The sequence below is a fragment of the Macadamia integrifolia genome, chromosome 4, assembly GCF_013358625.1.
Source record: "Macadamia integrifolia cultivar HAES 741 chromosome 4, SCU_Mint_v3, whole genome shotgun sequence".
Taxonomy (NCBI): domain Eukaryota; kingdom Viridiplantae; phylum Streptophyta; class Magnoliopsida; order Proteales; family Proteaceae; genus Macadamia; species Macadamia integrifolia.
In genome coordinates this window covers 6,436,865-6,505,064 of record NC_056560.1, presented here as the reverse complement: position 1 = coordinate 6,505,064, position 68,200 = coordinate 6,436,865, and the positions used below count along the sequence as shown (strand labels likewise).

Genomic DNA, 68,200 nt, shown 5'->3' with positions numbered 1-68,200 from the left:
AGAAAGAAAAGAAAAGAAATCAAGAAAGGGGAAGTAAAATAGACTTTACATTTCCTAGGGCATTTCTCTTTGGAAAAATTGCTGAGAAGGGAGGAAGAAGAAGGTGTAGCAGCAGCTACCCTTCTCTAACCTTGTGCAAGTGGGTTTTGAGGGTTAAAGATTTTTCAGACCTTTGGTTTATTACAATTACCTTTTCCAAGTTGCATAACTGCTGGGCAAGCTTTGGGAGGGGTTTTTTTTCTTTTTTTAACCATAGTTAGATCCGTAGTTGAAGTTTTTCTCTTCTCTATAAAAGGGATTTCAGCAAGGGAGGAGGGGCTTTTCGTTCTTGGCTGCTTGGGGTTGAGAGATGAGAGAAAAGAGAGAGTAGGAAGCAAGTTTCCGCAAGGGAGAGGATTTCAGAGGTTTTTAGGAGACATTTCAAGGGTTTTTCTTAGGGATTTGAGATAGAAAGAGTGGATTTCAAGAATGGAGTTTAAGATCTGGGATTTTGGGAGAGAAATGGAGATGATTCTCCAATCCTGTAGCTGATTTTTGCCATTCTTTCACTGGAGCTTGGTTTCTTCTTCATTTTTTCACCTATTTTAGCCATTCTTTGCTTGAAACTATGGAGCTGCTGCATGTGACTTGTTTCTCTCTATTTCTAATTCATTCCTCTATTAAAGCTTTGTCTTATTTTTAAACCTTTCAATTTGTTATATAGATGATGTTTTGAGTATTTTTTGTTTGTTATGGATAATGTTACCTCTCATTTTGATAATTTCATTTAAATTTTTCTTGCTTCTTGATCATACATGACAGTGATTTGCTAATTAGATGAAATTTCTACAGTCCATATATGATATTAAGCTTGAAATCTTACTCTCTTTTATGGATTCAAATATGTCTTTAATGAAATTAGGGTTGGAATTATAAGCTTGCCTTCATGAATTCATTAGAATGAGATTTGAGCTTGAATTTTAGCCATCTTCTATGGAATCCGATATCTCTTTAATGAAATTAGGTTGGAATGTAAGCTTACCTTCATGAATTCATTTGAATGAGATTTGAGCTTGAATTTTAGCTCTCTTTTATGAATTCAGATATCTCTTTAATGAAATTAAGGTTGGAATGAAAGCTTGTCTTCATGAATTCATTTTTTGATGAGATTTAGGCTTGGATGTTAAGTCTTTTTCATGGATTCAGATTTCATTTAATGAAATTTAGGTTTGCATGTTAGCTTATCTTCATGATTTCATTTTTTAAATGAAATTTAGGCTTGAATATTAGCTTTCATTTATGGATTTAGACTTCATTAAGCATGAGAATAAGACTTAGATGTAAGTTCTTTTGTGGGTCTTTATTTCATCAAGCATGGGGCCTAGGCTTGAATATGAATCTTCCCTTGTACATTCAAATACATTCATTAATGTCATGAGGGATGCCAGCATAGGAATCATGGATTCCATTTAATCTTGAATGTAAGGTTGCCTTTTTGAATTCAGATTTCATTTCGTTGAGTGAAATTTAGTCATGAATGTGAGCATTACTTTCATAGATTCAGATTTCATTATGCATGAAGCTTAGGCTTGAATGGAATTTCTCTCTTGCAATTTTAGACATCATTCGATTAATATCATGATGGGTTTCATAAACTATAGATTTTTGGTGTTCCATCTCGGATTTTATTGTCTTTATGGCCAAGCATGAGAAATCCCATTCCATCACTATCATTGTCTTTGCATTATTTCTGTTCCGTGGTTAATTAAATGTTGAAATTAACTAAGGCCTAAATTCATGAAGCATTAATCAATATTCAGAAATCATTTGTATGGAACCCATCATGAAGGCCTAACAGAAATCATTTGTATGGAACCCTTCATGAAATTAATAACTAAGGCCTTTTCTTATAGGCCTTTCCTGTTTGTATGCAAAACAAAAAACCTTACTTTAATCATGTTTTCCTCTTTCTTTGACTATTTATTTTTGTTGGTTTAATTTGTAAGTAAATGAAGGATGTCAATAATCTAAAAGCGTAGTTTAGGATACGCTAGTATAGGATGGGCATGGCTGGCCCATAACACCAGCCTGTAGCATATGAGCGTTAGGTTGAGCTACCCAACCTTGAATGATGGGAGGGCTGGCCCATCATCCAGTCCATCCCCAATGTTACATTTTTTTTGGATGTCTTGCCATTATTCCTTCATGTCTTTTCTATGTAAGTGATTCAACTTTGTATATTTATAATGTTTTGATCACTCTTTGTGTATGAACTTCCTCAAAACATGATTGGCATTCAATTAATTTTTATATGTTCATGTGATGCCATATGTACACATACACACACACACACACTTGTACCCACCTTAATTTGATACCCCTAAACCTAGAAATTTGGTTAGGGTAAAACACTTTTGGATCAACCTTAGAGTAGGCTTTACTTATGACCTAGCACAAACTTAGCAAACAGGGTTATACAGGTCTAAATAGAAGGAGACTGACCCGGCGAGGTGGGTGCCCAACACCTTCCTACCTCTTAAATTGACACTTGTCTAGGGATCTGGACGTGGACCATTCCTTATCCGGTAACGAGTCATAATTAGAAGACATATTTTGGGTCCTAGGCCCATCACCCTAGGTGGTGACTCTCTATATGGTATTTGATGCACATTCCTGTGATAGTGGAGGGCACATGATTACTCGATACACTTTTGATGTGTATGACCATGCGGGTCTCCCAAATCCTTTCCTTTTGGGAGGGATGAAATGGCAATCTTTTCGAGATTCCGCCATTATCTCTACAATGGGTGAACTAAAGAGAGAACTCCTTTCAAAACGACGCATGAGAATTTCATCTTGTACAACTCAAGTAGAAAAACACAAATATTGGTTGCAAGGGATATGAAAAAATTCCAAGTCCCCAATTCAATATTCCCTAATGGTACGAAGGAACAAAAATTTGGAAGTTCTTGTTTATGTTTCTGATGATAATGGTAAAATATCAAGTTGGTAGATCAAGATCCAATCCATTGAGTAAATTTTATGATTGGGTGCACCTTGTTGTCACCACGGTGGTGAAGTGAGAAGTTGTAACCTTCTCTTGATTGGCCCTTGCCTTATTCCCAATGTTGTAGGTAAAATAGGATTTTCACAATGATTTGAAAGTGAGTTATCATTATGTCATTTTCAAGAGGTATCGCATTGGTTTGGTGATTTAAGAGTTGTATCGTATTGTATCGGAGATGCGCAAGATACGCTAAAGCATAGATATCAAGGTGACACCTAGGCGATAAGGCGGTCTATCCTGGACTGGTGCCTTGGTCACCTTGATTTTTTTTCCTTGCCTTGGGTCGTCTTATGCCTTGGTAACCTTGCACTAATGATACTTATGGAAATGGTTAAGATGCGCATGAAAATACACTTTCGGAGCATAGAGAATAACGTATTATGAGATAAGTGTATTTAATTGAAATTTGTAATAGTTTATTGTCATAAAGAGTGTCGGGGTGGTTCAAACTAATAGCTGGAAGGGTCTTCAGGAATAGGAGTGACTAGGATGGCATAGGACTTTGTTTTTGGAAAAAATAAATCATGAAGAAATTTCATTTTTCTGTGACAAATTTCTTGAATCATTGTACAAATTTTTGCAAATGATGAAGTTTGATGCTATGAGTGGGTTAGTTTTAACTAAATACATCGATTTTATGACAAAAAATAGGTATAAAAACAATGATTTAAACATAAAGATCTAGTTTTTGAGAAACCTATATTTTTCTTTGAAATCTCCTTTAATCTCTGGTTTCAACTTGTTGAATTATCCAAAGTTAGGTTTTTATTTGAATCATTTTTTAGTGTAGATTAAAACACCCAACTCAAATTTATACAAAAAGCCAAGTTAAGGGTGCTTAGGAGGACTCACGGTTGGGAGTTTTTGAGTTAGTTTTTCTTTTTTTTTTTTTTGGGGTGGGGGGGGGTTTCGGGGTGGGTGCGCTTCTGTAAGTTTTGTATCGAGAATGAAACTCACATGGGCCTTTTAAGAGATGTATTGATAATATCGGCCTATACTATGCGATATGGTGGCATACTTTAAAGTTTTTTTAAAAAAGGGATACGTATTGCACCATATCGTATCAATGCCCACCAATACTGATACTTTATGATACGATAAAATGGGATACTTTAAACCATGGTTACAATAAGATTTTCCCTTTATGATTTATCTGTTCTGCTTTGCCAATAATTATCTGTTGTTGTTGTAGGGTATCTTATGCTCTGAAATATGATGTTTATAAATCTGTTTGCTATAATGATTTCTGAGGTTGCTGAAATTCCTCAAAGATGTCTCTGAGGCTTGAGCGTTTGTGGTTTAAGTCATATTAGTATTGCTAGAGGTTAACCTCTGTTGCATATGTTCACATATTACTCTCAACAAGGTTTGCAAAGACTATTAGTTGAGTATAGAAGTGTGTTTTCAAACAAACAAGCTACTAAAAGTCTTTGATCCTGGGTGCTGTGGTGATTAGCATTCTGGTATTTTATCGTTATCTTTTATCAAAGAGCTGACAGTAAACCAAGTATTTGACAGAATTACTGGTTCTCCATTTCCCAACTGTCTGGATGTTGGCTTGAGGTTGTCTTTTCCTTGATGAATTCCTACTCATCCAAAGAAATGAACTCTAAAAAAAAAAAAAAAAAAAAAAAACTGGATAATTGACTATCTGCACTCCCCAAATTTGTTCTCAAGTGAATCAAACAAAGTAACCAATTATTATATGAAAGTAAAATGCAGGACTTATACCAAGCATCCTTGTATATGATTTGTACCTGGCTTTTCTTCTTGGCTGTTGCTTTTGTTTTCATTCTCTTCATGGGCTTCTTCCATGCTTCTTGGTCCTTGGAGTTTACTGTTGTGTGTAATAGCTCACATGATCTAATTGCATGCTATTGACTTATTCTTCACTGGTGTAAAATATTTGTCGGATACTTGGATCGATTGCTATTGTTCTGTTATTCCCATTGTTTAGACCATGTTGTTGAGAAGCCAATGGTGGTTGTTCACATCCAAAAACTAGCTCTTTTTAGGTTGAAAGGCGGTATCAAATTTGCTACATTGTTTCCTCATGATTTTGTTCATCTCTGCAATGTTTTGGATGTGATAATGCCACTAGTTTTCCTTAAAGTCAGACAAACCAGCAGATCCAATTTAATTTCAATGAATTACAGGGGTCAAATGGGTTCATCCGATGAAGAGGAAAATAAAGATGAGCAGAAACCTCAGGGAAATGGTGGATTGGCTTATAATGGAACAAACTTGGAAAATGGGGAGACTGAACCCAAAGAAACTAGCACTGAATGGAATATTAAGGATGGAGGAAGCTGTTGTCAGGGAGCCAATGGATTTACTTGTTGCAGGGATGAAAAGGTGGAAGCTGAGAGTGAAATTGCCGGAAAGAAACAGAAACAAGGTCCAGATGTGCGCAAGAAGAAGTTTGGCAGTCTCACAGCTTGGGCAGATACATGGGAGCAAGGTGATGTTCTCGCAGCAGTTGCTGTTATTGGAGCTGTGGCATCTGTTGCTGTTGCTTATAGTTTCTATCGGAGGTCAGGCTGAACATCTCTCTATATTCATTCCATTGGCCTGTTTCCTTTATTAATGTGTATGTAAGGGCTGGTGAAGCTGGTAAAAAATTTATCTGGTTTGTATTTTATTTTATTTTTATTTTTTATGTAGGAGATGGATGAGATATATAGAAGATAGTATCGCTCCACGTTATTTAGTTGTTGACAACTTCAAAATACTAATACGCCCCACACATGGTTGTACCTTTTTTCTTTCTCATGTTAAATGCCAAGAGAGAACAGCACAATTTATGTTACGTAATGGTTATAGAAGTTTTCATTTTAGTTTTGATTTATTTTTACTTCTTTCCCCTAATTTCGCTTGCAATTTGATGGGACGAGAATGCAAGCTTTCCTTGTGAATTCGTTTCTCTTGGCTGTGTTTGGTTGTTGTGATCGAGTGTTAAGAGTGATGCTACATTGAGTGAAAGTGTGAAACGATGAGGGAAAAGTTGTCAAAAGAATTTGAAAGCAATTGTTAAAAGTAGATTCATTTGTTTGCTGGGTGGGATTTTTCATATTACGAGAAAGGTCCAGTTGTCTTGCTGACTTTCCGACCCCCCATTTCAGTTGGGTCTTTGGAATTTTTTTCCTTGGATTAGTAAAGAATTAAGAAAAAAGGGGTAGAAAGGAGAAACCAGTGCGCTAAGACTTATTTTTATAATTTATAAACCTTTAGCTCTCGATGTGCCCCTTGCAACTCAGGGCTCTGCCGTTTGAACTTTGAGAGAGAGAGAGAGAGAGAAGGGGGGGGGGGGGTAAGGCTAATAGCAATCTTACATTACTTTCTTGTCGCCATCTTGCTTTTATATTATGGAAGGATCAAATTTTTTTCCTCTTTTATGACGTGCTATAAAATGATGGTTCAAGTAATCAAAATCGGATTGGGGGAGTCATCTGATTCAATTTTTTTTTTTTCGGTGACAGATTCAAATCAAAATTGATGGCACTCGATCTTGGATTCTTTATTTGAATTACATTGGTTTCGTATTTGATCTTTATTTTTTGGTCTTTTCCCCCTTTCTTTTAGGGGGTAAATGCTAAATAGCAATAAATCAATAAAAAATTACATCTTATAGCAAAAATCCCAAGTTTATTGAATTAAAAACTCCGAAAACCATTATCAAATTAGAATTGGTGGAAATTAATCCCACGTCTGATTCTGTATACTTGATCCTTGAGAATAGAATCAATAGATGGCGCTAGAATGAATGTTCAAACAAAAATTACATGGGCAAACGTTTGCCACATACATGAATGAGCGGGTGTTTACCAAAAAAAAAAAGAGTGGGTAAAGCCTAATTTCGTGGATCTAGAGCTTGTATTTTAGGATTTGACATTATTTCTCTTAATAAATAAATAAATAAATCAGTGCAAATGGATTTCACCAAATGGATAGAGTGTTTAGCCACTCAAATAATATGATCCTATGATTGAACTCTTGGACACTGAGTTTGTCATTACTTCCATCCCATAATTTATATGATCGAAACTATCTTGACAGTTCAATCTAAGGGTCAATGTTGTGGGTTAAGAATTTTTCTCTTCACCATCATAGGTGAAGGAAAACTCTTATCTTTGATAAAATTTTATCTTTTCTTGATAAATAATTGATAAAATTTTATTTATTTTTAAGGATTTGATAATTCTTTTTTAGGTAGAATTGATAAAAAAATATATATATAATTTGAATGGCAAAACAATACTTTCGACTGCCTACAGTAGAACCAATGCTTTTGGCTGTTCCAATGGTCAAAATCTTAAGTAGACCTACACTTAATAGAGGTGTCAATTTCTAACTCGAATTAGTTGGACCAACCAAAGTTGGAATCAATCTAATCCTTATCGGCCCAGCTTTAGTTTTGAATATTTTCAAAACGGATCGAAATCAAATTGATCAAACCGAATTGAAATTGTTGAAACTGAAACCGAACAATAAAAAACCATCAAAAATCTAAACAATTGTTTCTTAGGTCTTCTTTGATATCATTTTCCTTTTTTATTTTTGTTCGTAAAAATGGTTTTGACTTCATTTGGTATTATTTATGGAGCTTGTTTCTATTTTAAAAAAAATTGATAAAACACAAAAACAAAATAAGAGATCAAGAGTCATTTATATGCTTTGGTTAAAATTGATTTTCAATTATTTTTGCGTTGAACTATAATGAGCACATGCTTAAAGTCCCAATATGGAAGGATAAAGTAGTGATTTATTTTGTAATTAGAAATCCAAGCCTCTTACCCCGCCTATTATTTAGTCCAAAATGGAGGAAGAGAGTTATAAGGAAGATGGGTGAAGGAAATCTCTACAACCATTTTACACATAAAGATATTAAACTATTTATTGTAAAAATCCATTTTTGTCAAATAGTTACCAAACATTTTTATGTTTTGATAAAAAATAGTTTTCATTAATGATTTTTGCTAAATAGATAAAAATCAAAAAGAAAAATAATATCAAATAAGCCTTAAAAAACTTTATATTGGAAAAATTGAAACTGATATCGGATCGCTGCAAGCCCGTTAAAGAAACCCAATAAAATCGGACCAAAATACAAACGACGAAACCGAGCTCTGCCCTACTGATTCAGATTGGAACCGGACTTAACCGGCCAATTGACATCCCTAGCCCAAATGGTTCAAATAGTGGACCGACTATTCTGACAGGGCTGAACTCAACGAGGAATCGAGGAGTTAGCAAAGAGTCGAGACTGATTCCAATCAAGGGCATCGCCGCGTAGTCGTAGCTCTGTTCCTTCGTTATTCTCTCTCTCTGCATCGGAGGGGTCGCTCCTAATTATCTCCAGCGGACAGATACCGTCACCGCCTCCAATTTGTTGCCGTCATCTGGGAAGTCGGAAGCGGAACACCCAAACCCTTCCGCAGGGAAGATATCATCCAAGATGGATGCCCTTCAACAGCATCACAGGTTCATGAGAGCACCACCACCACCACCACCTCCACCACAACAACAAACACCTCCAATGGCCGATCCTCAGCTGAGACCATCACCGCCTCAAGGAACTTGGTATTCTTCGCAGTTTCAGTACCACACATCGCAAGTTCTTCCTCCTCCACCACAACAGACGCCATGGGTTACTCATTCCGACCATCACCACATTCCTTCTGCTTACCCTTTGCAACCCCATCAACACGCCGGACCGGGTTATCTTTCTGCGCATCCCCATAACAATCAGTACCTTCCCCCTCCTCCTCGAAGCCACTTGCCTCCTCCTCCACCTCCTTCTCATCTTCCTCATTCCTATCCTAACGCTTCTCAGGTCCCTCAGTCTTACCCTCCGTCCAACCAGGTAATGAGTTCATACTCTCCTTTTATCGTAAAAAATTGTTAATTGTTTGCTTACCCCCCTCTCTTATTCATTTATAATTGTTAGGGTTTCTAATAAAACTTCAACTCGATTCTGATTTTGTGTTTTGTAATTTGGTTACTACACTTTGTTGCTTGTTATTGAGTTTGCTGGAGCCTGGAGGAAGCGATTTTTGTTTCAACTCCAAAATAGGGTTTGAATGATAGATTGCTTGTGTACCCTTAGAGCTAGGGTTAGGCGCTTTTCCTGGTCTTTGGCTAGGATGTTCCTTGCTCGTTTATATTTGATTACTTTAATCCTTCAATATAATGTGACTTTCGGTAGATGTAATTTATTCCTTCCTCATGTGTTTCATAACTTCCGCATGCCAATACGTGTTTCATGTATTTAAGTTCTTCTGCTTGTAAATGCTAGCAGACATGGGGAAATACGAGCTGGGCTCACCATCAAGGTTGGGAATATTCAGGTCAGTTATTTCTTTTCTCTGACCACTGCTTTATTCACTTGTTGACTTTGCTTGATTATTTACATGTCTACTTATTGTTAAATATATAGATTTTAAACATAGATACTTGTTAACTTGCGAGCTGGAGATAGAATCAGATGGTTCTCTTTCTGTAGTGTAACTTTCTTGTTCTTGATGTGATTAAATTTCTTACTTCCGTTTCAGAGGAAATCATCCTTTACTTTATATGTATTGAAACAATCTTTCATTTTTTTTTTTTTTTTTTTGAGCAAGCGGAATGACAATGTCTTACTAAAAAGTGAAGGATAGCTGTCAATTGGTGATACAGCTATATTTACCATAAATTAATTACAAGATGGAATGGAAACATATCTACTGAATGTAGTAGCGTACCAACACTTTCTTTCTTTCCTTGTACTATGTCAGCGATGTTGCCAAGCGTGACAATATTTGGCATTTGTTCCTGCATTTGGTATTCATCTGCATATGTTTGCATTTTCCTTGCATTTGTGATTTAACTTCTTTGCCTACTTAGCCCACTTTTTGTACCTATTCTTTTTTCTTTTGGGTACAATTTTGTACCTATTTTAATGGAGTAGTAATAATTCTTTTCCTTCAAAGTTCAATATAGTTTGGCTTGATTTTCCATGGACTTCTTGAACAGACAGTAACATTCCTCATAGCAATGAGCAAGACTGGGCTGCCAAGGCAAGAGAATGGGCAGCTGCCAAAGCTGCCATGGAAAATCAGCATTCACAGTCACAATTTCCTCCATCTGGAAGACTGGAAGAGCACAACAATGTTTACCATGATCAGTATCAACCGACTGTTGACCCTCATTATATGGAAATGCAACAGTCATCACTTCCTGCATGGAGCCATCAACAGTTTCCTGTATCTGGCACAAATCTTCATAGGTCCCCAGTAAATCATCTGCAGGAGTCGACATCCTTTGGCTCTGGACAACCTTCTTATGTTTCAGATGGGCATATCTCATATACTACTAGAGATGGAGCTTTGCTTTCAGATTCAGATCCTGTATTTTCTCATCAAGGGAGTGCTCCTACAGGCTCATCCATTTATCAGCAGGAGGTACCTTCTAGTTATTCTTCTGTACAAGGTAATGCTTCACTAGCATTTTGAATTTGCATGTGAAGCTTGTGCTCAAGACTTACTGCTGTCAAACTTGGTTGTTCTTGTTAACTATACATGTAAATTCTTTAGACTGGCAAAACCAATCCATTAACAAAGATCATTGGTTTTGAATTTGAATGTCTCTTGCGCGTTTGCCAAGTTTCAGCTTTATGCTGTTCAATATTAACACGCCTTTTGCATTGCCATCAATATTAAATTGTAATCTATAGGTTCATTGCTGTTATATTGTTCTGTTATGCTTTTTGGTTCTTGGTTCCTTATCCAGTTTATGATGAATGGTACATAGCAGTTTCTTTCTTTTGGTTGCTTCATAAAGTGAATTGTGATTTCACTTGTCAATTATCTGTATAGGGCATTTTATTTTTCAAGTTGAATACTTAAAACCTTGAAATTCTGTCATGCCAATGGTGCCAAAGATATCGCTGCAATAACTAGTGGCCTCATAATCCTTTCTTATCTTCTGCTGAGAATATCATGAAGTGCTTGCACTTCTTTATATTTGTTAATGGGTTTTCTTTTTCTAATTATGAATTCTCATAAAGTTTTACCAGATAAGATTTAGAATCGAAGGTTTGGCTGGGGAACAAATTTTATGCATATAGTCAACATTTTGAATTAAAAAAAAAAAGTATCGAGGAATAAAAAATCCATGCCTATTTTGAGTTGATTTGTGGTGTTTCCAGGTTCAGGTATTTCATATATTGGTAAGGTTACCTTTTTTAATCTTTGCTGGGGCTTTATAATGTATATCTGACACTGATATGAGGCAAGGACTTTGTAAAACCTAAACGTGAGAGTTGCCCAATTTGTTTTGTATGTTGCCAGATGTTTTCTGATGTAATTTAGATCATGTTAGTGTGCCTTCAAAAAGTAACTAGATTTAAGCAGTGTTAATGGAGACAATGAAGTGCCTACATGTGTCCAATACGTGAATTGGATACCATGTAATATTAGCAAAGTTCACTAAATGGACTGTCCTTGATACGGTGCTGATCAGAATTGTCAAGGCGCCTAGGTGACCCAAGGTGTTGGAGGGCCGCCTAAGCGCTTAGGCGACAAGGCACCCGACTAGGCGTTGCCTTGGCACCTGTATCCTTTATATCTAGCAATAGCCCATTAAAGCTACACATCCATGAATAAATTAACAGCCCATCAAAGCAACAACATTACAAGGCATATAATTACAACATATTCTACAGAGAAGGGTTTAGGGCACCATGAATAAAATAAAATGGTGACGATCAAGCAGGTAAGGAAATCAAAATGATCTGTTGATCAAGCTGGTAAGGATATCAAAATGATCTTGTATACCTAATAGCCACTGCTACAATACAACCTTATACTTCAAACATGAATGAAGTATGCACATTCGACTATCAAGAATTGTGTAGCATTTAACAATGCTAAGAAAAAAACAAACATGAATGAAGCTTGCACAATCTTTTAGAGTTGTAAATGCAACACAAGGGTGCTGAACTAGGTGTAACAGATTAACAGAGTAGTAGTTAAGAATCAGCATAGTACATTAATATAGAATCCAATGAAAGAATGAACATGCAATTCATGATTCAGGCAAAATCAAGGAATAATAAGGGTAAAAGGCCCGGCTCTATCACAAAGTGATATTAAACATATAAGTAGTAGAAGAAAAAAGAGGGAAAAAAGAAGTCGTGAATCATCAAATTGGCCAAGACTGAGCTCCCAAACCTGGAGTTGTTGCCAAGTGACCCTTGTTACTTTTATGCAGATTTTATTCCGCTTGACCTTATGGGATGGCAGATACAAGTTAATATTCTGGCATTGTTCTTAATTTCTTATTTCATAAGCAACTGTTGCGTTGCATGTTAACCTGTGAACTTCAGTGTGGTTTCTGTCTAATCTGTGTGACTTCATTTGTCTCTGTGAATCCCTTGTCTATGAAATCTGTGCTGTGCCTAGCAGCTTGGTTCTGGTCTCTCTCTCTCTCTCTCTCTCACACACACACACACACATACACACACACATCATTGTTTATGATAAAAATTTCTTCCTTTGATGCCATTCTCAATTTCCTTATAACTCCTCATGGCTACTCTAAGGTGGTTCCCTTTTCTTTGTACCTCACCACTTGTTCGTTAATCAATAGTGGATATTTTGAATGGAAAAGAAAATATCATACCTTTTCATTTTGGCCTAGATTTATTTAAGGGTAATCTTACACAGCACGATGGCAAGTGAAAACGATTGTTTCACTATGACATTTTTGCCCATCCTTTTCATTCATATTGTTCAACGTGTTCAAGGTGGAGAGAGGAATTTCACAAACTAGTATTATTGTACCAAATCTCTGCCCAGGTCTCCCTCCCTCCCTCCCTCAGCAGCTATGGCTCCCCCTCCCTCGTACACTCTTTGCTTCCCCCTCTGCCATGGCTTTGCTTCCACACCAAAGTGAAAGATCCCCATGTCTCCGCACCCCTCCCCTGCCGCCCAGCTTTGAAGTTGGTGATCCAAAGATTGCTAAAACAACACGAAATTCCACAGACCAATGATGCAGCTGACGAAGTGAACGACTGCCCCCTCCCCATCCTCACCTCTCCTGCCCCTGCTTCCACGCCAAAGAGTATCCCTAAACATGATCTGCTGCAAGGGAATCATTTTGAATCGTTGAAAATGGCATTGGGAGGGATGGCTCCTGCCTGATATGAGTTTTGTCCCACAAAGAATTGTTGATGTTGTTGATACTGCACATACTGGTAGTTCGATGCCTAAGGGATCACGATGATCGGCTCTTTAGACATTCCTTATTTTTTTATTCATTTAAAATTGATCTGATACCCCTTGATCGATGGAATGATGTGAAATATTCTATGCAAATATATTGTTCGATCAATTTCCTGAATCTGAATCCAGGTGCAGAGGGGTCAAACATACAGAGATATGTGCTTCAGATAGGGACAGAGCTCAAAACTCCCCAGCGAATGAGGTCAAAACAGAATGAACTGTTGGTCGGGCAACGATTCTGGTTGAAGTGGATCCAGAGTCTTCGGGAGCAAACGAGATCCACTGGGTTAAAAGACCGAAGAGAAATTCATCATTTCGGTTATTGTTGATTTTTATATGGGTTGCTGGTACTCGAGTGATGCTCTGCAACCCATTGTACAGTTGATTTTATTTTGGATCTTTGGGCTTTTTCTTTTTTTCTTTTTTTTTAAATCATAACGAATGCACTATGAGGAGTGTTACTTTTAACTTCTTTGGATCTTAGTATTTGGAGTATTCATGTCGAGTTCCATGTGGAGTACAGAGGGTGGGAGGAGGCTGAGGAAAAGGGGGTGGCAACATGAACAGAGGTTAGGGGAGGATGGTGGGAGAGTGTGGGAATTGGGAGGGAAATGCAAAGGGCAGGGCAGGGAGGGGAGAGGAAGATTCCTAGGGATTTGGTACAGTGTTCTTGGTTTGTCAAATTTCTATTCTGTTCACAATAAGTTGAATAAATCAATGAAAAGCATGGGCAAAAAAGTCATAGTGAAGCAATTCACTTTACTCTTCGTAGTGACAAATAGAAGGAGCCTTTATTTAAATTAATTTCGTGAGGGGTTTTATTAGGATCAAAATTGGCAGCTATAGCATCTGCAAGTTTTTGTCGCTGCTGTTAGAAAAATCACAAAGAGACAAAGATAGTCGTGCGGACATATATGCTTGTTTTTATTCTTTTTGAGAATTTCTAAGTTCTTAGTTTCTGGACCGAGTTTCCATACTTCCATGGGTGCTTTTTAAATGCATCTAGGGGTATCATGAGGGTTTATTGGGAAGATACTGAAACCCTATAGGGTTTGTGAACCCTAGGATGGAGTGGTGAACTTCACCACCTGGTGAAGGAATCTTTGTCCTTAGTTTCTTTTTTAAATGTTCTTGTGACTTGTACTATGCTGGTATGCTGAGTATAACTCTATGAATTTCATGTGAAATTTATTTATCAATTATAACGGAATGTGTACTTATGATTACCGAGTGTGGATGACACTACTCACAACATTTCTGGAAACTTGATCTTCACTAGCTTTCAAAAGATGTTTGGTGCGATCACTGGGGATTCAGTGGTTAGGTTCATTTATATGCATTACATCAATTTTAGGGTCGATGATGCAGGTTGGGCCTATCTTTGAAGTTATAAATGTTAGTGTGAAAATCTATCCTTGGGTAAGTAGTACAGTACGGCTATTGTTGTTCTATGAAGTAGCTGTACAATAGAATGTCGTTCGCCTTTACTTTTGTATTGAGTAGTAAGTAGCTAAGTTTCCAAAGGTGAACAGCCCCTTGTCCTTTATAGTCGTGAAAAGCTTCTCAGTAAAGTAAGGAAGGAGGCATTCAAAAGGCTGACCACTATTTAATAGTCATTCTGGAGAAGGCTGACAACTACACGGAGATATCTCTATGCCAAGTCATTAGCGATAGCGAAGCTGCCTATAGGCGAAGGGACAAAAGCCCAGCGAAAGGTTAGACCTGAGAATGTACAAAAATAAGTTTGCTCATGGAGCGTTTGGCGTGGTGTTTCTTGTGGTAGGATGTGCCACAAGGATAAATATCTTCTGGTTTCCTGCCTATACAATGTGTTCCTTGTGTCCTATTATTGTAATGAACTGGCTTGCCACATTGGCCATAGAGGTTAAACCAAGAAACTTTATGAGGATTGGAGGCTTGGAGCACATTCTTTTGTTCTACTTAATAGTTTTAAGCCTCTTTCTCCTATCATTGTATTTGTTTTGATAATTTTACTTTTCTTTCTTTTGGTCAATGGTTATCTTGTTTTAGACAATGCCGCTTTGTCTTAACTATGCGTGATTTTATATATAACAGCTCTTTTCTTCAGTTGCCAGAAGTCTACTAGCACATAAAGATGTTGTGACTCTGTTGTTTAACCGTTACAAACTGTGCAACTTAGAACCAATTGGTTGTGCACACAATTAAAAATGGAAACTAATTTCACTGAATGCTTCCCAAGGGTTTTGGAAATGTGTTCATCATTAAAACTGCAACATTTACATCAAACTGATATACATGTGGGCTTGAGTATGTTCTTTTCTTCTTTCTTTTTCTATGGATGATATGGTAAGACAAGAACCTAAGGGTGGGACCTCGATGCAACGGTAAGGCTAGTGGTCGCGATTTGAGTTGGGAAACAGCCTTTCTGCAAAGTGGTGGTAAGGCTACATATATTATGAACCTCCCAGACCCTACAGTGGCGGGAGCCTCTTGCACTGGGTACGCCTTGGGTAAGAAAAGAACCTTGTAGTTTGTTTTAGGAATTCCTTGCCTTTGTTCTCTTTTTAAGAACTAAAGATAGACTGGTCATAAGTGCATCATTTTGAACCATTAGGGATGGAATGGGGTTTCAGGTTTGGGCTATGCAAGGGGTCAAAATCAGGGCCATTACTGCTTGCCCTGTTTTTCATATGATGTATTTACTGCATTTTTAACCGAGATATGAGAACTTGATCCTTACACCTGGAAATGGAGTATTTTTCTCTTAAATATTTCTTCTTGGTTCCCGTCTATCATAATTGTCAAGGCGTTGCCTAGGCTTCCGGGCCACCTTTGCTGGAAGGGTGCCTTGGTCACCTAGGCAACGGCTCCTTGTTGGTGTTGCCTTGTTATTTCCATTTCCCTCCAGTGCCTAGACGCACCATCTTATGGATGGGTGGCTGACAGATTAGGCCTTTTCCAAAGCCTACCACCCCTCATATGGTGATCTCGAAACCTCTTTCTGCCCAAAATATAAGGTTTGGGAAGTTTGCCCTGAATATGTGATCTGTGATATGCTTTGTAGGTGATGACAAACCTAGCTTCTACTTCCCCATATTTGGGGTTGCGGAAACCAATTTTTTTACAGTATGGAAATTAAATATATTATATGGATCATACAAGGGGAGAGGAACAGATGTTTGGGTAGAGAAATAGAACAACTAAGATTTTTATTAGCTCTTCAAGATGAGAAATGAAAAAATCCTGCTATGATGAAGAATTTTTGTGCTCATTGTGGCAATAGCAGCATCCCATTCATGTGGAGACCTAGATTTTTGCATCTAGTCTCTAGCTCATTAGTTGGCTTGGTGCAGTATATGGATTGTTATCGCCCGAGTATTTTTTGTTGTCTGTTGCGTTTGTCCAGTTCCCTTGTGGATATGAGGTTCATCTTGTATCTTCATTCGCAGGCCCATTCTTTTGATTTAATAAAGTCTGTAAATAGAAGAATGTCGTATGGAGATTTTTTTAAGGGGGGTGGGATGGGAGTGGTTTCAAAATGTGTACAAATCTGGTTGTTGATGTGAGTTTCTTGATATTTAGTTGCAACAGAGTCCATGCCATGCAGATGGTAAAAGATCGTCTACGTGGGTCCTGAAGAGAGTGGACTCTGATATGTGCGTCCTATTTGGAATATTTAGCCTTTGACTTTGTACTCTTGACGACAGGTAAAGAGGAGACTGCGGAACAAATTGAGCAGGTGTATCAGCAGTCACCTTTGCCCAAATCATCAGCTCATGAGGGACAGCACCGTCTGCAGCCAATCTTGCCGGCTATAGGTAGATCATCTTCTGCAGAACACCCTAATTTTACGTATGAGAATGAAATTACTGATGCTACAGCAGATCCAAGTGATCTGCCTCTGGATTTTGCACCGAGGTTTACTCGTGAGAATGATCAACATCCCCAAGCTGGTTACACGCATCCTGATCCAGCAGGACATTTGGGCAGTGTGGATCCTATTGCTGCTGTGCCTTCTATTCATGCTTGGACTTTACCAGCTGCTACAGGAGTGGCATATCCTCCAGTTCCATCAGGGGCACAGGTATCTGTTTCTTACATGTGTGTACTCCTGGATATATAGAGCCTTGGCGTGAAAATGCTGATACCTGCTTCATTTACAGTTTGAACCTTCTTTTGTTGCACCTTCTGTTACTGGTCATTCTGCACCAATCTTTGGGAGAATTCCTGGACCAAGCTTTCGGCCTCCCATTTCAACTGTGGGTACTCCCTTTGGCCTTGGTGCTGGAGCTGCAGTTCATCCTACAAGAGCCTTCCCTGGAGATGCAAATGGGGTTCTTAATGTTTCTGAGCGCCCCAAAAAGGTCAAACCTTCTACCAGAGTTCAAGATAGAGATTCTTCTTATTTCTTGCATTACAAATACTTAGATTAACCCCAAGGGGGTAACTCAGTTGGCAAGGACCAAATCCTCACAAGAGGTCATGAGTTCAACTCTCCTTGGGCCCTACCTATCCACACAAAAAAATACTTATTATTGATAATTTTTTATTTAATTGGGAATTTTGAATTTGTGTAAAATTTCAGGCTTCGGTACCCAATTGGCTCAGAGAGGAAATAATTAAGAAGGCTGTTATCCCTAGCTCTGTTCAAGAGCATCCAGAAGAGGATTCTTTTCAATCTGTTGGTGATGAAAGTGTTGACAGATCTTACAAGAAAGGTGATCAGGCAGACAACAGAAGTGTTGATTCTTCTAGGTCAACTGAAGATGAGGATGATGACGAGGTTATTTCACCTTCCTTTATGGTCATATGTTTTTTTACTACCATTCTTTATGATGCTCTTATGTGAATAGGGAAATCCCCTTATTGGCCTCATAAAGTAGTCTAATGGAGTTCTTTTACCATGACATATTATCATCACTTTGTCTCATATGGCACTCTGAGAAAAATTACATATATGATCAATGTCACCTGTTATTTGCTTTCCATACAGGATGATGTGGAAGCAGCAAGAACAGCTGCAATCAATCAGGAAATAAAGCGCGTTTTGACTGAAGTTCTTTTGAAGGTTGTACTAACTTGAGATTGGATTGTTGGATCCCTGTCTTATACTACAATATCTTCCATGATGCTGAAGTTTTTGTTTTTTGAGCAGGTCACTGATGAGCTTTTCGACGAAATTGCTACAAAAGTTCTCAGTGAAGATGATCTGTCAGTTGAAGGTACACAGAGCATCATAGTTATTTTATTCGCTTCAATAGTTGAATTGTTCTAGTTCATTATGGTTTTCCCATGTAGCGCTTTGCATGATATTAGTCTCTGTTCTCCAGTTGATCATGGCTATTCCCCACAAAATCATAAGGTGTTAGCATCTTCTCCAGTAGTTCCAAGCCTCAAGGCTTCCGCTAAAGGTCTAGTTCCAGTTAAGACCAAGGTAGCTGAAGCTGATGATGTTAGTGGAAAATCTATTTCCAGCTCTCCAGCTGATGTATTGGGTCTTGCAAGTTATGCCTCTGATGATGATGATGATGATGAAAACCGAGGCTCCATTGTGCCATATTCTAAACAAACAGATTCACGTCTGCAATTAACCAATGGTAAGTTCGCAGATGATGTTCCGGACTCAGTAAAAAATGGCAGTTCAAAAATTGAAGGGCCCATTGAAGGTCGAGCAAATGTTGAGAGTGATAAAAATGGAACTAGACGACATGGAGCCATAGAGAATGGACTGGGTGAAGGATTGGATCATGAGAATGATGAAACCTCTGCTCTCAGGGTGGTAGGAGAAGATAAGATCAATGCTGACGCTGAAAAGATGGTGCATTCAGATGCTTTTGAGTCAAAGAATGCTGTTGGAGAAGGAGAAACTATAAAACCTGAGTTGTTGCCTGGAAACACTAAGTTTAAGAAGTCAGTGCCAGATGATTCTAATGGTGGAGAAACCAGAAAAAAGTCGGACAAAAATGGACATGATGGTGGTTCTGTGGGTAAAGACTTTGGTAAAGAGGGAGAAACCAATAAAACCAGAACACATGAGAGACATCCTGATTATGCTAATTCTAAGAGACGAGATGAAAGGCATGCAAGAAAGGAAAAGGCAGATGACCGCAGTGCCTTGAAAGAGAGAGTTGAAGATCGAGGTGCTAAGTCTGACAAAAAAACAAAGGAATCTGATTTGAGAAAAAGTTCTTCTCATGTTGACAGCAAGGATGACAGGAAAGAAACTGAGAAAACTAAAAGGCCAAGTGGTAAAGAAGATAATAATAGGAAAAGAGAACGGGCAAGAGATGAGAGGGGAGATAGATCAAGACTAAAATCTGAAAGAGACTCTGGCAGGCATAAGAAACAGCGTTCCTCCTCAGTTAGCAGTAGGGGTAGAAATAGTAAGGACAATTCAGCTGGTGCCCGTTGCAGTGATTCAAGTGATGAAGTTTCTGAAGGGTCTGGCCAAAGGTTCATAACTTGAGATAATATCTCTATCCACTTTTTTTTTTCCTTCTCTTAGTTATTCAGTTATCTTCATAATCAGTTGTCTACTGCAGGAAGATGCATACAAAAAGACGCAGTTTGTCACCATCACCTACGCGGTCTAGGAGGAGGTACTTTTTCTCTCCTTTAAAATATTTATTTTGAGCTGAGGCTACCGATTTAAATATATCGGGTTATATTAGTGTTAATACAGGGTTTTCAGTTTTCACATGTGGTAGTTGAGGTGATAGAACCAATTAAAACTACATGCCTTGGCACCTTGTCCCACTGTACCAATTTTGTGCGACTGGACTGTGATGTGGCGACAACATAAATACAAGGTGATGCCTGGGCACTAAGGCACCCAGACCATTTTAGTCCATAAAGGGGGGGGGGGGGGAGGAAGAAGAGATCATACTTGGGACTGTTATCAGCACATGGAATGGAGTATGTTTTCCTCAAATATGGCTTTTTCCTTGGTACCAAGGCACCTTTCAACGGCCATGACTCAACTTGGCACTGTGACAACTATTGGCAACAAAATGGAGTTCCCACTTTATTTCCCTTGTGTGATTTAAAAACAATAGAAGCTTACAGAGACAACATGTGTGGAACAATTCTAATACACAATTGTTGCTGATTTGCATGTTACGGGGGCACTCCAGTCTAAGAGTCCCTTGGAGGATAGCCTATACTGATCAGCATGTTATTGTTCCATGTGGTGAAAGACAGTTCACCAATCAAAGAAAACAAAACCTGTCATATCTGAATCCTGAATCCTTTCTCCTTTTCATTTTCCCGTTTCATGTGATTCTTTGAATTAATCTATCTTATCCAAGGCCATGACAATGTAACTACTTTCTTTTTATTAGTAATTTAATTATACAGATAAATTTTGAAGAAGTTGCTTAGGTTTTAATTTCATTTGCATTCCTAATTTTTTATTGATATTTCATTAACTGTTGTTTGCCTAGAACGTCCATTGGTAGTAAGCATTTTACAAATCTTCTGTTGATAGCATGCTCTGGGTGTGAGATGTGAAGTTATGCTCTGGGTGTGAGATGTGAAGTTTTGAATGTTGCCAATGCTAAAAGGCATCTTTGCTCTCTGTTCTATGGTTAAAAAAAATTAATTTAGAGTTTTTTAGCAACCAGTTCCACAGAATTTTATTTTAGAATATGATTCCTAGTCCACGTGGCAATGAATTTCTTTTTATTCTTTGCTTCCTTAGTTCTGAGCCTTGAAGCCATGAAATTCTAATTTGTTAATTTGTTTAAAGCAATAAAACTGGAATTACGGAGCTGAAAACTAGAATGGTCACTTAATGATTTAAAAAGAAAAATGCAGTGGCAAAATCTGGTGAGTTGCTTTTATCAAATATATAACAATGTAAAACAAGTGTGCCCTTTTCTTATAAAGATTGAGGAGCTAATATGGTAAATCAGAAGCATGCAAGATGACCTCAACATCAAAATTGATGTACACTAAAGGTAAAGTGCCTGAATCCAATATCCTTTAGCTATCTGCTAAATACGTTATAAAGATGTTCCACGTGATTGAGATGGAACTATGCAGCACCTTTTCTCCCTGATGTCTATGACTATCACTGTTTTTGGATGATGACATCAACCTTGTTCTTCATGGTTGTTTATCTATAATTCTTAATTACAGAAGGCTGGATGATGAAAATTTCCTGTTCAACCCAACATTTGTGTGGCATTACTTCTACCATATGGCTAACGATTGGCAGGATATTAGGTTCTCTTTGGTGAAGCTTGTTTGCTCAACTCTAAAATCACCAAAAGATTGTCTACATCCCAAATGATTTTGGTAGTTATGGAATTGACAGCGGTGACTTTGGTTCAAGTAGTTTGTTTCATTTAATAATAACAATGTGGATGTCTTATTTAACCTTTTAGATGGCCCTTTAGTATGGGTTCGGCAAAAGCACTCCCTATCTTTATTTTAATTAAAAAAAAAAATCGTTGTTATGGTTTGACAGCTTCTCATTTATTTTGGGAATATTTGTCTGTACTTAGTTTTATAAGATGTTATGTTAATGGAAGCAGAGAAATGTATGCAATCAGGTAGGTTCTTATCAAGTATGGCTTTAAAGTTGGCATCAGTTGTGCTTTTTTAAACTCACCATGTCAGTATGATGGATGTTTTTATCTCTAGACAAGTTTCGCGGTCTCCACATAGCAAGCATTCTCAACGCAGGCATTCCCCTTACTCTTCTCTCGAGATCACCAGGTATGCTGCCAAACAGTCTAGTTTTAGATTGTATTGCAAAAGTTTTGAGGCATACACATGCATCATAACAGTAAACACCTCAGGTGAAGAGCATAAGAGTTCAGGATATATGATGGAAATTTGTTTTGTTGAGACTTCATTCTCATTTTATTGCAGGGGAAAGAGGTCGAGGTCCAATTCTCCAGTCCGGAGAAGGAGATGATGTGGAATTCTACTTTTGGATGATATGATGTGAGAGGCCATTATGTTTTCCCAAACTTCTCAGCTGAGAATTTTGGTAATGAAAGACTGGCTTTTTGCGCATTCGGAGGAGTGCAGGTTTCTACTTTGAATGAGAATTGTCAGCATGGTTTGCAGTTCCTGCCAGCGCATTGTGATTGTTTGAGAAGACTAGTTGCTTTGCGCCTCTTGATGCTCTATTTCAGTTTTTTGTAACTTTTATGGCAATTGGTGCATGGCATGGGCAGTAGCAGAATACCATATCGTTGTGTAATGCTTTACTGAGGGAATAGCATGTTTGGGTGTTATATTCGGGTTGTTTGTTGATGCCAGTGACCTTATTACTATTGGGATTGAAAATTGTAAATTTTCAGTTGTAAGCTGCAGCTTTCATTGCAAAACCTCAAGATATGAAACAGATTAAATTCTAGTGTATGGCCCCGGGGAGGAGATTGAGATGGAGCAATAATCCTAGATAAGAAAAAGAAGACTTGAGAGTGGGGGGGGGGGGGTAGAAGATATGACGAACCCAGGTGGCTTACGAGCATGAATGGCTGTAAACAAAGAAATATGCGCCTTTTTTCTATTTTTTTAGAAATTAATGTGTTTTTTGCCATTAAAAAACGATATTACGAAAATATATCCAATTTTAATTTAAAATATTGAAAAAATATATTATTATTATTTTTGGAAAAGAAGTCACGGTGGACACTACCAGAAGGACGGAAGAGAGATTAAAAAAGGGGAGAGAGAGAGAGAGAGAGAAGGCGGGGCCGGCTTACCCTAGGAGTGGCAGGTCGGAGTGTGGGGTCTAGAAGGTTCGAAAGGGACCAATGGACGGTAATACGACCCTCGTTGACTAAAGAATCAAAGCCCTTTATGATTCGAAGTCTGGTGAAGAATGGTGGAAAACAACAGAGTTGCGATGCTTCCAAAGTGTCTATAGTGGTGTGGCCTATTGAACAATGGTGTACGTAGGATCAAAACATATTTCTCAACTAATAGGGTTGCCTCAATGGAAGATCCTTTGATGTTTTATCTTGAGAATCAGGGATAGAGTAAAACTCAAAAAAAGAGATTAGGCAATATGTAAATGGATAGTTCAAGTTTGAATTCATATTCGATCCCTAACTATGTATCCTCAATTTAACTTGAAAAAATATTATCAATTTTATGGGTAAGATAAATTAGAAGTTAACAGATTTATTTCAATTAATTTTACCAAGAAAAATAAGATAATAAAAGGTTTGTGTTTTTAACTAAAATTCATAAATTTAGAAAGGAAATATTTCAGTATTCTGCATTATTAGAACAAAGTGAAAATATTTGTAAAAGTTGATGATTTCTGAACCGTTGGGTGTTTATTTGGCTTCCATTTTTAATTATTTAATTTATTTTTTTGATAAGATATTTTTAATTCGAATATGGGAAGAAGGGAAAAAGGAAGGAGAACCCAATCCAAGCTGATGACGCCTTGGTGACGCAAAGCTTCACATAGTCACATGTGATGACTACTTGGGTCTTACTCATGAGTCATGACTCGCGAGTTGGGCGGGGAGAGCTTCTCTGCTGAGTGCTGAAGAGGTGGTCGTTGCAAACTTTGTCTCCTCCCTTTCTGTTAAAGTCCCACTTAAGATCTTAAATTCCCACTTAAGATCTCTATCTCCATTCTCTCACTTAGTACTTGGCTTTTGGCAGTTGGAATTTGGCATTCGCCTCCACCATGAAAGCTTCTTCTCTGCGCTACAACAAGGTCAGATTCCTCCTCGATAGACTCAAAAAGAAGCTCATCTTCATCCTAACCTTTTGCTCCTGCTCTTTTTTCTCTTCATGTCTTATGTTCTTCCGTTAAAATGAATAGTACTAACGTATATGTATTTCATAAACAGGCATTTCAGGTGGGTTTGTGGTTAGTTTGGCTATCTGGGTTTCTCTTGATTGCTCTCTCCCTCTTCGCTATACAGAGGTTGCCTTCCCTGAGAGATCAGATTACAAAGCCCAAGCTGTATCGGAAAGGTTTAAGAGATGTGACAGGGCCCAGCATAACTATTTTCTCTGCTCCAAGCCCCTTTATTGGAGGGGTTGGGGCGAGGCAGGTTCTAGCAGTTCGATCCTGGCTCGCTTTGTCTCCCCATGTCACGGTTGTTCTGTTTGGTCGAGACCCATTTCTTGTTTCCCTTGCAGCGACCCTTGGTTCCCGGGCTTCTGTTGAACCCAATATTGATTTCACGTAAGTAACTACCATTATCTCTTCTCTTGATTATCTGTTTAGTGGATCGTCCTCTTCAGTAGGTTTTTTATGAAGTGCTCAGTTATTGCCGTCAGCCCTTTTCATTTATCAATTTTTGTCGCTTTGGCTTGGAAATGCTTCATCTGTAAGTTATGAATCTGTTAGTACCTGGAAATAACTAAGGACGGTTCTGCAGTCTTTTCTCAGCTTCGAGATCTAATCACTCTGGTTAATCATTAGGTTATGTAGTATACGAAAAGTCATTTAGGGGAACTTCAGCATCTCTCAGTTACACTTAACAATGAAATTCTGCTGCTAGTGGTTGTAATTAAAGGCAGATCGTTTGAGAAAATTATGGTTTGTTTCTTTTTTACTCCTGGAATGTAGATGTGTAACATTCTATTTTATTGGGATCACTAGGAATAGCTATTAGCATTTGAGGATACAGTAGATACTTAATACTGCTGGAAATGGAATCATTTTAAAAGGCTGATATTGAAAAGTAATTCATATACTAACTAGAAGCAGAGTCTTTATATACATGTTTTCATTTACCACCATGAAAGGTGATGAAATGAAAAAAATTGGGTGAAAATGAAGGAACACTATGTTTGGAAATGGAATAATTTAAAATGCTTATAATCGCAAGGACATTTAGAAGTTTCCCATACAGTGAAGCCTTTTGATCTCCAATGTGGGGGGTATGACAAATATAACAGCTCCAAAGGATGACTGTTGGAAAATTCATCCAGTGAAGATTTATTTTGCATTGGCTGTTTGATTAGTCAAGGAACTCAAGCCTATTTTTACTTCATATTTTTGGAAAGACCTTGGAACTGAGCAATTGATAGGCTTAGTTACTTCAAGGGATGGAAGCTCATAGAAGGTGAGCACTTAATACGCATGGTATGCTTCCAAAGATATATCTTATAGTGAAAAAGAGATGAAAGCACTAACAAAGATATGCTACACATTCTGAAACAATATAATTGTTATATTGTCCGTCATCGTTCTTGGATACATACAAGCTATTGCTCTTTGCTGCCTAACTTGCTAAAGAATTCAAATCAATCAGCAGATTAGGTTTTTCTATGCACACATACACAAATTCAAGGCACCGAAGAAGTCAAGATTATGCCAAAAACGAAGAGTATTGTAGTTTTGTTAAGTGCATGTGCCTCAGGCACTTAGATGCCGAGGTACTTTGGCGGCGCTTTTAGATTTAATAACTGTACAGCATTCAAAGGGATGAGATGGTGTGCTTTCATAAGAATATTATTATTTTATAGCTAAAACATTTCTAACTGAAGCAGATGTCATGCTACATGCTTTTTATTATGTAATTGTAATGCCCCTCCTTATTTTTCTATTCCCAACTTAAAAAAAAAGAAGTCAAATAAATCATAAGCCTCCTGCTCTGTTCGCTTCTGTTTTTAGGTTCCTTGGTACCCCTTTCTTCCATTCCATGCTATCAAGATCAATGGTATCCACTTCAAACATTTCTGTTCTGATTGATCCGGAGATTGTTCTCCTGCCTGATTTCATCTCCACCCTGAACTATGCTTACAAGCTAGATCATGATTGGCTCCTTGTTGCTGCATCACCAAATGTTTCCCATTTCATGTTTCAACTGGAAGAAGCTGGACGCCACTGGCTAAAAGATGGTGAAAGGATAAAACTCCAGAAGGTATGAAGGAAGTTATTGCAATTCAAAGTGGATAATTCCTAATGAAACAGCTTTGTTGAAATTTTACTTCCTCTTCCATCAGTTGCAGGAGTTTCTAGCCGAAAAACGGGAGTGGAGTTGTGGTGGGAGGATGCTCATGGCATGGAACGCTGGAGAGCAGCCTCTTCATGCCGGAGTACTTCCTCCTTTCTTATATGGGAAGGGACTTCACTATCAGTGGGTGATAAATGAGGCATTGTCATCAGATTTTAGATTTGTATTTGATGCCAGTGAGGCCATCTCAAGTTTCTACCCAGCTGATCTGGAAAATTGGCCTAACAAGTTTCCCAGAGGTTTCAATGTTGCTGATATCCAAGATAGAAGTTGGGAAATCAGTGTAAATTCCTATCTTGGGAGACGATATGGATCATTGTACTTCCATGGAGCTAATATTTCCAAAAATCTGGTAAAAGTTGTAAAATGTGATAGACATTATATTTACTTTGACACCGTAGAAAATGCTGTATATTCTTTTGGCGAGCACAGCTCATTAAGTGTACTGAAGGGAAGGATCTCAAGATCTAGGAGAGAGAAGAAATGTATAGAGTCATTAAAGTGTGTGGATTGTAGCAAGCCACCGCACAGAATTACGGATTGCTCTTTCATGGAGCTATTTAAATTATCAACACCTCTGTTTCTTCCCTTCTCGTTAGAATCACTGCTTTCCATAATTGCAGATAAGGATAAGACAGTTGTGCTTGCAGTTGCTGGAAATAGCTACCGGGACATGCTCATGAGCTGGGTTTGCCGCTTACGCCAGCTACTGATCACAAATTTTGTGGTCTGTGCTCTTGATCAAGAAACCTATCAGTTCTCCATATTGCAGGTACATCAGCTTCACTGTTATCTGCTACTTTTGGTTCCATTTACTTCTTTATTGTTTCTGTTTAGTTGATTTTTAAATCTTTATGTCACATTTTCTGTAAAATTAATCTAGGGTACCTGTGAGGTGGTCCATAAGGTTAGGAAAAGCCAAGGAAGACCTAATTTGATGATTTTGACTATCCACTCTGATGATCTTTCTCCCACGAGTACCCTCCATATTATAACCATCCAACCAATGCTCCAAAATTCTGAAATTTAGATATGTCCTACAACTTGAATTGAATCCTGGAAGAACTAAGATAGGAATCAATGTCATAAGATGTTATCTAGGACAAATGCATGAGCCCTCAATTTTATATATCCATATTTCTGGGTATCTTATATTTTTTTGGCAATTTTACCTCTTTGATTAGAGCCACATGGAAGGATGATAAGGCCAATATGTAACAGCCATCATTTAGGGATCTTTATTTTATGGCCAACTGTTTATGACTCTTCCAATTGTAATTACAGCCATCAAATTTTTTGGAAGATTTTAAATAATAGATATGTTGGAAAAAGGGGTTCATATTACCTTGTCTAATGTTTTTTTTTTTTTTTGGCTTACATTTACTATGAATGGAGGATTCTCTGGCCAACAAGGGATGCCCATGGTTGGGGCATTCTGCCTAACTGTGAGCAATGTTTCTTCTGCTGAGAGCTTGCGGTTCCCTCTCTCTTCTTTCTCTTTAACTTTGCTAACGCTAATTTCCTGTGATTGATATTGTTTCAATAGGTTTTAACGTCTGCAAGATGTTAGCAGATTCTATTTTCTATTTTTTTTTAAAAGTAGTTTCTTAATTCCTGTGACTGACTTGTGGAATCCTGTCGTAGTTTCATTTCAATTTGAAGTTTGAATCCTTATATTTTTCCTGTAAGATTTAACTTTAGGAACACTGGTCATCCATAAAATGTCTGGTGTTTTTCTACGAAGGGCATCATGAACAGTCCATAAACTGGGTTTAAATCTTGATGATTGCTTGTTTACACCCATTCCATTGGTAGATTGTCCATGTGGTCTATTTCATAGTTCTCATTTGATTTCTTCATTTTCTTCTTTTTTCAGAAATTGTATTTTCATGTTTTTAAAATAGTTTATTTGCACTAAAATAGTGTATGTGTTTTTTAGGGGTTGCCTGTTTTCAATGATCCTCTGGCTCCAATTAACATCAGCTTCAATGATTGCCACTTTGGCACAAAATGCTTTCAGAGGGTGTCTAAGGCGAAATCTAGATTGGTTTTGCAAATACTTAAGTTGGGTTACAGTGTGCTGTTGAGCGATGTTGATGTCTATTGGTTTAAAAATCCATTGCCATTTGTTCGCTCTTTCGGTCCTGCTGTTTTAGTGGCACAGTCTGATGAATTCAATGAAACAGGTGTTAATTCTAACGAGAACATCCTTGCCAATAACTAATTTCTCTCTTTCTATGAATAGTAGTATAGATGATGTATGTGCAATAGGTAAAGTATTAGAAGAAAAGTTATGGATTGATGGATAACATGATACTATATAGTTGAATATTTTTCAGCCATGCTGCTCTGTGGTTGCAGCTGGTCCAACTGTTCCAGTGGCAGACCATCTTTTTTCCCTATCATGTTCAAGAATTGACAATTTTAATTCGCCCATTTCCACAGTTTATATTTATTAGAGTGAAAGTTCATGTTTAAACTTAGTAGTTCTCACTTAGTTTGCCACACTCTCGCTAATATGGGGCTCTATCTGTGCCTGTTGGTATCCATGTTTGCAGGACCTATAAACCTTCCTCGTCGCTTGAACTCTGGATTCTACTTTGCTCATTCTGACAGCATGACCATTGCTGCAATGGAGAAGGTGGTGAAGCATGCATCAACTTCAGTCTTATCTGAGCAACCGAGTTTCTATGATGTATTATGCGGGGAAGGCGGGTCCAATCGTATAGGTGATGACAGATGCCTTGAACCTGAAACTAATTTGACCGTTCATTTCCTAGACAGAAATTTCTTTCCCAATGGGGCTTACCATGGTCTTTGGCGGAAGAAAAATGTGAAGGCATCCTGCATGAAGAAAGGGTGTGTTACTCTACATAACAATTGGATCAGTGGGAGAATTAAGAAACTTGAACGGCAGGTACAGTCAGGTCTATGGGAGTATGATAGCAGCACAAGGATGTGCCTTCATGGCTGGGATAGGAGCCAGACAAAGAGTCGACGTAGGAAAAAGCCGAAAGGATCCCTCTGAACCTTGGCAGTGCTCTCTATTTCATGGCTAATATTGAGTTTTACTTGGCAGGGAAAAGTACGAAATAAGTCCAGGCAACCCTTGCTTGGGAAAAATTATGAAGATAGAGGCAGCTAGCAATGAAGAAGAAAATGGTAAATAGCTTGAATAATGCCCAACCTATCAACAATTTGAAATACTTCAAAAACATTGAATCCTCCTGCACCAGTGATGATAATAGGATGAATACACATAGATCAAGCATCTTTTGATTGCAAGTGATGCTGTAGTCGTAGACACTGTTCATTTCATAAGCCTGTCCCAGTACAACCAGAGAGAATTGAGAAGGGAGAAAGAATTCAATATGAATGAACTCTGAGCTTTCAATAGAATGATTCGAGTGCAAGAATTAAAATGCAACAGTTGCAGTTGTATTGCAAGGGTACCTCAGATTTGGGTTGGCATGGAGAGGTTTTTAAAGTCTCCTGAGTTCCTTCTTCTGCCAGTTCTGAAAGTTTATGTAGTCTTGTACAGAAACCCTTAATGTAAATGCCCGGTTAAGTTGTGCAGGCTATGGACCTTTAACCTGCTCAGCTAATTTATATTTTCCAACCCAAAAAAAAAAAACTGTATTTTCATTTTGAAGTAGGGAATTCCTTGCTATTTGTACAAGTATTGAGAGCTTAGTTTTTATACATTTGAAAATAAATGTTAAGCGAATAGCTATGTTCCCAAAAATAAGTTTTACAAGAATCTGACAAATGGTTTTGAAATTTCGTGTTCATAATGTACCTGGACACAGAGATCACAGATGGTATTTATCCTATATCCTTTGTGGCACAATACTTTGAAGAATAATTATTTCAACATTTCAGATTAGGTAACTGGAATTTAATGAATCCCATTTCGACTAACACAACTCCCAGAACCTACTGAGCTCATAGATCTCCCAATAAGTAGGTGTCCCATACTTCTACATCCAATTATAGAGAAATCTGCCACCGGGAGTGGCTGCACCAATTGGGTTATCTGTCACTGATTATGGAAAATGCAGTTTCTTAATGGTCTATATGATCTTTTAGGTGGTCGTTTAAACTGAAGCAGCGTACCATCTAGGTTGCAGTTGCTTACGAGAAAGAAAACCACCATCACACTTGGTAAATGAAAATGAAAGTTTGTTAAGAGAGAATGAAATAATAAATGGATTTCCTTCATTGGAAACTGTTTACTGAACATGTAATATTTTGAAGAAAGAAGAATCTGACAAAGAACCTTGCCTTCTTTAACCTCGAGATGTATACCATATGACTTGGATCCTTTTGTACAGAGAGGAGTACATTTATGGAACATACAAAGTTCGAATGAAAGGAAAGAGGAGTTTTAATTCACAGAGGAATGGAAAGCCTCATCTTTTGGAGTTTAAGAACTAGTGGCTACAGGTAATTCACTCATTTCTAGTCCCTCCCTACTCTTCCAGTGAGAAAAACAAACATTTTCCAGTGAGAGTTCTGCAATTAATATAATACATCAAGATGTCTTTCTTTTTCCTTTCAGAGGTACACCTCAAAGTATATATGATAAGATCCTGGTCAGGATCCATGTATATAAAACGGCAAAAAATGCACCAACTGGAATTGTGATGGCCCAAGAAGCCACAATCTCCCTCACAGTCTCTGCTCGCACACTGTTAAGACCCCTTGCAAAACCCACACCCATGACAGCTCCCACAAGAGTGTGGGTTGCAGAGATGGGCAGTCCCATCCTTGAGGCAAAGAGAACCACTGAAGCTGCTGCAAATTCAGCCGCAAATCCCCTTGTTGGTGTCAACTCTGTTATTTTCTTCCCAATCGTTGCTATCACCCTGTACCCCCACATCATCAGTCCTGCAACAATCCCAAACCCTCCCCATGCAAGAACATCAATTGGAATAATAATCTCAGTTCCACCGGCACTGCCCTGGAGAATAGATAATGCAGCAGCTAATGGACCTATTGCATTTGATACATCATTCCCCCCGTGGGCAAACGACATGAAGCAGGCTGACAGAACTTGCATGTAGCCAAAGACACCATAGACAATTTCCAGCTGAGTCCCCTTGGGGCCTGCAACATCAGAGAGGAATCCAAAATTCTTATTCTGGGAGGGTTCCTCTTTTGGCTCTGCTTGTGATGATTCAGACTTAAGGAGGAGGTGGCCAAGCTGTTTGTGGATAACCCTACTGACCAGGAGTGCACCTGCTGTTCCGCAGGCTAAGGCTTGCACCAGAGCCACAGGGAGGTTCTTGCTGAGGGGGAAAGCCACAAAGGAGATTCCAGTTACACCCACAAAGACAGCGATAGGTGCAGCTGCAGCAGCAGCCTGCCCTGGGTTTGGAGCACTGTAGACAAACTAGAAAAGGAAAGAATAGTAAGGGTTAGCATGCTAAATTCCATGTTTCATCAATTTCCCAAAAGTGGATAGGATCTGCTGTGGAATATAGAGCATTTGAGCTCTTGTGGTTTGAAGTCCTACACAGATAGACAGCATACCCTACGGATGCATTTGTAGACGAGGTATGACATTGCTGCTCCCATGATAGGGGAGATGACCCATGACGAAGCTACTCTAGCCAGTGAACTCCAGAATACAGCACCTACTCCCCCGTAGACTAGACCAAATCCAACCATTGCTCCTATTATACAATGTGTGGTGGAGACAGGACAACCAAAGTAGGATGCAACCTGGTCAAGCAAATCTGTCAATGGCATTGGACTGGAAACACAGAGAATCTAACAAAATATTTTTTGTTTAATAAATGCTGAAAACTCATAGTTATCGAAAATGTATGGAGCATTTATTAGTATCAACCATCCTTGAAATTTGCTCTTTTGTAGATGTGAAACAGGTCACTATTTAATATTTGATGTTCTTTGACATGTAAGATCTTGCAGCTGTATGAATTTCACTGTTAGTTGACTTAAAATTAACCAGAGACCATGTGTTCAATGAAATTGTGTTTTCAAAATTAGAAGTAACAATATCTAAGCTGGTGTCAGTAACCTGTGGCATTTCAGGGATTCTCGCTCATCCATGTCTCAGTTCCAAATAATGTTCTGCAAAGACTTCTAATGGAAATAACCTACAAGAGTTCCAGCTTTTTTATCTGATAGTTAATCTAACTAGCTTATGAATAATTTGGTTCCATTCTCTATTTCTAGAAGAAAGATAAATGTAGAGGATCACAGAATGGACCTGTAACCAGGTCCCAGCAGAAGCCAGAGAAGCAAGCAAACCCGCAAAGTGCAACGTATCCTTCCCCTGAAAGACATTCGCGACAAGGATTCCATACTGCATTGTGCCAGACACATGGGTCCCCAACAACAGTGCCCCAGAGAACTCCAAAACTGCTGCAGTCAGCATTGCCTGTCGAAGTGTTAGAGCACCCGAACCCACAGAAGTGCCCATGGCATTGGCAACATCATTAGCTCCAATGTTCCAGGCCATGTAAAACCCAAACAACAGTGTTGTATAAGAAAGCAATTTAATCTTCAATGCTAACCCGCGCCCCAAAGATGTCATGAGAAGTGGAAGACTCAGAGCAGCAAAGGCTATACAGATAGAAATTGCAGAAGCTGTGCTGGAGGAGATGTTGAAGGCCTTAGCCATACCAGGCAAGTGATCAGGTTTTGCATCATCATGGCTTTGTTTACCCAGAAATGCTTCTTCGTCACCCTCAGCTTCAGCAAAGGAAGATAAAATTGCAGAACGGAGGAAGAATTTGGAATTTTTAAGCCCTAATATGGGGAGTGAGGATTTGGGTAGTTGAGGTTTGAGGTTCATAGACTGTCTGGTGGAGAAGTAAGTTTGGTGAGAGATGAGGAATGGCGATCGGTGCCTTCGTGCTTGGAGCAAGTGAGAGTTGCGAAGTAGGACAGTGTCTCCTGTTATTAACCCATACTGTCTGGTGGAAGAGAGGTAAGCAGAGGGAGACATGTCTTAACTGTTAATAGGTGTTAAGAGAGACACAGAGTGATATGAGGAAGGTGGAAGTTAATATAAGAAGGGGAAGAAGAGAGGCAGAAATGGACATCTGTGAAAGAGAGAGATGAGCTTGTGGATTTGGATGACTTTTGGATTTTGGTCCAACTGATTCTGAAGGAGTGGTGGCTGAGTTTCTTCAGGAGCCTTTCCAGTTTCTACCCACTAATCCAGTCCACCTCCAAGACAAAAAAAAAAAAAAAAAAAAAAAAAAAAAAAACAGAAAATAGATATAACACACAGGAAGTATATCCAAACTGGTCTCATTAATGACCACGGCCTCTAATATCTTTATGGTTTTCTTCTTATTTTCTTGAGAAATATATGGTTGTGAACTTGTGATGGTGATCAAAATATTCTAAATGAAAAAGGAAAAAGAGAAAAAAGGAAAATTCTTTGCTTCGATGCCTTACAAGCTAAACTCATCCATCCGAATGGTTTTGGCAGGTCTGGAATGGCAGGGGCCACACAGCAGCCCCGAGTCCCCATCTTCCAAGTTATCCTCGGATTACCATTGAAGTCCATCTTCAACCTCTTCAAACCTGTGAATTGAATTGAAAACCCAACTGAGTGCAGAGAAAGTAATGGTTACAGAAGACAGAGTAGGGAAGACACTACATAACCATATTAAATCAATAATGAATGCCAATGATAAGAGGGTTCTTACATTGAGGGAGTCCACTACATTCAATCACCCAAGGATTTTTTATTCGGTTTTTTTTTTTTTTTTCCTCATCTATAATGAAGTGATTTCTTTTAGGCTCATAATAGACTGAATAGCTCGGAGATGACAAGGGCGGCAAGGACGACGATGAAGCCAAAGAGATAGTAGAAGAAGCGGCAACAACCACCACCATAGCGTCGAGGTTTGTGGAGATTGTAATTTTTGTAGCGAGCAAATCCTTAGATTTGAATGTGATTTTAGGCTACCGTCCCAGATATATACACTCTGCTATCAAAGGAGATTTTAGGCCACCGTCCTTAAACCCGTCTTCACAAGTCGTAGCATCGGCGCCATAGAGTAAAGCTTCTTACAATCCTGGTAGCAAACCTTAACATATGGACTGGATTTTTTTTTTCATTCAAGAGCTCCTTTATGCGTGAACCAATCTTTGTTGCAGTGTCTCTGATTAATTCGATCAATTGAGATAGGTCTACACTATGATTCTTATGTAGACTTCCCAGGGCTAGGAATCATCTCAATCGAATTAATCAAAGACAATGCAACAAAGATTGATTTACTCATTAAGGAGCGTTAGAATGGTTGAGCGAATCCTTCTCAACTGTTGGATTATAATTGTACACTTCGAGTGTAGAGCAAAAATTGGAAGATCAAGAATCGAAGACCAGCCAAATCCGCTCTGTCATTGCCTCGATTGAATTTGGCTCCGTTCACCTTTCCTTTTTTTTTCGTTTTTTTTTTAATCTGCCGCTCCACCGGGTTGTCAATAGTGGCTAAACTGACACATTTCTCTTCCAGGATTTTTTTTAGACAAATAAATAAATTTATACCCAAGGATAAAACGAAAATATAAGGGAAGAAAAAGTGGGGAGGAGAGGCTTAAACCAACAAGGAAAAGCCAACTCCAATGGAAATAAAGCAAAAAACGCAACAACTACAGCAACAAGCAATAGCAACAAACTAAAAATGCAACTACAAAAAAAAAGCCAGGAGGCACTGGAAGAAACACTAGAAAGAAAAAGGATAAAGGGGGGAGGGGGGGAGGTTGGGCATTAAGGGATTGGAAAAGGGCCGAGAATTAGGTCCCAAGAGGAGTGAATATGGGAGTTTCTACTGGAGGGAGGGATCGGGCGAGAACAAAGGAGTAAAGGGATTGCATTTTGAGCTGACATCAAAGAATATGGCTGACCAAATCCTATCCGGGGATCGGGATTTGAAATACCATCTTCGAGAGTTATACTCCATCCAAAGATGGTTAATAGTGGCAGAGAAAGCAAGTTTTCCAATGGTATCACAAATGGAGGAGCCCGCAAAGGTCATGTCAACATTCCTTATCAAAATGGAGAATCGACCTTGAAGATGGCTAGCAGCGGGCAAGAACAGTTTTTCATACCAAAAAGGAAAGGAGGCAAGAGAAGAAAATGTGAGGAATATCCCCATGGCCAAGGGGGGCAGATGCAACAGGAGGAATTGACAGGGATGTGACGAAAGAGGAGGAAAGACTGGTTAGGGAGGCAGTTAGAAAAGCATCGCCAAGTGGTATAGTTGTGGCGGGGGATGTGACCTTTGAACCAGATGAGGTTACGCCAAGGAAAGACAGTGCCAGAGGATCTCACAAAGAACCAAGTACAGGCTGAAGAAAATAACCCATTGGAAGAGGAAAGCTAAGTACAGATATCATCTCTCCCATGGTGACCAGGGGGGATGGGAGGAAGAGAGGCCCAGAGGTCCGCAAGAAGGGGGGTGAAACAGAGGGGGGTTCTAGCCCAAGGGATAGAGAATGGAAGAGACAAGGGAGGATTTGGGAAGACCAGAAGAATAGATGGTTTTGGGCGAGATAAGAAATGAGAGGATGCCAGAAGGGTGCCAAGGGTCCAACCAAAGGGAGATCGATTGCCCATTACCGATAACGAAGGTAATGGCAGAGAGGACGAGAGTCCTAAGACTAAGGATTTTACGCCAAATCCAAGAAGCATCTGAAGGACCAGGACAAGTCCAAAAGGAGTTATGGGAGAGAGAAGATGCATAGACCCAGTCAACCCAAATACTATGCTGTTTGGAGGCAAGTTTACAGATAAGCTTCAAGATGTTCACAGAGTTGACATCCTTAATTCATTTAATACCAAGGCCACCTTCAGCCTTGGCAGACAGACCTTGCCCCAAGACATAGGGTGAAGGAACCTAGAGGTATCAGAACCCTTCCAGAGGAAGGAACAGATGAGACCCTCAATAGATTTGATGGTAGAAGAAAGAAGGGCAAAGATCCTAGTCCAGTAGAGGGAGAGAGATTAGATAACAGATCGGTTTAGAATAAGCCGACCAACATAGGAGAGAAGCTTGCATTTCCAAAGTTGGAGCCTCTTCCGAAGGAGATCAAGCATCGGGGAGCAATGATGAGCAGAGAGTCTGGAAGTGATGAGAGGGAGGCCTAGGTATTTAACTAGCAAGTAGCCCAAGGAGAAGCCCATGATACCAAGGAGGAGGGATTGAGCCTCAGGAGAGACACCAGAGAGGAAAAGGTTAGACTTGAGAAGATTGATGCGGAGGCTAGAGAGAGACTCAAAGGAACTAAGGGAGGCCATAATGGTAGAGATAGAGAGAAGGTCAGGCTTAGAGAAGATCATGATATTATCAGAAAATGTAAGATGGGAGAGACATAGGGGTTTACATTTAGGAATAGGGGGAGATGAGGTGGAGATCAGTGGCTGATTGGATGGAGCAATAAAGGATCTCAAGAGAGAGAGAGAGAGAAGAGAAAGGGGGAGAGGGGACAACCCTGATGAATACCACGACCAGAGGAGAAGTAGTCGGCAGGACTACCATTGATAAGAACCCAAAATTAGGGGGAGGAGATATTGCAATGGATCCAATGGACGAATGAAGGAGGGAAAGACATTTGAAGAAGGACTTTAGAGATAAAATCCCAACTAATAGTATTAAAAGCCTTATGAATGTCAATTTTGAGGAGAGCAGAAGGGGAGTGATTTTTTCTGTCAAAACCCCTAATAATCTCATGACAGAGGATGATATTATCAGCAATGCTTCTCCAAGCAATGAAAGCAGATTGGTTAGGACTCACAAGGGAGTCAATGACTTTACCAATCCTAGTGGCCAGGATTTTGGTAATAAACTTGTAGAGAAGATTGCAAAGGGAACTTGGTCTGAAATCATTCACAGTTTCAGCACCTTCCTTTTTAGGGATGAGGCAAATGAAGATGTGATTGATCCTCTTGATATGGGAAGGATTGAAGAAGAAGCTTCTGACAACCAAAATGAGATCATTGTGGATGATGTTCCAGCAGGAAGAAAAGAAACCCATGCTAAAGCCATTAGGGCCAAGGGCTCTATTGGCCTTATGGGAGAGGACAACAAAAAGAATTTCATCATCATAAGGAATGGAGGTAAGGGACGGAAAGAGCTCATCAAGAACAAATTTGTTGAGGAGGTGGGAGGGAATAGGAGGGGGGAGGTGGGCAAAATGGGAGAAGATACCAATGAAGTGGGAGATAGCTTCGGTTTTGATTTCCTTAGGAGAAAGGAGCACAACACCAGAAGGAGAGATGAGTTTAGGAATGGAGTTCACATTGGACCTTGCTTTGAGAGAACGATGGAAGTATACAGAGTTAGAGTCCCCTAGGTCAAGCCACTTGATGCGGGCTTTTTTTACCGAGGAAACTCTCCTCTTGGTCAAGAAGTAATGCAAGATCAGCACAAGTGGTTTTCTCCTTCAAGGCCAGGGTGGGGTTGTGCATGTCAAACTGGATTTTGGATTGGATAGAGAGGAGCTTATCATGGCAAGAGGAGACACGGTAGGAGATATTGAACAAGGTGGAAGAGTTCCAGAGCTTAAGGGCAAATTTGACAGATTTAAGCTTATTGGCGAAGCCAAGAAGAGGAGAGGAAGAGGGAGGAGTGGGAATGGACCAAGCATTTTGAACAATGGGAAGAAAGTCAGGGTGCGAGGTCCAAAAGTCAAAGAATTTTAAAGGTTTAGGGCCGAAGGAACATAAGGGAAGGACATGAATGTCCATGGGGTTATGGTCAGAGATACCTGGGAGATCAAAGCAGGCATAGGAAGAAGGAAAGGAGTCCAACCAAGCTTCATTGACAACATGATCGAGCTTACAAGCAACACGAAGATTACCAACTCTTTGGTTATGCCATGTGAGCTTAGTGCCAAACCATCGGAGGTCATTAAGGCCAAGCTCATTAATGCAATCATTGAATGCATCCACAACAAGGGGGTCAATAGGGTTACCCCTGTGCTTCTCATGATTGAATTGGATGACATTAAAATCACCCCCGACCCCCCAAGGTCTAGAGCCTGTAGAGGGGGCAAAGGAGAGGAGGTTTGACCAAAGGGGGAGATGGAGAGAGGCCAGGTTATGGGCATAGATGACCAAGTAGAAGCAAATGAAGAAACCAGATGAGTGAGAAATGGAGAGATGGACAACTTGATCAGAGGAGGAGAGAGTAGAGATGGATAGAAGAGCGGGATTCCAAAGAATCCAATTTATACCATTAGGGCTATGAAGGTAGCTAGAAGCAAAGGACCAAGATGGAGCAAGGGAAGAGACAATATGAGAAGCATTGGCATTAAGGACACGGGTCTCAAGGAGGTAATAGAAATTAGACTTGGAGGAGCGGATCCGGGAATGAAGATCAGCTTGCTTGGCCAAGGAATTGAGACCTCAAACATTCCAAATAGTCCAAGGAATCATGAGGAACTGGAGAGAGAGGGTATCAAAAGCTCAGAAGAGTGAGGGACCATAAGAGGTTTGCTTAGGAGAAGGCCTAAGGGTAGACTTAGCAGTAGATTTGGGTTCGAGGTTGGGAATGACTTTAGGGCACAAAGAGACTTTGGAAGCAGAGGAAGAGGACTTCTTCTTAGAGCCCCAGGAGATGGCCAGAGGAGAGAGGGGTGAGGGGGTGGGTGAAGTAGAGGGAGTTTGGGTGGTGCAGATGGGGAGATGGTAAGGATAATGGAAGTAGTTTGGGTGGTGCAAATGGGAGAGGCAGGGAGGATAACTCTAGAACTATCCAAAGCCCGAGAGGGGCGCGATGCATAAATTTGTTGATGAGGAGAATGTAGGATCTATATTGCAAGAGACCTATGGGGGCCATCATGGAGAACCAATTCAATTGATAGGGAGGTTGTCTCAGTTGATGGGAGGACAACAGGGGCTTCCAAGGCTGAAACTGGAGAGGAGGTGGCAGGGTTGGCAGTCTCGACTTCATCACTTGTATCAGAATTGGTAAGTGAATCAGAGATGGTAACCATATCAGAGACAAGGAGTTGGTGAAGACCGACAGGGGCAATTATCTCCGAAGAGGAAATAGGGGAACCATTGATCAAGGCAGAGCTAGTCTGCAGATGTCTAACAACGGCGGCTTCAATCGCCTAAAAGAAACTAGTAGCAGTGAGAGGATCTCTGGAGGCCAGGGCAGGGCGAGAGTCTGTAAAGGAAGGGTCATCGGAGGCAGCAAATTGTGGCAAGGAGCTCATGGGAGTGACAAAGCAAGGGTACTCAGGTGTCAAAGAATCGAGAGTAGGGGGTCGTCAGAGACCACAACTGGCGGCAAGTTGCTCACAGGAGCAAGGCAGACCGAAGGCGACGGCATCAGAGAGAAGGATACCAACAGTTGGGAGGAAGAGGTGACAGGGGGTATCGAGTAAGCATGAAGGAGGAAGTGGGTTGAATGGGTTAGGACAGTAGGAGGGATGGAAGGCGGGTCAGGTCAAAGTGTTGGAGCCAGGGGTGGAGGGTTTAGCTGGGTTATAGAGATTACCCTAGAATAATGGGTGGTCCGAGGGAAATTCAGAGAAAGTGTTCAAAAGTTGGACCGGGACATAGTGGCTCAAAGGGTAGAAAGGTGGTTCAACAGTTTGGTTCGGTTCAGATGGCTCAGTATTAGACCAAGGTTATAAAACTCAATTAGGTTGGGAGAAGGGAGAAGGAGGATGGAAGGAGAAAGAGGAGGAAGGCGATGGTGCATCCAACGAGAGAGTGCCAGCAGGGAGGGGAAGCAAAGGAGGAAGGGGAGAACTAGAGGGGACCAAGTGTAGGGGGAGGACATCAGATGATGATAGGCAAGAAGAACTAGGGATGGAAGCAGCAGGGTTGGTATGGGGTGAGACAGAGTACTGGAGAAGAGAATAGAAGGGTTTTCAAAAGTTCCATCATCAGCATCAGAAGGCATCAAGATCGAGAATAGGTTATGACCGGCGGTTAAAGGAGAGTCCAGCAGATCAATGGATCGAGATCCATCCCTACATCCAGCAATATCGGCGACAACCAGTTCATCGACGATAGATTAGGGCCTTCTTTAGCAATAATATCATTGTTCTCAGTACTAGTTCCAACAGTGACAACCAGACTAGCCGACGGCAGATTGGAGGCTTCTACAATATTTCTCTTCTTTTTTTTCCTCCTATACTTTTGTATAGTGAATTAGGGCTCGTTGGGGACTGTTGCTGAGGGTGCCCAAAGTATTTGCATAGGTTGCATATAGGAGGTAACCAATCATATATTGAATTCTTGGTCAAAGGAGAAGCCCTCACTATCCATCACAGTGATCATAAAAGGGAGGATTTATGTGTAAAGCTCTCTTGTTTTAAGGTTTTCCTATTGTAAGAAATTTCTATATAAGATCTCTTGTATTCTGCTCCGACAGTCTCAGGCTAGAGTTGGTATCAGAGCGGCAACGATGATCACTGTGGCTCTTTAGCTTCACCCTTGGTTAGATAGCTAAAAGGATCACCTGATTCTCATATCAGGGCTATTGATCAAAGTGGATTATCGCCAATCTTTAGCATATTGTCTAATCTATCTCCTGCGGGGATAGCTTCTGTTAGCCTCTGATCTGTGGACGGCAACAAAGTAAGTAAATATGTTTTCTACTGTACTTTCTATTATTCTAATAGCAAAGTGTATTTGTTTAGTAGTTCTATGTGTAAGTCTCTTTAAAACTTTCTGTTAATTTTGTTTTGATATTTTTCCTTACTCTCATAAAAAAAAAAAAAAGAGTATAGAAGGGTACATTTTTTGGTTACATCTACTAATTCAAAACCCATACATCTCTTTCGTATCTACCTTTTGCCTCTAATTTTGGCCAGTTACCGTTTGAAAACGAGCTTGGTTGTTGGCAGATTAGTAAGAAAGAGATGGTCTTAGGTACCAGAATTACAGATTTAATCAGAAGTTATGAATGCTTCTACTTTCCCTTGTGCTTCAAGCATACAAGAAAAATATAATCATAGTTTTCATTCTGACCCTACCTTAGTATCTATTAGTAGTACTTTAAATAGTTGAATGGACTTTTCTTAATTTTCTTTTAATAGAATATATGAAAAAATAGACAGGTTCGGACCTAGAGCATAAATGGATCCACCATTTACTGCTTGTTCTAAATTTGTCATTATATCAATGATTAACAATCCAAGAGTCCAACCAAACAATCAAGCCTATGATTATTCTTACTATAAGGAAGTCTTAGATCATGGAAAATATAGATATAATGAGTCTTCATACCAAACTGAACAAAAAAATACTTTTAAATATGATACAAGTTTATACTGAACACGAATAAGTTTTTAGAGAACATGCATATATGTTGTTTAGTGATGATGAATCTGAGACTAACATCCAAGCCATCACATATCATCAATTAGACAAGTCCGAAACAATGGATGAGTCTTCAGATGATAATGAAGAGCTAGTTACAAACCAACCTAAGTCTACTCTAAATTGAAATGGAAAAATTCTTTCGATGATCATCTTAAAAAAGATCCTGAGTTCGCCCCTCAATATGGAATCCGAACTCATTTTGAAGACAATAACATCTTCACTACCAAAGGAGAAGATGATCTAACTCCCACATCTTTCTACCAAAGAAAATATGATTTAAACAAGTCCAATATTACGTTAGGAATAACCTATTTTGACCTGACCCATATACCCTTTAAAGACTATAAATCAACAATTGATGATTGGGCGCAAACTTCTGGTATAATGATAACCAATCATAAGAATTTATGATTTAAAGAAAAATTCATTGAATATATTGCAGGAAGCTTACAAGGAGATGCTCTGTAATTTATTTGAAAATACCAAAACACAGACGCATGCAAAGCTAAGAAGACTAACCTTCTAGCTAACTTTGCTAGTTGGGAAGACATCCTTCAAGAATTTACTAAAATTATAAAAACATAATTTTGTGGTACCAGATCCACTGATACCTACATAGATGATATAAGTTTTAATTTAACAAAATTAAAGCTTCATGACATTAATGCTTTTGAAGAATTTGCAAAAGCATACATGCATTATTATCATATGTCAAATGGCACCCATTATAACCATTGGTTACAACAATTCTTCTCAAAACTATCATCACCTTAGGATGAATTATGCGTAAAAAATTATTCTGAATATCTTACCAGTTCAGGGAGTTCAGATACTTTAGGTAACCGAATCAATTTCGTTTTTCACATTATTATTGACAATTGCCTCAAAGCTAAAGCAACTAAGGCAATTAAACATAAAGTTAACCCAGCTTTATGTCGAAGATATTATTCAGCCAATTATGAGTTTGGTAAACTACATTCTCATTATAAACCTTCAAGAAGGTATAAGATAATTAAAAATTTTAAATGGCGAGAATGAAAGCCTTCGAAAAATAGGTTTCAACCAAAAAATAAAATTTCAAAAAGGTGTTTTGTACGTAAATAACATACAGAACCCAAATTCATGGGACAACGTAAATCTAAAAAAGATTGTCGTTGCTTTCTTTGCAATGAATTGGGCCATTTTGCAAATGAATGTCCCAACTAGAAAAATCATAAAAAAAAAATTGATAAAATTTATGGAACAAAATAAATCTGATCATTTTTTAAATAGAGATTTATGATTATGAAGGCATTTTTTATGAATTAGAAACTGCTTCGACTTTTGCTTGTTTCAACTCAGATGTCGAATTTGTTTTTATGATGCACCCTACCACTGCTTCTTCTCAACCCTCTGAAAGCGTAAAATTGCAACGAGTTTCACAAAGGGAACAAAACTCTGTTGCTTTCTCTGACCTTATTAGAAAAGATGTTACCCTCAATGATTATTGTTTACTATCTTGCTTTATCAAACATAAAAAACTTTATCATTCAGAGGTTTACAAATCCTCAAAATTAAATATCTGGACCACCAGATTTTTTTATCAAGCCGGTAGAAACACCACTACTTGGGGAACTAATGAAAATACATTAGAATTTTTAATTTTTAACATTAATCAAATTAAAAGATTGCAGAAGAAACACCCTCAACTGCGATATATTCATATAGGTTTAATACAAATTGAAATTACATATTTATTTAGGCAGGGAATGGACGTACCAATTATTGCTACCCTTTCTAATAAAAGATTTATAAAAAATCTTGTAAAAACCCTTATAGGAGGAATAGACTCTAATATGGTATATGGCCATATTTGGTTCAAAATCAAACCAAACTATTTTGTCTCTATCACAGATCCTGCAGTTTATGATTCAATAGTTATGAATATCAAAACCCAAAATTTAGAAATGAGATCCGATAGTCATAATCTTACAGCCTCATGGAAATGTCTTCATGAACTTACTAACATGACTTATACAAAGCTATAACCAGCTGATAAAAGAATAGTTGAGATCTTTAAACCTCATGCTTATGAAACTGAATTAGAACCTAGGCTCTTAAATTGGCATGACTTAAAGATCCAAAAAAATTGGCTTTTGACATACATCCTGCTAAAACCTCAAGCACCGCCAATAATTCCCCAAACCTTTGATATCTTAGCTTATGGAGATACTCTATATCTCAAAATAAGACTTTCCTTTTCTACCCCCGGTGAAGGATCTTCTTCGTCATCTCCTGTTCAAGGAAGGAATTTAATTTCTGTATATCCTCTTTGTAATCCTCAACTTTTTAGAAGCTATGATCCCACACAGTATTCTAAACAATTAGATACCCAATCTGAAGCCGAATCAAATATGATTTCTTATCATAAATATGAGTTGGAAGATAACAGAGGAGAAAAAGAAGAACTCATACTATCATTAAATAAAGGAAATAAACATATTTATGTAAAATGTATCTTTAAATTCCCAAAATTTGAGGAATATAGCCTTGACATCCTCATTGACACAAGAGCAACACATGTTGTTTGTCAATGGAATGCAATCCCCGGACACTATTGGGAAAAGATGGAAAAACCAATCTATGTCCATCGTGTCACAGGACCTTTGATTACTTTAGAGTACAAAGCTCATAAAGTTCTAATTTATTTAAATAATATACAATTTATTATTTCCAATATTCTTTATTTTCCCTTTATGCATGGTGAATAAAGGAGTTTTCTAATAAATCGTATGATAAGAAACACTTACAAAAATTTCTCGGAATTCTCAATTATGGTCAAAATTTTATTAAGGACCTTTCTAAAAAATGACCATTACTGAAAAAATTATATAAAGATAGTGAATGGACATGGAATGATTCTGACACACAGGTTGTCCAACAAACAAAGAGGAAGCTAAAAAATCTTCCTCTAATATATTTTCCTACTCCAGGTGATTTCCTCATCTTAGAAACTGATGCTTCTAATGAATATTAGGGAATAGTATTAAAAGCCAGACCCCTGAAAAATCCAATAGAAGAACGAGTTTGTGGATGCAATTCAAGAAAATTCACGTATACACAAATACGTTATATTATATTTAAAAAATAGCTTTTAGCTCTTTTTTTTTTATTACAAAAATTCAAAATTTTTCTTATACCAGAAAAATGGTTTTTAATACAAATCGATAACTAGGCAGTTCGCACTTTTTTGAAATCCAAAAAATACGAAGAAAATGGCAGAAGAATTAATTAGTAAGATGAAATTAGTCAATATAGATTTGAAGTATAATATATTAACAGTTCAAGAAATTTTCTTACAGATTATCTCAGCAAACAATGGATAAACAACAAAGCAATGATGGATGGATAACCATCAAAGGAAAAGGCAAGGCAAAACGGTCCTCAAGCAGACCTACTGCAAAATAATCTTTTAGCAAACCAACGGCACAAAAGCCTTTTGGAATGAAATCTTCAATGTCATATACACGACCTGCTAATAAGATTGATTTATTACAAGCTTTACTTACCCTAAGTGAACCATTTCAATATTCTCCTACACCAGTAATATCTCAATGGACTCCACTATCTCATATTCAATGGACACAAACTCCATTATCTCAAACCCCTTATTCTCAAATTCAGTGGGCACGAAACCCATATGAGACCCATATCACTTACCTACAAGTGACTCATATACAAAATGATATCCGACTTCAAAATCTCTTACAGAAAGAGCCTACAGAAGTCTCTGAATTTAAAATCATTGAATTTCATAGACATCAAGGACTTCCTAACGATGTCTATTACATGATTAATCAAGTATGGAAATCACATTGTGGCAATAAAAAAAAAAACTTTCAGACAATATTTGCATACTCTTTCCACAAACCTTGCTCAACATTTTGCAAACAAAAAATGTTTTAAATAATTGATCTTCAAAATCATTACCCAAATGAATTTTGATGATGACATTGAGTATAAGAAAATAAACAAATTTCTCAAGCTCTCTGAATTTCTTACTGATTTTCATGAAAAATCAAATTTTCATAAAATCAGACGAATTTGTCTTTATGAAAAAGCGAGGCATGTACTACCCAAGGAATGCTTCAAATTTATCAAAAGAAAAATGATCGAAGATAATATTTTTCATTTTTTTCAGATATTACAAAAATATATGAAAGACTTGTTTTTTCATAAGAATTATCTTCGAGTTCTTTTTTATCCTTCCACTAACACATGGGATATGCACACTATCAAATGGGGACTTTGTGGATGAATTATTTTTCAACTCAACAACACAGAATTTACCTGTCATCTACCTATAATGATGCGCACCATGATTTATCATACTTTCAAAAATTATACGTTTTGTCCCGGTTTGGTTTTTAATATTTATTCCTCTTTGGGCTGGCGGGAAAGAGAATATTTTTATCAACCCTACCAAATTTGGATTCAATAGAACATTTTTATCAACCCTACAAAATCTGGATTCTTACTACTGCCAACAAAGATTCACCCCCCAATATCGAAGAAGATATAAGTTTTGAAATAATCCAAAATAGTGATCATCAACAAGTCTGGAAAGGTGCCTTAATAACATTAAGGAGAAAAGCCTTTGAAGTAGCAAGAGACCGATTTACTACCAAAGTAACAGACGGTTGAAGATTATTCTACACAGACATTCATATTGACTACATGGTCAATCTTTAGCAAGAAACTGAAGCAAATCAATTTATTGACAATATTATGGACTTGGTACCATTGGACGCACCATTAGATTTATTCTTAGATGTCCAATCTCCCATTGCTTTACAATAAGCAATAGATGAAGATTTACTCGGTTATAGAGGATACTCTTTGGCAGAAAGTTTTGATTATATAATTGAGCACAACATTGATAATATGATGGAAGCATAAAATGGACCAACCATATAGAACCTTCATGACATCTCACATGATTCTCATGATGATGTCACCAAATTTTACTGGAACTATGCACTTAGTACCGGTACTGTAGCAAGTTACTGTTTATGGATTTAAGTTACACCGAAATCCACGGAATTTAGAGGTCTTTAAATCCAGAGTCTATAAAAGGAGACCCCCTCCTCAGTTGTGATCATCGGTTATTGTAATATTACTCGAAAGTTCTTTTGTAAAGCTCTCTTGTTGTAAGGTTTTCCTATTGTAAGAAATTTCTGTGCATGGACTTCAATACAAACTCTAGCATAAGACAACCAGTCCATAACATTAGTTCTCTTATCAGAGTACAACGGTTTACCAATGATGAAACTAATGAGATTGAGACCAGTGACATACCCGAAGTGGAGGGGAAGACTAGGGAAGATGACCCATAAGGGAATGGATTTAGGCTCAAATAGAGGAAGGAAATATACTTGTCCCATTGACAAAGGAAAATAGGTTTTTTACCAATATACCATGGACCTCCGTCAATGGCAGCAGAGCAGTCAGAGGAGGCAGCAAAGTTGAAAACAAAAGTTCCATTTTCCACCATAAAGATGGAAAGGGAACCCGAGGGCTTCCATTAGTTCAGGAGGGAGGTCATGGCAATGGAAAAGGGGGGTCTACTGCCGAGAAAGGAACCAACGACACAATTGCACCATTTGGAAATTTCATAAGCAAGGAGACGAGTAATGAATTCTAGTGGTCTTGTTTGAGTTGGCGGTTGTGGGTGTAATGAATATGTGTCCTATTATCTATTTTAGGTTAATAGAATGAAAATTTTTATATAAGACACATGGTTTCATTAAATTTCTTATTATAATGAAAAGAATTAAAAGAGGGGGAATTTTTTTTTTTTTTTTTTTTTTTTTGCTAATGACGGGTATCTAGGCCTTCAGCCTGACTAGTCCCGCGGGCCCCTACTGACCCCACAACTGCATGGACCGGGTCATACCGGTGTTGAATGAGAACTATTCAACTTTCACTTAAAGCAGTGAAGAGCACTAAGCATCCCCGTGTGAGTGGCCCAACGTGTGCCCAGTAGGAGTCGAACTCAGGACGTCCAAGTTTACGGCTCATACCAAGTTCGTTGCTCACCAACTGCGCTACCCCCTTGGGTTCAGAGGGGGAATTTACTATCACTCCCCTACACTTGGCTTATATTTACTAAAACTCCCCTACATTTTACTTTTTTTTCTAATACTCTCCTGCTTTTTTATTTTTACATCTCTTTTTCCCCTGCTCTTTTTAAATACCCAGATTACCCCTCATTTTCACTTGTAATTTATTGCACTTTTTTCAAATTGACTAGTTCAAAATATGGTTTGAACCAAACCACTTACTTTAGTAAAACAAAATAAACAAGGGGTCATATGTTCCAATCGGTTACCACATGTTTTTTTTTTTTAATCCCTAAAACCATGTGTTGCAACCCTAACGAGAATGTAACATTATGATTACTGATTCGAATTAGTATCGATTGAGACCGATACCAATCCAACCGATAAAAAAAAAAAAAGATTGTAAACTTGTTGATGATGGATGAGACGAAAAAAAAATTATAAATAAACAATATCTTGTGATTGGATGAGACAAAAAAAAAAAAAAAGATCTTTAAGTGTCTCAATATTAATGCACTTAAAAGGAATTCAAAGAAGATAAAATAGAAAAATAATGATTTGAGAGTCAAGGAGGGGTGCAACATTGGAACCAAGTAATAATGGAAGGACAAGCCGGTTGGCTTTCTTCTTGGATTAGTAAATCCATGTTTTGAACCAATCAATTTGAAAAAAAATGTAATAGTTTACAAGTGAAAAAGAGAGATAATATGGGTATTTAAAAAGAGCAGGGGATAAAGAGATGTAAAAATAAAAAAGCAGGGGAGTATCAGAAAAAAAAGTAAAAGGTCGGAAAATTTTAGTAAATATAGGCCAAGTGTAGGGGAGTGATAGTAAATTTCCCTGAATTTGAGATAAACCTCAAATAATTCTTGAGAGAAATCGGCAGAAAAGACACCTATAATTTAGGTTAATAAATAGTAACTAATATGATTTTGAATAAAGCTTATTGGAGAGAAAAGATGTACGTAATGAATAGATTTTTAGTGATCAAATGACCGATTTTAAGGTTTTTAAGAGTGATCGACTTCAAAACCGATCTAAATCGGAATCGTTGGACCGATTCCTGTTGAATGGGGATGGAAGTGTAATTACACCTTGTTCCATATCTTTTTTTGAGAAATCCATTTTTAGTTTCAGTTTCCCACGTTGTAGACGAGGCCTCGGCCCTCGGAAGAGTTAATAGTCGTGGAACGGTGTAACCAATAGCCGGCGGCATTGGCTCAACTCCGTCCGAAACCGAGTTTTTTTTTTTTTGAATTGGTTTCTAGATAGGACGAACCCGCGAAGTTACCAACCTAATTTAAGCCAACCGGAAAATCCGATCAGCATCGGTCGGGGTTTGTCTATTTTCCATGAGAAATTTCTTTTTTTGCGGTGGCAGAAGTTCAGCATTGTCACCGGGTATCGTGAAATCAGCCAGATTTCAGGGGACATTTAGGTATGATTCGTTAGGTCAAGCTTCTCTGGTTATAATGTGGTACATTTTATCCTGGGAAGATCTACAGATAAATGCTGAGATTACGATTTAGTATCTTCTTTCCCTTTTCTGATTTCACAGGGACAGAGCTTCGTTTGGGCGGCAGCGCTCACGTCTCCCATCTCGAAGCGCTGGTAAGCCATTGGAAGACTAGCATTGTTTCTGTTTCAGAGCTTCAAGCTGGGCAGCGAAATTTTCTTTAATCTTTTTAGCATCAGTAAGCCGGTTAATTCTTCTTTCCAATTCTGAGAGCAGCATGTTAAATTTCTATTTTTTTTTTTTCGTTTTAATCTTTGATAATTTCTATGTCATTGCTATTCCCTGCCTCATTTCCAACTCCCGCGATTGCACAAACCCTCGCTGTAATTTATGTTTATTAACTTATTTTCAAGAATGATGACAAGGCCATAGAGGAATATGATTAGTGTTTCCATTCAGTTTATTACTCCGTTTTTGTTTATGTTGCTTGGAGATGTTACAGAACCTTTTTCTTTTTGCCGTCCCTCTTAATTAAGTAATCATTTTAATAGCTTTTCAATTTTTTTTTTTGGTATAACGTTTCTTGGGTTTCCATGACTGTCTAATATCATAGAATGGAGGATTTTCTCAACCTGTCTAGATAACTGTTATTTCTTTGAATGTGTTATGAATGCATTAAGGTTACTTTAAAATGAATCTTTTTTGCTTTAGTCCTTCTGACCGCATGTATAATGTGTTATGAATGTATTAAGGTTACTTTAAAATGAATCTTTCTTGCTTTAGTCCTTATGACCACATGTATCCTAGGAATGTCGAACAGAAATCTCTCGTGACTGCAAAGGCATTAATAACATCTAATTTGTTAGGTTGGTCTTGGGATGGACCCAGGAATTTTTTATCAGTGGGGCCCTCTTAAACTAATATCTTATGTATACAAATTTATGGGTGAAAAGAGGTAAATAGTTATTTGGTGCTGGGTTGGGGGAAGATAATATATATATATATATACTAGCAAACTTGCACGCGCAAATGCATGTGTGGGCATTTGTTAAGTGGTAGACTGAAAGTACTTCTAATCCACGGGTTTTTAATATTTCTGCTTTTAGAAAGTACTATTAAGAGAATAATTAGAGGGAGTAGATTGGTGGTTGATAACCTAGCGGAAAATGTGATTCCGAAACCAAAAAAAAAAGAAAAAAAGAAAATAGAATGATTTATGGAAGAAACTTTAACGAAATTGCTCTCAACACTCGTATATATTTAATAAAATGCAATTTTCACTTAAATATTTACAGAAATGCAAGTTTTTCAACAAAATTTCAATGAATTTTCCAATGCAAGTTCCTTGACAAATTTTCCATCTGAGCTTGGTGGCAACATTTTAGTGGCCCGTGGCAAGACTATAGCTTTGGGAGCACTTGGTGTGAAATTAATATCTAGAAGCTTGATTTGGGCATTTTCCTTCTTTCAAATAGGTATTGATGTAGTCTAATTTTTATAACGAGAGGAATGCACAAACAGCTGGCCAGAATTACCAACTTCTGGTGCCTCAACATGCTGTCATAAATTAAGAATCAACAAATCAATAATAAGGAAGAGAGAGAGAGAGAAAAAAAAAAGATAAAAAAAAATATTAGTAAAAAATCTGGGAAAATTCCTCAATTGCATACCCCAATTAAGAGGAACCATCACTATCACCTTATTGTCCACTCCCACCATTTAGAGCAGACGAGGGTCCATACAACCCATGCAAACATGAATAAAAGACATGTCCATAAGCAAAAACTTTAGTTCTGGTTTATGATATTCAAGGTTCTTACATTGTTTTATAGATCTGAAACCATACTATATTCAACTAGAAAATAGAGCCACTTCTAAGAATGATGAGAGAAAATGAATAGCAATATGGTCCTCATGGCTATAGTGCACATATAACTTGCATTAGAAACAATCATTCCCTAACATATCAGAAGATTTAATGTAAAAAAATTTCTCCAGTTAATTGCACCATACAAATAACATTACAGATTCAGGTAAAGCTATAAGCATATCGAGGGTTCTCCCTAAATCAAATTCCAACATAACTACAAACACATTCTGATGTAGATAAATCACTTGGGCTTATTTTATTACAAATAAGCCTAGGGTTGTGTTATGTATATGTTGGGCCTGTGTTCCCATGGGTTTTCTTTGAAATGGGCCACTTTAATGGGCCTAAAATATGAATAGAAGGTAGGAAAACGGGATTTAAGTCATTAGTTTAATTAGTTGCTATTTAATTCAATAAAGGCCCATTAGGCCATTAGTTGGTTGTAAAGTCTTATATGGACTATTAGTTAGTTAGTCCTACTCCATATTGGAGTCATAAAGTCAAGTCCTAGTCCTATTTTGAATTCCTAGTTGTAGTAGGAGTGTCTAGTCCTATTTGAAAACTAGCTCATAGTCTTAGTATGATTGTAAACTTCCCCTCTATAAATAGAGAGGCATATGTACCATTATTGAGGAGATTTGAATGAAAAAAAAGTTTGCATTTATGAAAGAAAGTGTGCAACTAAATGCTTAGAGCAGCTGAGATAGCTGTGGGTGAGAAGCTCAGGCTGAGCTAGCCACTTCCTTTATTCTCTTTCAGCATTCTCAACCCCCCATCTGTTTTATTCTTCTTTTTTATTTTATTTGCTATAACATTCAAGAGGTATAATTCAGATTTTGATAAAAGTCTCCAGAAATCAGAACCGATCAGCAATCCTAGTGGGAATAGGAGAGAGATCAATCTCCTCTCTTTCTCTCTTCTGTACTCTATTTAGACAGGTCTTCAATAAGGGTCCTACGATCCTTACCTAGTCACTGTTGGAAGCATTCAACTGCTGTTCTTGAAGGTTCTTCTCAGTTTTTTCTCTTGGGTTAAAAAATCAAGAAGCTTGTAACTTCACAACCAGCCGTTAGATTCTTCTCAACTTTAGGGGGTTTTCGTACCCTCCCTAGGGACTATCTACGCCCAAGAGTGCAACTCAATCGGACTCCTATAGCCCTGGCCGCACCACTCTCTCTAGCTCTATAACAGGTCTTTCTCTCTCCTATCGGGTTGGGTTTGGGCTGTTTTTGCTCCTGTATGGGTATTATATCCTTGGGGATTTATTTGATGGTCTTATTTCTTTGTTTCCTAGTCCTATTTGTATTGTTTGGGGTTATAAACTGTTGGGGTAGTTTCTTGTAATCTACTCCTACATTAAGTGGTATTCGAGCTATGGCTAAAGAAGAACCCTAAATCACTCTTAAAGATGTATGGATAGCAGTCCAAACCTTGACTACAAGGTTGGACGGATTTGACCCACATATAGCAGAACTAAATGAGTCTCCACTCCAATACTCAAACTACTGCTGCTAATCTAATGATCAACCACTTTATTTTCATGGGGAATTCCTTAAATGGATGCGTGAATTGGAGATGTACTTTGACAACTACAACTTAACAGAGACACAAAAACGCTAATATACATGTTCCTAGATGAGTGATTGTGTTCGAATGCAATGGAGAGTCCGTGAAAGGCAACTTTCAGCTCAAGGATGTAAACCTAGAATGTGGGACAAGATGCAATATGAGTTAGCAGGCATGTACCTATCTGAGCATGAACGAAGGAGGTACTTTCTTCCACCAGATGTCCAAAAGCCACCCACAATTGACAAGAGCATGAAGGAATCATCGATCTTTATTGCGAAGGGGCAACAAGAGAAGACACCTCTGATCAATGAACTAGAGTCAAAAGTTGAGGTTAGTGTTAAAAATTTTCCAGCCATTCCTATTGTTGAGGAAGAACTAGTCATTATTGTTCTCATTAACGAGACTTAGGTGGAAGAAGTCGAAAGCAACAAGGTTGCCACAATGAATAATGAGGTTGAGATTGAGGAACCTGACACTACAACAACTGTGATAATTGTAAACAACCAAGAGGAAGATCCTAAGGGGTTCAAGAATGAAGTTGTGTTTGAACAATCAACAGAATTGATTGAGAACCATCAGGTAGATGAACCAAAAGAGATTTATGTTGCATTGAAGTTAGAAGAGATCAAAGGTGCATATGTAGATGAACCTATGGATACATCCAAAGATGTCAAAGTTGAGCATGTAGAGTTCCTCATCCCATTAAAATATCTTGAAGATCGAGCTCCTCACATTCTAGACTACATCTTTATTATCATAGAGCTACCTAAATTTTTCTATGGCTTGAAGAGGGACGTGCACCATGTATAATCACCCTCATATTCTACAAAATTTGAGGACGAATTTTTTCTAAGAGAGGGCGAATTGATATAGATAAATCACTTGGGCTTATTTTATTGCAAATAAGCTTTGGGTTGTGTTATGTATATGTTGGGTCTTTGATCCCATGGGTTTTCTTTGAAATAAGCCACTTTAATAGGCCTAAAATATGGGTAGAAGATAGAAAAATGGGATTTAAGTCATTAGTTTAATTAATTTCTATTTAATTCAATAAAGGCCCATTAGGCCATTAGTTGGTTGTAAAGTTCTATATGGATTATTAGTTAGTTAGTCCTACTCCATGTTGGAGTCATAAAGTCAAGTCCTAGTCCTATTTTGAATTCCTAGTTGTAGTAGGAGTGTCTAGTCCTCTTTGGAAACTAGCTCCTAGTCTTAGTATGATTGTAAACTTCCCCTCTATAAATAGAGAGGCATATGTACCATTATTGAGGAGATTTGAATTAAAAAAAGTTTGCAACTAAATGCTTAGAGCAACTGAGATAGCTGTGGGTGAGAAGCTCAGGCTGAGATAGCCACTTCCTTTATTCTCTTTCACCCTTCTCAACCCCCCATTTGTTTTATTATTCTTTTTTATTTTATTTGCTGTAACATTCAAGAGGTATAATTCAGATTTTGATAAAAGTCTCCAGAAATTAGAACCGATCAGCAATCCTAGTGGGAATAAGAGAGAGATCGATCTCCTCTCTTTCTCTCTTCTGTACTCTGTTTAGCCAGGTCTTCAATCAGAGTATTCTAATCCTCATAAGGGTCCTACGATCCTTACTTAGTCACTGTTGGAAGCATTCAGCTGCTGTTCTTGAAGGTTCTTCTCAGTTTTCTCTCCTAGGTTAAAAAATCAAGAAAGCTTGTAACTTCACAACCAACCGTTAGATTCTTCTCAACTTTGGGGGGTTTTCGTTCCCTCCCTAGGGACTATCTACGCCCAAGAGTGCAACTCAATCGGACTCCTATAGCCATGGCCGCACCTCTCTCTCTCTAGCTCTATAACATGTCTTTCTCTCTCCTATCGGGTTGGGTTTTGGGCTTGTTTTGCTCCTGTATGGGTATTGTATCCTTGGGGATTTATTTGATGGTCTTATTTCTTTGTTTCCTAGTCCTATTTGTATTGTTTGGGGTTATAAACTGCTGGGGTAGTTTCTTGTAATCGACTCCTGCATTACATTCATTCCTCATTAAAAAAAAAAAATTTGTAGTTTGGAAAACGTACCTTGTGGATGTGAAATATCTGAAATTGTGCAAAAAAGGGGAGAGACACAGGGAGAGGAATAAGGCTGCAGTGGTGGGGATTGGGTTCTGTAGAGATAGAGATCTTGGAAGATGCAATAGCTAGAGATAGTTGTAGCAAGGCTCGCCACCGATAGTGTCGTTTGGCAGGGTTCTCTAAGGGGCTATGGTTTAATAGAGAATAGTCCATTTAATTACAAAAAAAAAAAAAAAAAAAAAAAAAAAAAAAAAAAAAAAAGCTAGATTAGTTCCTCTAAACCCTTTTCCAACCCTTCAGTCTCTGCTGGCATCAATTGCTATCTTTCTTCTCTGCTTTGGTCTCTGCAAAACCTTTCATTTCCTCTATTTAGGATTCCCTCTTCTGCATTTAATATTTGAAAAGTTTTGGTAATTATGATTAAGGAAAGAAAAAATGGATAGAAATAGATGAGATTGGTTTAGGTCATAAAAAATATTAAATGAGGTGGCAAGTGGGATAGGCTTTCATAACCATCCCTATTATTTCCCAATCCCCAAATAATGGTCCCACGATTTGATTCCTAATTATTAGAGATTTTTTTAAAACCTCCCTATTTATAGAATAATTATGGAGAGATTTACAAAATTAAATATGGAGAGAGAGAGAGAGAGAGAGAGAGAGAGAGAGAGTAACAATGCAAGAATGTCCACGTTTTAAGGAAGAACCACATTTTAGGAGAGATTTTAGGAGCTTTTTTTTTGTACATCTCTCTCCATATTTACCTTTATAAATATCTCCATAATTATTCACTCCCTCCCCATTCTCTATAATTCTCTCCATATTTAAATCTCTCTATAATTATTAAAAAAAAAAAAAATCCCACTCATCCTCTCACGTTTCTCTCTCCCCACTCTCCATGATAATTGTTCATTGTTATCCTTTTTAATACTTAATAATTACCTCCCCCTTTCTTCTCCACCTTTTTTTTATTATTAATATTTTTTTCTTTTCTCTCTCCCTACTCTCCATGATAATTGTTCATTGTGATCCTTTTTGATACTTAATAATTACTTCCCCCTTTCTGCTCCACATTTTTTTTATTATTAATTTTTTTCTCTTCCATTTCGAGGGTTTTTTTGGTCGGTTGGAAAGTGTTTTTGGTAGAGGCTAAAGGTCTTTTTTGTCTTTTTGAAAAAGTATACCAAAGACAGGGAGTACGTACTTTTTAATAGTAGTATGATTGTATGATTTCTCTCTCCCCACTCTCCATGATAATTGGTCATTGCGATCCTTTTTAATTCTTAATAATTACTTAATACTTCGTAATTACTTCCCCCTTTCTGCTCCACCTTGTTTTATTATTAATTTTTTCCTCTTCCATTTTGAAGGTTTTTTTGGTCGGTTGGAAAGATTTTTTGATATAGATTAAAGGTCTTTTTTGTCTTTTTAAAAAAATATACCAAAGACAGGGAGTATGTACTTTTTAATAGTAGTATGATAGTATGATAGTATGATATTTCACCATAAATGTTGAAACCATAAAGAAGAAGAAACTTGTATATCTGTTATTATATTTCTAGTGTAAAGCTAATAAGAACCATCCAAACGGAATCAAGACCTCCATACATGGAACATATACGACTACTTATTGTTTCTTTTTCTCAAACTGGGTGATTAACTGGGTAATGCTTCAAATTTACTCCCATAAACAATGGGTACCATGTCCCAATGGTGGAAGGTGATGGTTTAGGCTTTCATGGTATTTATGATCTTGTTATCTCCCCTATAATTTTGTGCAGAATTGAATCCACTTTTTCAAGTCTATCCATGGTCCATGACATGTTTGAACTGTATCATGTGAAGCTTTTCTGAAATGGTTTTTAGTACAAAAATAAAATTACTTCTTTGGGGTTGTTGAAGAAAATCTCAAAGCCTAACAACTTAAGAATACAATATAAGAAAATTCCCTATCCAACTATCGCCAACATGGGACCCACATGTATCCCTAATCCCCCACTTTTGGACGTTATAATTCAGCCAATTACAGTAAAAAATAAACCAAAAAGTTAACACCCAACCCAGGCCAGTACTAAATCCTGGCCCAAATTCAAACCGGACCTTGAACCGGGCCTGCATTATCTTGTGATCCAGATAAATCAGCAAAAGTGGGTTTATTTTAGTGGAAATAAGTCTTGGGTTGGATTCTGTACATGTTAATGTGTTTTATTTGTAATAGACCACTTTAATGGGCCCACAATATGGGTAGAAGGTAGGGTATGAGATTTATTAGTTTAATTAGAGCCCCATTTTTTGTGTATTTGCCATCTGCTGGAGTTTTGGAGGGAAAAAAATACAACAAAATTTGAAGCTAAGAGAGAGTAGCCACCATAGGGGTTAGAAGGCTTAAGAAGCTGGCATCTTGTTGTCTATCTATGGTCCTGTAGTTCTGGGGGGTCAATATATATCGGATATGGGATCCTTGGGATGAAATTATACATGGGCAGGGGTGATCTTTTGAATTATGGAATATTTTTTGTAGATTAGCTTGGAGTGTTATTTGTACAGCATCCTTAGTGCAGAAGTTTCTTATATTCTGTTTTACTTATTGAATGCTTACCTTATCTTCAAAAAAAATGTAGATTTGAACCAAAACACTCTTTGAAACTCATTTGAGAAATCTTTATTAGCATCCACTCCAGGAGATGTGATTGTGTTTCATGCAGAGTTCTACTTACAACAGCCTATAATGGAAAATGAACATAGTTTGATGGTGCAATTCTTCATGATACAGTTGCTCTAGGAATGATTTTGGCTTTTAATATGAGGCATTTATTTGTGGGAGCTTCTAGTCGTAGCTACATTGAAGTTAGATTGTAACCATGGCCTTGATTCTGTTATGTGGCAGCTCAGATGAGGCTGAAAACTTGTGGACATATTATAGATCCCAAGGTCCCATGGACACCTATAGTCTATTAACATGTCAAGTTTTAGCCTGATAAGAGTTTGCCATGTGGTAAAAAAAAGTTCATGACTACAAGAGGGTATGTGTTTATATACGGGAGGGTATGACATTAGATGGAAGGTTAAACGATTGAATTTGAGGCTGAAATTGGACAAGTGGTCAAGCTAGGCAATTCTCTAAATATCTAATGGTCAAATTTACCACATCATTCCTCCATGTGGTATAATTAGGCCATTGCTATAAATCTAATTGCAACCATTGTGTTTACAATTAGATTTTCCCTTTATTTATTTGTGTTTTGTATATAATCTAGCGTCTTAACCTCTTGCTCAATCTATTGGCTATTTTATATTTTCAGGAATACTGAATTCTTGGATAACCGTTCAGTAGGGTTCTGTTGTTCGTTTTTCATTGAGGAGGTCAATTATCTTCTCCAATATAAGATCCATGGAATCGTACGATTTTAGCAGTGTTTTCAAAGTTCAGTGCTAAAGGCAGACATCCCTTTTGAAGATCTCACCATGACTTCCCAATCTCACATAAAAGAAAATGGGCAAATTAACCACTCAACTGTAGCTCGTAACAGGAATGCCATTGAACCATTGGTCAATGTCAATTTTGAGGATGAAGGTATGGAAAGCTGCAAATTTTTTTTTTTGGGTTTTAACTTCTCCACCTATTTGGGCCACTTATAACTTTGATTTGTTCCACAGCCAAGCAAAGAGCAGATTTGGTGGAGTGGTTAAATGGTATGCTTCCTGATTTAAGGTTACCATTGGAAGCTTCGGAAGAGGAAATCAGAGCGTCCTTAAGAGATGGAGCTGTTTTATGTAGTGTTTTAGACAGGCTTAGACCTGGTTCTGTAATTGAGGTTTGAATTTTTTTTTTCTCACTTGTCCTTATATTGCAATTTTATTGAGTTAATAGTTTTAAAACATTTGTATTTTCATTTTAATGTAGTGGGGTGGTTCTGATCATTCTTCTGAGCCTCGTGTGGAGAATGTCAAAAGGTTTCTGGCAACCATGGATCAAATGAGGTTGCCCAGGTTCAGCCTCTTGGATCTTGAGCAGGTATTCTTGGCTATTTTTAAAATATATTTTTTTTCTTGCTAAGGATTCTTGGCCTTTTGAGTTTGACCAAGATCAAGCATGATAGCTGTAGTTGTCAATGTAATTATATATAGATGGAGAGTGTCTTTAAGTGGTAACTGTTAGCAGTTAGAATGCGAAGAATGCAATTCTGGTTCATGACTTAAAGGTGTGCTCCATGCATCCTCTGCGTGATAGTAATTGCACACACACACACTCTCTCTCTCTCTCTCTCTCTCTCTTAAGTGTCTGTTTGCATATACATTCATGGTTATACAGGTCATTTCATGCACCTGCCAACATACATCATATGTTATCTTTCTGAAATTCTTGGTCGTTATTCAGTAATTGGTTGCACAAGTTTCGCTCTCTATCTCATGATTGACATATTTTGCAGGGGTCTATGGTGACAGTTGTAGACTGCTTATTGACTCTTAAAGAGCATTTTAATTCTAATCCTGGGGGAAACGGTGTTCATATTACAAGCTCAATGGGTAAATGTGGGAACCAGTCAAGGAAAGGATGGAAACTGTTGGAAGCAGAAATTTCGGAGGGAATTAATGGTTCTGTTGGGGAGGTATCTCCAGGTGGACAGGATGCTGCAGTAACTGGAGAAGAGAAGCGAAAGAATTGGACTGACTCAAAATTTCAGCGTGCTTTGCGCAGTCCTGTCATGTCAGGTATGATTATGATTGATGCAATAGAGTTGCATGTTTCTGACTGATATACTCTAACTCATACAAAGTATGGGATAAGACAGCCAAGATTTCCAAGTGAGTGCCATGTAAAATATTGGAGAGTGTGATGCAGGACTTTCATACTCTCTTCATTCCTAAATTACAAACCAAAAGCTAGTTGTGCAGACCTACATAATTATGCATATATAATATGGATATGGTTATGTAGTTAGGGTTCCTTGTAGGAAAGTTGATTTAGTCTTTATTTACCTGTAGTGAGTTCACATGAATGGATTTGCAGGCCCATTCAATATTCATTTTGACAATAGTGATTTGTATGGTAAAACATGTTAGAGCATGTGCAATCATACTGTCCCAACTGATCTGAACCCCATCCCCCCCAAATACTTCCCTTGAAGGGTAAAGAAAAAGAATCAGCTGATACGATGCGGTGAGCTACATTTGTTTCCTGGTAAAAACATCTAAAATAAAAATTTCAGGTAAAATCTTATTCTTTTTACACAGATTTTATATGAAATTTATTCTTTTTCAATGCTTTTTCCTGGAAACACATGGAGCCTTAGGAAATCTAGAGGACATATTTTTATGGAATCTTGAACAAGCTGTGGCTTTAAAAAGAATGAATAGCTGAAACGATTGGTAGAGCTGATCCCATGTAGTTGGGCAACACTCTTGGGAATGTATGTCATCTTTTTTATTTATTGAAGGCATCAAGGTCCTCTATATACATTATAAAGAATGAACAAAGTGGGGAAGTTCAAACTTTAGCTCTCTAAGTCTCTTCCTTGTTTCTCTTCCTTCTTTCCTCCTTTCTAAGCCATAGATTTCGGCCTTTCTGTTTAGTCAACTATTTTGACACCAAATGTTTTAAAACCTGAATCACCCAGGGTGATTGGAGTGGCCATTGGCGTGCTTTCGGGGTTAGTTTTGCTATTGACCTGAAGTATTTCTAAAGCCCAAAAACTGCTGAGCATTTCTTCTTTGGTTTGCTTTTTCTGTTAGATTATGGGCCTGTTTGGTCTACTTTAGCCCCTAATAATTCTTATTTACTATCTTTTTTTTCCTTTTAAAGAAGAGAAGATAGTGTAATTGAGCACATTAAGTAGCCCCTTTATTTAATGAATGTGCTAATAGACAATCACATTTTCAGAGTCTTACAAACTTAATTGATGGGTTGGGGTTATTCCTTCGCGATTTCAACATTTTGATAAATTCACTCTCATGATTAGGAAATGAAAATTTTCATTTAATAGAAACAAAAAACTGGTAAATGGTAATAATTACTATGATCAAGGGTAACTTGTTGATTGCCGACCCAAAAACAAGGATAATTGTTAATATATATATATATATATATTTGTTAGAAGGGATAATTGTTAATTAGCTTCTGAAGGCAATAATGGAACATGTGTACATGATGACATGTTCTCAAGCATAGTTTTCAACGCATTGCCTAGGTGTTTAGGCGACTGTAACCTTGAAATGGCATCGAAGCAGGTTTGGCACTTATTTATGCCAAATATCATTTGTTATTTCATTTATTTTAGATATTATTCATAAATAAGCATACACTCCCTAGTTGAATCCAATAAAAAATAATTTAAAATCAAGTTTCAAAAGGATGAAAAGTCAACCCCCCCTCCCATTCAAGAACAAAAACTGGATTTTTAGTTGTAGAGGCGATTTTCATTTATAAATTGGTGGGTTTTTTAATCACTCAAATCTGAAAATTCCATTAATCTTATCATGGTAAAACATTGCTAAAAATCTAAAGTATGGTAAAATAATTTTTTCTTCTGATGTTCATAACTTTATCTTCATTCAGGAAATTTTTAATAGTATTCACGCACCTTAAATAACTTTGACCGGAACATAACATTGTCAATACAACTCGGATTTAAGCAATCTTGGTTTTATTGGAAAGCTGGTTTTGTTCTCTACCTAATACAAAAAGTCTCATGTAAAATTTAAAATAATTTGACCAATATTAGAGAACAAGAATATTTCTCAAAATGTTGATTTTTGATGACTTGATGTGGCTTAATGTTGATTTTTTATGATACAAGGTATATGTAGCATACTAAATAATGTTAAAAAATAGTGGAAATAAAAAATAACAATTGGGCGCCTTGGTCGCCTAAGCGCTTAGGCACCCATCCACCACCTTGGGTCGCCTTATCGCCTTGACATTTATGTTCTCAAGGTTGATGTTATCAGACAACTACCTTGGTACAATGGTTGGATTCGGTTGACTCAACCTTGGACCTATTTCTGGACTGTCTCTGTGTCTGGTTCAGTCATATAGATGTTGGTTCATTGTACATAATAGTATTATACCCAAAACCCAAATGTTAATGTATATGATTATCTGAGATACCGCTTATTTGTGATTTTATTAAGTTAGGTGAGTTCCCAATTCTGTTTTTATTTTTTGAAGAGTTCTTTTTTATTCTCTTACTTTTCTCATGTAGAGCCATCAGCTGCATTGATACATCATGTTGGACATAAGTTCCATGAGGTTTTTCAACTAAAACAAGGACGTTATGCTGATATTCCTGCTGCTAAGATATCGGAAATGATGAAATCTAACAGTTTCGATGTAATTTCTTGATCTTAGTGGACCAATATTCAGTGTACTTGAGTTTCTGTGTGAAAGCTTGAACCTGATCTTCTTCTTTTTCCCTGCAGAATGCTCCAACTCAATCACTTCTGAGTGTTGTAAATGGGATTCTAGATGAAAGCATTGAAAGGAAGAATGGGGAAATACCTCATGTATGATAGTGTTCAACCAGTGGATGCCATTCCAAGCTTGTATTGATGATTTTATATCTTTATCCAGTTGGATGGGTTTCTTGTAGAATTTCTAACGAGTCCTTTTATTCCCTTTCTCTCAGCGTGTGGCGTGTCTGTTGAGAAAAGTCGTACAAGAGATTGAGCGACGCATTTCAACTCAAGCGGAGCACTTAAGAACTGTAATATGCTTTTAGAAATTAATTTCTTCTGTAGGAGCTTTTTGATTTGTACTTATAAGTTATCTATTATTAATCTGCAGCAAAATAATCTGTACAAGGCTCGTGAAGAAAAATATCAATCAAGACTTAGAGTACTTGAGACTCTTGCAACTGGGACTAGTGAGGAGACCCAGGTACTCAAGTAATTATACTCAAATATTTCAATAGATAAGGTTATGTTCATACATATTCCCAACTTTTTGTGGTGGCAATGATCTATAATTCATTCACTTGACTTGAAGCTGCACCCTCTTCTTTCAGGTTGCGATGAACAAGTTCCAGCAGATAAAGGTCCAATTCTAGTAGCTGCTCCCTTGTTTTCCCTGCTCTAATTATATTTTTTGTGGCATATACTTAAAATAGAAAATCCACTGTCGGTTGATATTGGACTGATTCCTTTAGATGCTTTACAATTCATGTTGAAGTATTTTAGAATGTGTTATACTTTGTTGAGTCAACTGGAACTTCTGAAATCTACGGTCCTAAGAGAGAGCATCGAAGGATTGTCTTATGAGAGAAACAGATTAAGGTTTATGGAGAAAAGTGATAAATTGGGGTTTCAAAGAATAGATTGGTTGGTTGAATAGGTTGGAGTAGATTTAGTGTATCCCAATAAATGGTTGACTAAATGTCCTGCTTCACTATTTAGAGACATATATCTTCATTCTAAGTGATGTTTATCTTCTCTCACCACTTCTCCGAACGTAATTTTACACATGTGCCTTGTCCTTTTGGCTCCTCCAACCCGAATCATATCACTTCTTATGGTGCATTCAATGACATTCATTGCACATGTCCATGCCACCTAAATCAACTTCTTCTCCAGTTATCAAATATCAACTACCTATAATATGTTCATTCGTCTTTTATCTTTCAAGATTTTACCCTCGTCGTACCATTATCATGGCTGGACTGACGGGACCCAATCTGGAAATGCAGACCGAGAAATACCAAAATGAATAAACCTGGATTTTGGTCCATCAGGACTATTTAGGAATTTAACTATTTGTTGGGTCATTCTTGTAATCTTTTTATTTTTTGGGAGATAGATAATAACATAGGAGAGTAGTTTCCCAGTTTGAGTTTAGTTCTATTTATGTTTTAGGATGAGTAGGAGTCTTTTTTCTCTCTATTTATGTGCGCATAACCCTATGATCGAGCAGAGCTGAAAATTAGAATTGAAGTTTGAAATTTTCTTCACGTATGTGTTGTTCGCTGGAGTGGTCAACGGTTTCTGTTCTCTCATTCTCCCAGTTTTATTAAGCCTGATCACTTTGTTTGAGGTGTGATCTTCCAGTTTTTCCTTCTTTCCTCTTCTTTTTCTTTCATGTTTCTTCTTCCTATTACTTTTTTTGTTTCAGTTCTTAAGAGCCCCTTTCACCATACTCTATTCTGGACGGTAGAGGCAGCCCAGCTGTACTGGGATCGAACTCCCCCGTTTATGGTTCTTTCCTCCTAAATTGTGCATGTTGGTTCCTCACTAAGGGTGACTCATGCTGTAAGGTTTGGTGCCATTAGCTTGCGAGGGGGTTCAGGTCTGGTTTGGTGCCCTGCCTCCAGATTCAGTTGTAGAGCTTATCCACATCTTAATCCCTGTTATTTGGGCTTAGTAACTGTTGAGATCAAAAGGTTAGGAGTGATGAACCTTATCCTACAGCTTTCTGTGAGGGCAGACCTCGGCACAGCGGTAAGGTTGCTCCATTGTGACCTAGTGGTCGTGGGGTCGAGTCAGAAAACAACCTCTCCGCAGAGCAGGGTTAAGGCTGCATACATTATGACCCCAGACACCACAGTGGTGGGAGCCTTGTGCACTGGGTACACCCTTTTTTTATCCTACAGTTTTGTGTGATTCTGATGCAAGAGAAGAGAGCCCGAATGAATTTTCTGATTCTGGTTTCCTCATGTACCGTTTGAGAGTTGTTATTGAAGAAAAGTACTTATGATAGTTCAGGCCAGATACTTTGGTAATTGTTAAAAAGGGCCTTCCTTGAAATTTGTTCTATTCATCCCCATCCTTGTTTTAATTTTCAGAAACGCCATCCACTTCAATGTTTATTTTCATTCGAGTCCTGGAATCATTTTTATATTCACTAATTGGTCCTCAACTTCAAAATATTTACAGAATTGCCACTGGTTTATATTTGGACATTTATCAATTGGGTGGGTCCATAGTGACTCAAATGCTAGGGTTTTTGAATCTGGGGTTGCATTACAAGTCCTCATTTGAACTACACTAATTTTGTTTATCCGTTGTTTCTTTACAAACGGACGAGTGGCAAAACCAGAACAGATAAAATAAGAAATGAACAAATTAGAGGTGACATACGATTGGCCAAGGCCTGGATACTTGAGGATGGCATATCTGGCTTGAGAAAAAGTGAACCATTATTTTGTCTTGGATCCTGAAATCTGGTTTTCAATCTTATCAATTGCAATAACACAAAATTTATGTAACTCAGCCTTGGTAGTTGGGATAGGTTTTTTTTTTTGGGTCGAGTCTGTTTTATGAAAGCAAATGAATGAGGTTGGCTTCAGTAGTGCATTAATACATGGGAGCGCGGTTTCTGGTTGGCCAAACCAGGAAGGATTATCTTGCTGGCAGGCCTATTTCTGCTGCAAGTCACATGGGGCTGAAATTTTGTGGATATGTAAACCTCATACTCCTCCACTTTTTTGTCAGGTTTCAGCCCGAGCAGAGTTTTGCCACACGGCATAATGAAGCATGGGAAAATTTTGGAGTACCAAGAGGGTCAATGGATTAATGAAGTGGTTTGCCATTACGGGGTGGGGGTAAAATAATTGAATTTGGATCTGAATTTTGATGGCCAATCCAGACCATTCTCTAAACATTAAACTGTCAGAATTGCCACATCATCCTTCCACTTGGCACAATAGGTGTGCCAACCAGGAAGGAATCGTGGTTTGTCCAACCAGTTAACTTTTTGCCTTATGAGACCACAATGTGTTTCAAAAGTTTTTGGTTTTTTGCTTGTGGTTGTTATTTTATGTGTGACATGCTTCATTTTTTTGTTTTGCTGTTTTTGGGACTTTTGTCATCTTGTAATTATGGATTGACATTGATTTATGCAGGTGGAGAAGACCAAAGTGGCGGAGAAGAAGAAACTTGAGGAGCAGGATATGGTTAGACTGATGAAAGAGAAGGACCATATTGATATTGAAATCTCAACACTTAAGCAAGACCTGGAATTATCAATACAGAAATATGAACAACGTTGCCTGCAATTGGAAACACAAGCCAAGGGAACCAAAGTTGGGTTAGAGGAGAGACTAAAGGAACTTGAGGGTCTCTTAGAAGGTTCAAGGAAGAAATTTGAAGAACTTGAGTCACTTTCTGAATTGAAATCTCAGAGCTGGATTGCAAAAGAACACAGCTACCAGACTTCTGTAGATTTTCAGTTTAAATCTTTGCAGGTTTCCTCATTGAACTCTTTTCTTACCCTTTTTTTTTTTAATATAATTTTATGGGATAGGGTTTTCCACAGAGAGTGTCAGGGGAATCTCCCACATGACACCAACTGGGGTGCGAGACATGGTTTCTCAATGGGGGGCCCACAGGCCACATGAAAGTTTCAGTGAGGGGGCCCCACATGGTCAGGATGTGAGAGTTCATGGGAATGCATCCCCTACACTATTGACATGGGGATCTTTTTCCCTTGGTCTTCTTTTTTTTTTTTATAAATTATATTTCACACTTCCTTTTTTCATAGTTGAATGAATAAACTTGCTATTTATTCAGGAGTTGAGGATCACTTCTCAGTCAATCAAGAAAGTGGTGCAAAATACACAAAGAATCTATTCAGAAGAATTCAGTCAATTGGGTAGGGCTTATAAAGTTATAATTCAGAATGATTCATTTAGCCTGTAGGAATTAAACTAGAATTTCTAATATGTTTGTGCTCATCTTTCTCAGGGGTAAAGCTTAAAGGGCTAGCGGAGGTGGCAGAAAACTATCATATTGTTCTTGCAGAAAATCGAAAGCTGTATAATGAGGTTCAAGACTTAAAAGGTACCGATGATTAGCATATCAAAACTGTATCATTACATTGTAGATTTTTTTGCTAATCTCCTTAATGTTGGTACTTTTGGGTAGGCAACATTAGAGTCTATTGCCGGATAAGGCCATTTCTTCCTGGACAAAAAGGAAAACAAACTACCATAGATTTTATTGGTGAGAATGGTGAGTTGATCATTGTAAATCCCCTCAAACAAGGAAAAGACAGTCGACGCCTGTTCAAGTTTAACAAGGTCTTTGGTCCAACAGCCACTCAAGGTTTTCATCTTTTAACCAGCAAATTTTAGGGAATATTTCGTTTAATTTTCCATTAAATATCTAAAGTTTCATGTTATATCTGTAGCAAGAAACTTGTACCCTTTGTGCATATGTATTTATACTGATGATATAGAACTATTTAAAGTTTTCATGCAAGATGAACACCGAATTATTATTTGGAAATATGGCAATATTGAGTAAATTAGCACTATTCCTTAAATTTAAGAATAAAGAGTTTTTTAAACATAACATGTTAAACTTTTGGCACTTTAAAGGTCGATTTTTTTTCACCTTTACATTCACGAGGGTGCGAAACGTGCTGATTGGATTAGGTTTAGAACCAAAACAGGCTGAACTCAAAGATATACTTACTAGTCCAAACTCAAATCTAATGGGCTGACTTGGGCTAGCTTGGTTTACTTTGGCTGGGGAATGTGTCACATATTTAGACTTGTAAAATGTCTATAACTAGACATTGTAAATCTTTAGTGTTGGCATTGGTCTTCCTTATGCGGAAAACACCCTAATGCAGTTTCAGGGTAACGTTAGGGCCTGTTTTGGTCGTTCTTGGTTATAGGATATCGTTCTTAAGTATTTTTATTTGTAATGGGCTCAATTATAAAGCCTAGGTTTTAGGTCCACAGGGAGGTATAAGGGATTGGTAGTTAAGTGTTTGAGTTAGATTAGAATACCTAATAGCTAGATAGAGTTATGTTTTGAATTTATTTTCCTTATTGAGTGTTCGAGTGTGATTAGGAGTACTTTTAAGAGTCAATTTAGAATTTTTATAATTTCTTTATATATGTAATAATGATGCAGTTACTTGTAGGATTATGTTGGGGTTTTGGATTATCTTGCAATCTTATTTTATTTTAGGGAGAAGTTTGGTGTGCATAGGAGATTTGGTTGTTATATAGTTACCTAGTTTACAACAGTTCCTATTTCTTGTTAGTGTCTATTTTTATGTTTTTGGAATTATATAAGAGTTGCATTCACCTTCACAGACTTGGTAGTCGGATGATGAGGTCCAAGCAGCCATTAAGACTAAAAAGATAATTTGAAGACTTGGCAAAGATAAAAGGAGGTATAAGGCTGCTAGAAATGAAGCAAAGGAAGATTGTGGGGTAAACAAGTGCAAAGAAATATGATGACTTGTATAACAATCTGAACATAAAGGAAGGGGAAAAACTTATTTATAAGATAGCTAAAATACAAGAAAGGAAGAGTAGGGATTTCAACAATGTTAAATGTATTAAACGTGACGATGATAGAATTCTAGTAAAGGATGAAGACATTATGAAGAGATGTGATGTGTATTTTTACAACTTATTAAATGGAGACAATTTGAGTAGGAGTCACTTTGATGTAAATAAGTCACTTAATGGGCTTATTTTATTGCAAATAAGCCTTGGGTTGGGTTATGTATGTGTTCGAACTTTGGTCCCATGGGTTTTCTTTATAATGGGCCACTTTAATGGGCCTAAAATATGGGTAGAAAGTAAAAAAATAGGATTTAGTTCATTAGCTTAGTTAGAGTCATATTTTGAGTCTATTTC

General features: G+C 37.8%; 3 protein-coding genes across 5 annotated transcripts; 2 read left to right on the top strand and 1 right to left on the bottom strand.

The window, feature by feature from the left end:
- Positions 1 to 8,275: 8,275 nt before the first annotated feature.
- Positions 8,276 to 29,985, top strand: LOC122075182. Its single transcript, XM_042640127.1, has 18 exons — positions 8,276 to 8,909; positions 9,345 to 9,393; positions 10,058 to 10,513; positions 16,998 to 17,374; positions 17,454 to 17,654; positions 17,876 to 18,073; positions 18,284 to 18,358; positions 18,446 to 18,512; positions 18,621 to 19,743; positions 19,833 to 19,889; positions 21,937 to 22,210; positions 22,330 to 22,442; positions 23,929 to 23,983; positions 24,120 to 24,460; positions 25,898 to 26,147; positions 26,230 to 27,012; positions 28,180 to 28,426; positions 28,799 to 29,985. The coding sequence occupies exons 1-18, from the start codon at positions 8,502 to 8,504 to the stop codon at positions 29,266 to 29,268; spliced, it is 5,544 nt and encodes a 1,847-aa protein (XP_042496061.1). The 5' UTR covers positions 8,276 to 8,501; the 3' UTR covers positions 29,269 to 29,985.
- A 444-nt stretch (positions 29,986 to 30,429) lies between these two features.
- On the bottom strand, positions 30,430 to 34,765 carry LOC122075765 (inorganic phosphate transporter 2-1, chloroplastic-like). Of its 2 annotated transcripts, XM_042640917.1 has the most exons (5): positions 33,932 to 34,765; positions 33,678 to 33,806; positions 32,479 to 33,443; positions 31,776 to 31,967; positions 30,430 to 31,635 (listed from the first exon to the last, which is right to left on the bottom strand). In XM_042640917.1, the coding sequence occupies exons 3-5, from the start codon at positions 33,217 to 33,219 to the stop codon at positions 30,811 to 30,813; spliced, it is 1,758 nt and encodes a 585-aa protein (XP_042496851.1). In that variant the 5' UTR covers positions 33,220 to 33,443; positions 33,678 to 33,806; positions 33,932 to 34,765; the 3' UTR covers positions 30,430 to 30,810. The 2 variants fall into 2 exon arrangements, with proteins under 2 accessions (XP_042496851.1, XP_042496852.1); XM_042640918.1 differs by having other exon boundaries at positions 33,678 to 34,765.
- A 14,065-nt stretch (positions 34,766 to 48,830) lies between these two features.
- Positions 48,831 to 67,440, top strand: LOC122075706 (kinesin-like protein KIN-14K). 2 transcript variants are annotated; one of them, XM_042640844.1, is made up of 15 exons: positions 48,831 to 49,113; positions 49,234 to 49,286; positions 57,914 to 58,185; positions 58,269 to 58,426; positions 58,516 to 58,626; positions 59,042 to 59,324; positions 61,814 to 61,941; positions 62,031 to 62,114; positions 62,237 to 62,314; positions 62,395 to 62,487; positions 62,615 to 62,644; positions 65,444 to 65,785; positions 66,111 to 66,192; positions 66,285 to 66,380; positions 66,465 to 67,440. In XM_042640844.1, the coding sequence occupies exons 3-15, from the start codon at positions 58,077 to 58,079 to the stop codon at positions 66,671 to 66,673; spliced, it is 1,803 nt and encodes a 600-aa protein (XP_042496778.1). In that variant the 5' UTR covers positions 48,831 to 49,113; positions 49,234 to 49,286; positions 57,914 to 58,076; the 3' UTR covers positions 66,674 to 67,440. The 2 variants fall into 2 exon arrangements, with proteins under 2 accessions (XP_042496778.1, XP_042496777.1); XM_042640843.1 differs by having other exon boundaries at positions 49,234 to 49,369.
- The last annotated feature ends 760 nt before the right edge of the window (positions 67,441 to 68,200 follow it).

Excerpts from the sequence above, each read along its gene's own strand:
- LOC122075182 (XM_042640127.1), top strand. The coding sequence starts at position 8,502 with ATGGATGCCCTTCAACAGCATCACAGGTTCATGAGAGCACCACCACCA. Across the intron at positions 23,984-24,119 it reads CTTCTCTGCGCTACAACAAG|GCATTTCAGGTGGGTTTGTG; the intron begins GTCAGATTCCTC and ends TTTCATAAACAG. Across the intron at positions 28,427-28,798 it reads TGATGAATTCAATGAAACAG|GACCTATAAACCTTCCTCGT; the intron begins GTGTTAATTCTA and ends CCATGTTTGCAG.
- LOC122075765 (XM_042640918.1), bottom strand. The coding sequence starts at position 33,219 with ATGTCTCCCTCTGCTTACCTCTCTTCCACCAGACAGTATGGGTTAATA. Across the intron at positions 31,968-32,478 it reads CTGCTGGGACCTGGTTACAG|GTTGCATCCTACTTTGGTTG; the intron begins GTCCATTCTGTG and ends TTGCTTGACCAG. Across the intron at positions 31,636-31,775 it reads TCTACAAATGCATCCGTAGG|TTTGTCTACAGTGCTCCAAA; the intron begins GTATGCTGTCTA and ends TTCCTTTTCTAG.
- LOC122075706 (XM_042640844.1), top strand. The coding sequence starts at position 58,077 with ATGACTTCCCAATCTCACATAAAAGAAAATGGGCAAATTAACCACTCA. Across the intron at positions 58,627-59,041 it reads GCCTCTTGGATCTTGAGCAG|GGGTCTATGGTGACAGTTGT; the intron begins GTATTCTTGGCT and ends CATATTTTGCAG. Across the intron at positions 61,942-62,030 it reads TGAAATCTAACAGTTTCGAT|AATGCTCCAACTCAATCACT; the intron begins GTAATTTCTTGA and ends TTTTCCCTGCAG.